The 60948-nt window shown below is 40.7% G+C and overlaps 1 protein-coding gene and 1 long non-coding RNA gene across 2 annotated transcripts; both read right to left on the reverse strand.

The window, feature by feature from the left end:
* Positions 1 to 3259: 3259 nt before the first annotated feature.
* Positions 3260 to 60475, reverse strand: LOC118386090 (rho GTPase-activating protein 6-like). Its single transcript, XM_035773498.1, has 11 exons — positions 59758 to 60475; positions 24058 to 24217; positions 21385 to 21456; positions 19973 to 20241; positions 16486 to 16681; positions 16236 to 16291; positions 15971 to 16106; positions 14928 to 15076; positions 13683 to 13862; positions 10400 to 10497; positions 3260 to 5160 (listed from the first exon to the last, which is right to left on the reverse strand). The coding sequence occupies exons 1-11, from the start codon at positions 60184 to 60186 to the stop codon at positions 4986 to 4988; spliced, it is 1920 nt and encodes a 639-aa protein (XP_035629391.1). The 5' UTR covers positions 60187 to 60475; the 3' UTR covers positions 3260 to 4985.
* Positions 6399 to 10386, reverse strand: LOC127931070 (uncharacterized). The gene is made up of 3 exons (XR_008139689.1): positions 9700 to 10386; positions 9377 to 9508; positions 6399 to 6696 (listed from the first exon to the last, which is right to left on the reverse strand). It is a non-coding gene; the product is annotated as an uncharacterized LOC127931070 (long non-coding RNA).
* Positions 60476 to 60948: the final 473 nt, after the last annotated feature.

The following is a 60948-nucleotide window of genomic DNA, read 5'->3' on the forward strand; positions in this document are numbered from 1 at the left end:
TGTAAGGGGGTGCGTGCTGGTTGCAGGGAAGTCAGAACTTGGTATAAATGGAGCAGTTTAAATTTGTGCTCAAAAACCCGTCGCACACCAGAACATAACTTGCACATAGCTTACAAACAAACAATCACCGACAAGACACGAGGGGGGAACAGAGGGTTAAATACACAACATGTAATTGATGGGATTGGAACCAGGTGTGATGGAAGACAAGACAAAACCAAAGGAAAATGAAAAGAGGATCAGCGATGGCTAGAAAATCGGTGACTTCGACCGCCGACCGAACAAGGAGAGGGACCAACTTCGGCGGAAGTCGTGACACTGCCACAGGAAAGGAAGACCCAGAGTTACCTCTGCTGCAGAGGATAAGTTCATTAGAGCTACCAGCCTCAGAATTTGCAGCCCAAATAAATGCTTCACAGAGTTCAAGTAACAGACATCTCAACATCAACTGTTCAGAGGAGACTGCATGAATCAGGCCTTCATGGTTGAATTGCTGCAAAGAAGCCACTACCAAAGGACACCAATAAGACTTGTTTTGGTCAAGAAACATGAGCATGGTGGAAATCTGTCCATTGGTCTGATGAGCCCAAATTTGCGATTTTTTGTTCCAACCGCCGTGTCTTTGTGAGATGCAGAGACGGTGAACAGATGATCTCTGCATGTGTGGTTCCCACTGTGAAGCATGGAAGGGGAGGTGTGATGGTGTTGGGGTGATTTTCTCGTGAAACTGTCTGTGATTTATTTAGAATTCAAGGCACACTTAACCAGCATGGCTACCACAACATTCTGCAGCAATATGCCATCCCATCTGGTTTGCACTTAGTGGGACTATAATTTGTTTTTCAACAGAACAATGAACAAACACAACACCAGGCTGTGTAAGGGCTACTTTACCAAGAATGAGTGTGGTGGAGTGCTGCATCAGATGACCTGGCCCCCACAATCACCTGACCTCAACCAGATTGAGACGGTTTGGGATGAGTTTGACCGCAGAGTGAAGGAAAAGCTGCCAACAATTGCCAGCATGTGTGGGAACTCCTTAAAAACTGTTAGAAAAGCATTCCAGGTGAAGCTAGTTGAGAGAATGCCATGTGTGTGCAAAGCTGTCAGTAAGGTAAAGGGTGACTACTTTGAAGATTCTAAAATTACTACATGATTCCATGTGTTATTTCATAGTTTTGATGTCCTCACTATTATTAGAGTTTTGAAAATAGTACAAATAAAGAAAAGCCCTTGAATGAATTGGTGTGTCTAAACTTTTGACTAGCACTGTATATTTTGTTGATACCTCAAGTGGTCTTAAAATTCTAAATCAAATAGCTAAAGGATCCTTGGTATGAACTTCTTAAAACAATTCCATTTAGCCTAGTAGAACCCCCTCCCCCGGCTTAGACTCTGCCCAGGCTCTGATGGGTTAATATGAGAGTGTCGTCATAAAATATGTTTTACAAACTTGTATTTATTTACTATGTCAATATGTATTTGTTGTCAATGTTTTGGTGGCAGTTGTGGAAAAAATGTCAATAGTTGGAAGATTTGCGGCGTGAATTGAAAATAATGTTAAATAATGAAAATGGATGCTTTTTCATTAATTAGGCGATTTTCTCTTGCTCCATATGGTTTAACTACTAGAAAGTCAATGACATTATAGACACAGATATAATAAATTAATACTATATATTAATATGTGTACATTGTACAGTCATTTTACAGTATAAATTACCAAAGTTACAATTGATTGCCATATTTGCTGTTCATGACCAAAATTACTGGATGCTTTGGTAAATTATAGATCATTTTGCAATCCAACAGTAGCTGAGACACGCTGTAAATAACCAAAACCTACAAAAAGGAAGATACACAACCATTTATGGATATTCAGCAAAATAACATAGGTATTGCAACCATGGTGAAGATAGAATGTTATAATTTAGAAATATTCCTAAATGTCCCTATTGTAATAACAAATTCAAAGATATGCAACGCAGGAAAACATGATCATCGAGAACAGGACATTCCGTTTGGTCATGGTTCCCTCTTGTGGCCGTTCAATTAAATTATTTGAATCTAGGTCACAATAACATCAACAAACACTGTATTTTAATTTACAACATCTATATGCTCAAATATTTAGTATAATCTCACAAAAATCATACTCCACCCTTAAGCAAACAGAGTTAAGTGGCGAAAGGACCATATAGGATTGGGCATGATAACTCACCCCACCCATAAAAAGATAAGCCAAGTAATCAGGAAGCGAGTTTGCCTGTGTTCCAGTCTGGGGAGAGGAGAGGTGAACTCCCTGTGGTTATGTCTGGGACCCTCTGGTCCACTTCCTGGTTTGTGACAGGGGTCTCTCAGAGACCAGACAGCTCCGGCTCCGGCACTTCATTACAGTGTTGAAATGTGCCAGAATTAAATCTTTATGGAGTCTGCGGAGAAGCTGCACAAAGAGACACCTTCCGCTCCAGTTCATTAGAGTGTGAACCACTCACATTGTTCCTGACTTCCCTTTACACAGAATGGGCACATAAGAAGTAAGAGCGAGAATAAATCATTGTAGTACTTGTAGTAGTTGGAGCATACTGACAGAACTCTGTGAAGTAGAAATTAAAAGGCATTTTAAAGACAGTAAGAGGTTATTGCCACATAATCTTCTGCGCCATTTTTAGTTTCTATGTATAGTTTTACAGAGGATGATAACAAGATGATAAAATTACTAATATCACATCATGGAAGTCATAGGAAAATGAACATACAGTGAAACAATCAGGCGGAAGAAGGGTTCGAGTTGGCAATAATACAGTCTTAAAGCAGCTTGATTAGATTAAAAACATGTCAATACTGATGTTGCACAAGGTACCAAAGCACGACTATTAGCATTAGCAACGTACTAGCATGACTAGCCATCTCAGAGACAATACTGTGGTTGTTACTATGGCATAATGTTTGGTCAGGACAAACAAACAATATTTCCCAGCAAATATTCAAACAACAAACGGGGAAAAAACTCAGTGAAAGTCATGACCATATTTATATCTTATAGTACAGTGCCTTCATTCCCCCTCAAAAGCTATAAAACAATTATTGGGGAGAAAAAAACAAACTAGCTTGGTACATTTCATGACAGTGGCATTCGAGCACAAACTGAGTGATGCTTTTCTCTTTTTCTATACTCCGTAATGTGAAATTACATTCATAATGTTCTGTATCTTCCAGTTTCATTTTTCCCTTCAAATAATCTAAACAGTTACATAGATGCCAGTTACTGTTTTATTTGGATGCGTGAACAAATCAAAGACTATTACAATCACTTACAGAAGGCCACAAACATTAAAATGAGTTATAAAAAGCGTAAAATGAGTTATAAAAAGAGTGTGACCAAAACAGTTAAGTTCAATATCCCTATCAAAAAACACATTCCATTTTCATGTTTGGCAATAGCTCCACCAAGATACAAATAACACAGACACTTGCAGCATCAAACATAATTGGATTTCATGTTTCACTAAGAAAGTTGTATTTTATTTTGGTTATAGCATATCTGCATTATATCTCACAGGGTGATATTACAATATAAATATAAGCATTACATGTAGGCTATTAGTACCAATACGTTTAGGATACATTCAGATTCATTCTCACACCATTGTTCTGAGTTGAAATAAAAAATTAAAAAACAAAGGAAAGAAAATGAAGTATACTATGGGTAAACAATAGTATCATGTCAGTGATGCTAATTTGCATCTCTGTTGGGGTACTGTCTTAGTGGCGAAGTGTTGGAGTCAGACTTCTGAAATATGAAAACTGTAAGACACACATCAAGAGCGAAATGACAACATTCACTCACAGACAATTGGCACAACTCAGTAAGTTTAACCTACAATTTAGAGAACGACGAAGTAGTTAGAGCGAGTGCGTATAAACATCACATCTACTCTCTGGTAGAGTGCATTGTCTGCTGATAGGAGCTGCCCTATCTGACACATTTCCTTACAGAGGACCAGAGGGGGTCGTAGGGGCCACAGTCTGGGGCCCAGGGCTGCTGCTGCCCTGGGGGGGGCAGTTATGGATTCTGTTTGGGTCACACACCCAGGTTGATGCGTGGAAAGTTAGAGGGAAGGTGTGGAGAAGTTCCTCTGAGCAGTCCAGAGTAGGAAGGGGGATGCCTTCTATTCACCCTGCCGCCAGGCCTGCCTCAGAGGGAGGGACTGGCAGGCTGTCCCATTCCACCCATTAGCGCAATGTCCTCTGGGCTGCAGCCCCCTGGTTGGCCCGGTGGTCAGTGAAGTAATAACAGGTCTGTATCCTCCAATCTCTGCCCTCTCTTCGTCAGAGGGCTACTGCTGCAGCAAGTCACTGGGGGATGTGGCCTGCACTCAGGCATACCAATTGAGGTGTAAGTTCATCTGACACGCTGTTTGCTGTTGTTACCTTGGTGACCGTCGAGTCCCTCCAATGAGCCACAAGAGCTGCATTTTGAAACGTCGTCATGGGAAACTGGGGGAAACCATTTACACATAATCAAAGTCTTATCTCCACCTAGTGAACATGTAATTTATTCTAGGTTGCAGAGTTTCAAAGAACAAAGAATGAGACATGCTATTCAAAGACAATGAACGTACCAGTGATATGATGATCCATAAACCTTTTCCTTAGAGAGGAATGCCAGACACCCCAGAAATGTTAATCAGGTTTGTCTAATAGAAAAATCTGAAATATTCTTCATATTAAGCAGCAATATACAATACAGTGTATTAGTGCTATTTTCAGAGATGAAATGGTCAACAACTTGATCATTGGGCAGCTCCGCACCTCTCTGATTCAGAGGGGTTGGGTTAAATGTCGGAAGATACATTTTAGCTGAATGCATTCAGTTGTATAACTGACTAGGTATATTCCCCTTTCTCTTTCCCCTTTGCCTGTGGAGGGTGAGTGGTACTGTAGCTGTCGCTGGGACAACCTTTGACGTGGCCCACCAGTGTCTACTGCTCAGGGACCTTGAAGAGCTTGTCAGAGAGGGGGCTGCTGTCCCCCTGGTCTTGGGAGAGCAAGAGCTCCGACAGCACTGGAGAGTTCATTTCATAGGGGGACACATCCGCACTGGAGGCCTTGTTGGAGTCACTGGAGCAGTGCCTCATCAGCAGCAGGCCTGGACCACTATTGGAAAGAGGAGAGACATTATGAAGAATCTGCGCCCTAGTTACAAAGTATGCCATAATGTACAGATAAGAGGGGGGATTTGTAGTTCCATATAAAGCAATTATAATTGATGAGCAAATAATGTATTAATCATTACTCACACATTTGTACATGTTAACCTCTTTAGTCAGACATTTATAAACAACTTTCAAAGTATTTAATAATGATTTATAAGATCATTCATAACATGTTTGAAAAAGGCCTTTATAAACCACATATTTTTGCCCACGGTCTCATCTAAAGTGGGCTATTTATACTTTAAAAATACTTCATAAATCTTTGGAGTGACCAGTGTAATTTCTCCCAAAAAGGAGCACATGCCATTGATAGACATTCCAGCAGTACCTGATGCTCCTTAAGGTCTCAACATTGCACCTAGAACATACAGTGTCAATGGTTAAACAATAAGCACAGAATACAGAGGATGTTTAAAACCATTTTATTCCAAAACAGTTACACTGTTGTAATAGTTTGATGTATAACTTCACATACACTCTATGCTGAATAAAAACTTTTTTTTTGTCTGAAATGCTAACATAAGCTTTCCCTGCAGTGACTTTTCTACCAAAATCAAAGTGTGGATTCCATTCACTCCTTAGAGCAGTATAATCTCAGTTAACCCAAAACTAAAATCTTAATTTGGTATCATCTGGTCAGCTGCATGATTAGGTTCTGGGTCCATACGTGTTAGAAATTGGGAGCTCTGAATTGCAAAGTCTCCAGCCTTGCAAAAGAAACAATACACACAAATCCAAAAAAATGAAAATTAAGAAATATCAGTACAAGCAATGTCAGAATCTGGAATACAAATACACACTATCGTTCAAAAGTTTGGAGTCACTTAGAAATGTCCTTGTTTTTGAAAGAAAAGCACATTTTTGATACATTAAAATAACATCAAATTATAGTGTACACATTGTTAATGTTGTAAATGACTATTGTAGCCGGAGACGGCTGATTTTTTAAAGGAATATCTACATAGGCGTACAGAGGCCCATTATCAGCAATCATCACTCCTGTGTTCAAATGGCATATTGTGTTAGCTAATCCAAGTTTAGCATTTTGAAAGGCTAATTGATCATTAGAAAACCCAGCATCCCAGAGTTGCCTTTTCACTGTTGACGTTGAGTACCCGCAAAACACAAGTCTCAACGTCAACAGTGAAAAGGCAACTCCGGGATGCTGGGTTTTCTAATGATCAATTAGCCTTTCAAAATGGTAAATTTGGATTAGCTAACACAATGTGCCATTGGAACACAGGAGTGATGGTTGATGATAATGGGGAGGGACATCCTCCAGTGCGGATGTGTCCCCAAGTAGACTGCGAGGGTGAGGGTGTGATTGTCCCTCAACCTTGTCTTCAGCCTCAGCAGCATGATGTCCAGTCTCTCCAGCCACTGTTTGCCATTGATACCATGGGGACAGCCTCCATAGACTGCCTGGTGCACAGGTGACATGTCTACAGTGTCTGAGAATCGACAGTCCACCAGTGTCCTACAGACAGAGAGAGAGAGATTATTATAAAACAAATTACATTTGATTTGTCACATGCCTCATAAACAACAGCTGTAGACTAACTGCTAAATGCTTACTTATGGGTCCTTTTCCAACAATGCAGAGTTAAAGATAAAGGTCCTGAGCTTGGTGATGAGCTTGGAGGGGACTATGGTGTTGAATGTTGAGCTGTAGTCAATGAACAGCATTCTTACATAGGTATTCCTTTTGTCCAGGTAGGTGAGGGCAGTGTGGAGTGCAATAGAGATTGTGTCATCTGTGGATCTGTTGAGGCGGTATGCATATTGGAGTGGGTCCAATTGGACAATTGACCTGTGTTTCTAATGATTTTGGGGCAAAAGTCACCTATTACTGGTTCCCGGAAACCCTGGTACGTTTGTATGGTCACTGTGGGGATGACATTGTCGACGCACTTATTAATGAAGCTGGTGACTAATGTGGTAAACTCCTTAATGTCATCTGACGAATCCCAGAACATATTCCAGTCTGTGCTAGCAAAACAGTCCTATAGTTTAGCATCTGCTTCATGGGACCACTTCCGTACTGAGTGCGTCACTGGTAATTCCTGTTTGAGTTTTTGCTAGTAAGCAGGATGATTACAGTCTTAGTGTCAGCATCGGTTTGTGATGGTAAATAGACAGCTTCAAAAATTATAGATAAAAACTTGACCGGTAAATAGTATGTTCTGCATCTTATCATCCAGTAGTCGAACACAGGTGAGCAAAAACTAGAGATTTCCTTAATATTAGAGATCGGTTTTGACGATGAATAGAAGCACCAGCAAGATTTATATCTACAGTTGAAGTTGGAAGTTTACATACACCTTAGCCAACTACATTTAAACTCAGTTTTTCACAATTCCTGACATTTAATCTTAGTAAAAATTCCCTGTCTTAGGTCAGTTAGGATAACCACTATTTTAAGAATGTGAAATGTCAGAATAATAGTAGAGAGAATTATACTTCAGCTTTAATTTTTTTCATCACATTCCCTGTGGGTCAGAAGTTTACATACACTCAATTAGTATTTGATAGCATTGCAATGCATTGCATTGTTTAACTTCGGTCAAACATTTCGGGTAGCCTTCAACAAGATTCCAAAAATAATTTGGGTGGATTTTGGCCCATTCCTCCTAATAAGAGCTGGTGTAACTGAGTCAGGTTTGTAGGCCTCGTTGCTCGCACGCGCTTTTTCAGTTCTGACCACAAATTTTCTATAGGATTGAGGTCAGGGCTTTGTGATGGCCACTCCAATACCTTGACGTTGTTGTCCTTAAGCCATTTTGCCACAACTTTGGAAGTATGCTTGGGGTCATCAGACCAGAGGACATTTATCCAAAAATATGATCTTTCTCCCCATGTGCAGTCTGGCTTTTTTATGGTGGTTTTGGAACAGTGGCTTCTTCCTTGCTGAGCGGCCTTTCAGGTTGTCGATATAGGACTCATTTTACTGTGGATATAGATACTTTTGTACCCGTTTCCTCCAGCATCTTCACAAGGTCCTTTGCTGTTATTCTGAGATTGATTTGCACTTTTCGCACCGAAGTACATTCATCTCAAGGAGACAGAACGCGTCTGAGCGGTATGACAGCTGAGTGGTATGACAGCTGAGTGGTCCCATGGTGTTTATATTTGCGTACTATCGTTTGTACAGATAAACGTGGTACCTTCAGACATTTGGAAATTGCTCCCAAGGATGAACCAGACTTGTGAAGGTCTACAATTGTTTTCTGAGGTCTTGGTTGATTTCTTTTGATTTCCCCATGATGTCAAGAAAAGAGGCACTGAGTTCAAAGGTAGGCCTTGAAATACATCCACAGGTACATCCACAAGAAATTTGTGGAGTTTTAATGACTCCAACCTAAGTGTATGTAAACTTCCGACTTCAACTGTATGTCTGCATTCAATCACGACTCTGAGAAACAATGAATATTATAGTTTAGGTCCCGTTAATTATTTTGAGTCCAGGGGATTAGGGCCTGGTCCCGAGTAAGCAGAATGTCCAGAGCTTGTTAAAGTAGACATTTTCGTCCAAATCAATGTTAGTGATCGCAGTTCTGATGTCCTGAAGATGTTTTCGGTCATAGGAAATTATGGCACTACGTAAATCATTAAAAGTTACCAGCTAGACCAGAATGAATACCAGTCATAGATATTAGCTAACTGTCATCATAAGGCTTAGGCTTCAGGCTTAGGTTCCATTAATTCTTGCTTACTATTTTTAGGAATCAGACACCTAATGAGATAACTGATTACATAGCTAGCTATCTAGCTAATAATTATATAGGTATCATACATTTTACTAGTAAAATAACAATCCTGCAGCAGCCCTCTCTTAGTTGTGGTTGACACAAATTGAATCAGACACTAGGTTGTTCACTTGAGCTCTTAGCTAATACCAATGACAAATGCTCTTTAAGCATTTTATTTTGTACAGTTACTGTGTCAAAGCAAATTTAAATAAAAAAAGACAAAGGCAAGAGATGAGCTAAATCGTGTAGGCTAGCTAGCTAGCTAAGTCGTCTCGTTTTTGGCTGACTGACTATTCGGCTTGTATCAGAAGTTCATTTCACAGGCTAATTTCATCAATCGGAAAAATTACTTGAAAATGGACAGATTATAATTACCCACATAAAAACGAATTGTATACAGTTTCTTACCTTACTATTGTTATCCTGATCTCAATGTCAAAGTTGTGAGAAAACTTTTAGGTCCAGTAGAGGCGAAGCACCTCCCGGTGGCAGCATTCATTGCCTTTCAGTCCCGCACTAAAACTCACAATTTTCTCAATTCTGACAATGACACACTGGCGTCAGTCATTAATAGGGGCAATTCAAGAGCTCTACACATATTTCTAATAAACTGTTTTTTATATAAAAATCCCCAAAATAGAGATGTTTCTATGTTAAATGCACATGTTTAGTATTAGTGGATGAAATACATTTCTTTGCTTAGCTTTACTTCCTGAAGTGTTTCCATTCACCTGTAAGGGTTGCCCTATTGCCTGGAGCAAGTGAACTGAGCAGTAGGCCAAGTTGAGCTCTAAAGTTGCTCCAAGTGTTCGTTTTTTTTACTGGAAACAACAAAGCTGTAAGGAATTCCAATGCCCAAAACGGATCTTTCTGGTTCATTCCCATTGTTCAAGTGTAATACGGATGATTTATGGCAGTTATGGAGTTGGGCAAGTTGAGCATGCTCTGTGGCTGTCCCATTTGGCAGGGTATTTTTAAACTGAAATCAAACAAACTGAAAACAATTTGAGACAAGGTGTCTCAAAACAAGTTAATATTTTTACCTGCTACACTGGAAGTGTAACTTTTGGTCTGGGCGAGCTGAGCGCGAGCCACTTTATCCTTTTACTCCAGACTGAGATACTCTATATAGGAGTAACTTTACCCTCACGTGGGTGCTAACAAGCTAGTAGGCATGCTAGGTAGTGCTACATATCAACAGCCAATGTAAACCAATCCAGCAGGGATTGGAAGCTACATACAGTATGTTGAGCTTCGATTAGTTCCTCGCACCACAATATAGCAGAAGATTTGCATTAAATTAAGCTTTGCCCAACTTCAGTGCCGCCCTGTTCAGCGCACGTACGTACGCACACACACGAACCGCACTGCACTGCGTTCAGAAGGCCATAGTGCAAGGCCATCGAAGCACACAGAAGGCCACACACTCACGAGTGCTGAGAAGCCTTCCTCCGCAGTAGGTAATCCACCACATCAGGATCCGTCTCCAGCAGACTCATTAGAACCTCATTCTGCAGGTCAGGAGGCACCTGGGAGGGCCAGAAATACAACATCTTTAACTGGACATCTGAATTTAACTGAGTTGGTACATCTATCTCATTCTGTGTTAGCTTAAACTGGATATGTACAGTAACTCCCTCAAGAAACAATCAGCTGCTCAGATGTAGGCCAACTTTTGAGCCAGATATTGACACAATAATGTACAGTGCATTCGGAAAGTACTCAGACCCCTTGACTTTTTCCACAATTGTTTCGTTACGGCCTTATTCTAAAATTGATTTAAAAAAAAATCTTCATCAGTCTACAGACAATACCTATAATGACAAAGTGAAAACAGGTCTGTAGAAATGTTTGCATATGTATAAAGAATAAAAAAACAGAAATACCTCATTTACATAAGTATTCAGACCCTTTGCTATGAGACTCGAAACTGAGCTCAGATGCGTCATGTTTCCATTGATCATCCTTAAGATGTTTCTACAACTTGATTGTAGAAAATTTCAATTGGTTGGACATGATTTGGAAAGGCACACACCTGGTCCCACAGTTGACAGTGCACGTCAGAGCAAAACAAAGTCATCAGGTCGAAGGAATTGCCCGTCGGGCTCAGAGACAGGATTGTGTCGAGACACAGATCTAGGGAAAAGTACCAAAACATTTCTGCATCATTGAAGGTCCCCAAAAACACAGTGGCCTCCATCATTCTTAAATGGAAGAAGTTTGGAAGCACCAAGACTCTTCCTAGAGCTGGCAACCCGGCCAAACTGAGCAGAAATGGGGGAGAAATGCCTTGGTCATGGAGGTGACAAAGAACCCGATGGTCACTCTGACAGAGCTCTAGAGTTCCTTTGTGGAGATGGGAGAAACTTCCAGAAGGACAACCATCTCTGCAGCACTCCACCAATCAGGCCGTTATGGTAGACTGGCCAGACGGAAGCCACTCCTCAGTAAAAGGCACATTAAATCCCACTTTGAGTTGGCCAAAAGGCATTTAAAGACTCCTAGACCATGAGAAACATGATTCTCTGGTCTGATGAAACCAAGATTGAACACTTTGGCCTGAATGCCAAGCGTCACGTCAATAGGAAACCTGGCACCACCCCTACGGTGAAGCATGGTGTTGGCAGCATGCTTGATGAAAATCTGCTCCCGGGCGCTCAGGACCTCAGACTGGGGTGAAGGTGCACCTTTCAACATGGCAACGTCTTTAAGCATACAGGCAAGACAATGCAGGAGTGGCTTCGGGACAAGTCTCTGAATGTCTTTGAGTGGCCCAATCAGTGGCCGGACTTGAACCCGATCAAACATATCTGGAGAGACTTGAAAATGGCTACGCAGCGATGCTCCCCATCCAACCTGACAGAGCTTGAGAGGATCTGCAGAGAACATTGGGAGAAACTCCCCAAATACAGGTGTGCCAAGCTTGTAGCATCATACCAAGGCTGTAATCTCTGCCAAAAGGTGCTTCAACAAAGTACTGAGTAAAGGGTCTGAATACTTAAGTAAATGTGATATTTCAGTTTTGTATTTTGTATTAATTAGCAAACATTTCTAAAAACCTGATTTTGTTTTGTCATCATGGGGTATTGTGTGTAGATTGACGAGGGGGAAAAAAACTATTTCATCCATTTTAGAATAAGGCTGTAACGTAACAAAATGTGGATAAGTCAAGGGGTCTGAAATCTTTCCGAATTCACTGTAAATATGTACTCTGAAACACTAAATTACAAGAACTGACGCAAGGATGTGTCAAGAGATTGATAATATCGCTCAAGATTTACAGCAGTTCATGTACAGTTTGAAACTACAGTACCATATGTTAACGCATGCTCATATTAGATTATTGCTTAGATTAAACAATGGCCAAGAGAATGTTGTGTACAGGCTAACATGTTTTTGTGTTGGAAGGTCCTACAGACTAAGGTTAAGAAAAATAGAGCTAGGTTAAACAGGTCATCCACAGTTGCTACATCCATACTCACTGGTTCTTGACGAATATAACTTATAAATGCCTCATGAGCTAAATTCAACTGTTGTACCCTATCAGAAACTAAAATATAAACTTATTTTACTCCAATGTTTTTAAACCTTGTAAATGTAAACAAATACTATTTATTGCCTCAAAATATACAAAAACTATCATTTGTATATCTTGGATGGTCAATCCTTGCTCTGTTTATGAATTTAAGAGTGTTTACATTTCTCCAGGTCCATCCCTCAGATTTTTGCGGATTGCCTCTAAGAAAAAAAAAGCTTGGTCCGAAAGGAGACTGTAATAATATTCCTTAAGAGTCTACACCTGTGCGTCTATCTAAGTAAGATAATAAAAAAATCCCCATCAAAATCTGTCAGTTTAAACTAGAGATATCAGTTTTTTGCATGGGATGCGTCTCAGTCCACCACATCCACCTATGTCAGCCTTCTGCATCTGCGGTGGAAGCTGGCTGAGCTACAACGGTGTTCGTCAGACCATGAGACAGCCCTGAAATTGGTCTTCTCACAAAAGTGTCTATAGCTTCCGAACGGTTTGGCCTACAAAACTAATATGACCACTCTATGGAATGATGAGACTCTCACGAACATGATGGTGTTTTTGCTCTATGACCCCCACAAGTGTCATGGGACCCGTCTGAAGGTAACCTATACAAATGAATGGTAGTATGGAGGTCGTTTTGAGAAACAAACAAAAACATGTCCTGAGCTTTCTTATATCTTCTAGATAGGACAGACACGTCAAAACTTTATGATGTATTTTTTGACTGTCTTCTTTTGCCCTTTATGTATGTGTTATTCAATGCGTTTCTATAGGTAGGAAAGGCTAAATTCAATGTTGTTTTAATTTTAAAAAATAATCCATGTTCCAAAAAGTGTTTAGTTATCCTTTTCTTAGACATTAAAAGGACACGCACAGGAGTGAAAAACAACGGCACAAGTTCATTAAGCCTCTCTGTACTGGGTCTTGGTTTAACGAGGCTTAAGCCTTCTCGAAAATGTATAAATGTCATGTTTACATTTCATTAGATGGAGCCACTCTATTAAGCTTGAGAATTCTTCTAAACACAACTCTTCCTGGAATGGGGAGCAGTGACTAAGAGAGTGAAATTCTTTGTCAGCTGTGCCACTTTTTTACCCTGTCGTCTATCTACTGTGATAAAAGCTTATCTATCCGTCCATTGGAGCCATGTTCTAGCGTTTTCCATAAGAGATAGCTTACCATGAAGAGGGTCTCGTATGTGTTGATCATCCTCTGTACCACGCCTATGATGGCTGTACTCTCCTCGGCACGGGCAAAACTCTGCACAGCAAACTCCTTGTCCAAGCTCTTTTGCTTGTGTAGAAGGTTCGGCCCAAAGACGGTGGCCAGGTTGAGCGATGTCATCTTGTTCCCTGTGATCTAAAGTGGACAATGCTGGATTTGACACTAAAACGATGAGCACACACACACACACACACACACACACACACACACACACACACACACACACACACACACACACACACACACACACACACACACACACACACACACACACACACACACACACACACACACACACACACACACCTTTCTGGGAAGCTCTCCTAACTGCGCTGGCATACCTGAGCTCCTTCTGCTCGGTAGGATTAAAGCTGTTATGCATCGTCACGAAATACCCAGTGATAACAGGATGAAGAAGTTTGAATTTATTTCATTCTGGCGGTCTGACCAGCAGCCCCTCAGCCTCAAAACTCACAGGCCTTGGTGCGTGATTGCAAGGAATTTTCCTCTGACCGTTTGCGATTACAGGAAACATTTCAGGATTATACCGAAAGCTACAATGACGGATGTTAAATTTGAAAGATTATTCAAGGTGACGATGAATAAAAACTTCAGATGACTTTATAAGTCTTTCTTTAAGTTGAATGAAGAATAACCACAGTCTTATAAGTGATTGTTGTGGTAGCAAAGGAACACAATTCATGCACACGGCTGACTTGAAGACTTCTCCTGTCTCACCCAAATGTGTAGACATATTCACAAACTGAGAGGAGTGTGGGAATGAATTTGCACTTAACATGCCCTGTCAACATGAATAAAGCCTTGTCTGTCCATCAGAATGTCAATGGATCCTCAACATGTACTCCACTCTGCTCTAGTTTCGGTTTGGCAGAAGTACTACTACTGCATGTTATTAACCATGTATTCCGTGCTGGAATGTAAAATGCTGCCAGTATTTCAAAAGATGACTATGACCTTGTCATGGATATCAAATACCCAACATTGGGTGTACTACTACAACATTCATGAAATTTGATTCCAGACGAAGGGAGAAAAGGACAGTAAACTTCAGCCATTTTATTAGACTACTGATATCCCAACCAGCGTTCCTGTCCTGTCCTGCCCTCCTGTCCTGCCCTGTCTTCCCCTGTTCTGTCCTCCTGTCCTGCTCTGTCCTATCCTGCCTGTACCTGCCCTTACCTCCAGTCCATCCCTGTCCTGGCTGTCCTGGGCATGGACGGCCACCGTGGCCAGGAACTCCAGGAGGCGTTGAAGGGTGTCACTGTTGCAGGATGGGAGCAGGCACATCAGCAGCTGCATGGTGATCTCCTGGTCTGAATGGTCCAGTACTGCAGAGGAGGACACGATAAACCTCATCACAACTCACTCTCATTTCTTACAGCTACAGAACAAGTTGACCTCGCTTAACGATAGAGATTGTGTAGGAATTAGCTGTATGAATTATGAGCGAATTGTGAGCTGTCTTATTAACAGGCTTAAGCAGTGTAGGAGTGACTCAACATCCTTTACACATGGAGTTGATGAATGCTATGTGAAGTGTTGTGCTGAGAGTGTGGCAAAGCATTTGAGTTATACACTGTAGCGGATGTAGTGTACATGAATGTGGGATATGGGGCCAGCGTGGGCTGTTCAAGTTTTAATGTCATGTGCACAAGTACAGTGAAATGCCTTTCTTGCTAGCTCCAAACCCAACAATGCAGTAATCAATATCAATGTAACACTAAAAATAACATAAGGTAGAACAAAAACACACAATAAATCAAATAAAAAATAGGATGAACACGAGAAAATAAGAAGCTATATACATGGTCAGTTTCCAATACCACATTTAAAATATGCAGGGACACTGGAGTGATAGAGGGAGATATATAGATATAGGGGTAAGGTGATTAGGCATCAGGATATGATAAATAGAGTAGCAGCAGTGTAAATGATGATTGTATGTGATTGTGTGTGCGTGCGTGTAGTCAGTATAAATGTGTGTGCATGTTATGTGCGTGTTAGAGTGTCAGTGTGCTTGAGTGTGTAGGTTCCTGTGAGTGTGCATAGAGACCATGCAAAAATATAAATAAAATACAAGGTTCACACGTGGTGTTGATGAAGGCTATTTGATGTGTGGCGCTGAGATTGTGTGTTATTGCGGTATGAGGTTTGAAGTATGGGCTTAGCAACATGTGAGTATGTGATGTGTAGCCAGGCAAGGGAGTGTGTGGGTTCCTCACACATGGTGTAGAGCTCCCTGGTCAGTAGGGGATCAGGCATGTCCCTCAGGAACTCCTTGAGCAGCGCAGCCACATCATGGACACAGTGCTCCTCATCCAGTTGGATCTCCACACCCTGGTCATATTCCTCTCTCAGCTGAAGACAACAACACGACACGAGACAACATCCACCACAGTTTAACACTAGAAACATACTACGAAAATCATAGTGTGTTTAATGCGCACTCATCTACTTGTCAACCAGCATTTTCCAGTGAAACCTTACCTGCCGTACCCTCTTCTTTGAGCTCCCTACACGGAAAATGCCAACAGTCTGTAGACCTAAATTAAATGGCGAAATAGAGGACAAGTTTGCTGTAACAACAGGGAAAGGGTGTAGATTAATCCAGTCACGATTAAATCCTCTGCAAATTATATCGCCTTCAGTGAATGATTTACATGAAAGTCTGAGTTGCCTGGCTTCTCAACTCTGAATTGGGGCACAATATGCTTAAGAACGACTGCAGTATATGTACCATGTTTCTCCAGGTACAGGCAGCAGCTCTCCACTACCCTGGGCACCTGTCGAAAGATATGGTTGAGGCTGAGATTCTTGTCCTTCTGCTTCTTCTTGTTGCTGGGTGTCTCGGCTGGTAGAGACAGCTGCAGGACCTCCAGCAGACGAGACTGGTTGTCATCCAGGTCAGTGATGTAATCCACAGACACTCCTCCCTTGCCAGATACACACAGACACAGGGTTGAGTGAGTCAGGGGTTGGAACCGATTCAGGGAACAGAGACAAAAAACAGAAAATAACTAACATTTTCGAGGAACAGAACCAGAACAGAGAACGAAAGGGATCTATACTGTTCCAGAACTGAACCATTAGTTTTATAGCATAGGAACCGGTTAATAACGTTCTTTAACATTCTGGGAATTGTTTTCCAGTCCAACAAAAAATGCTGCAAAGTGCCTATGTAAAGCCCTCACTGTCACTCAGAAACTTATTCTAGTGTCTGGCTGCCTGCCAGCTGAAAATCTTTGCCAGTCAATTTTGGTGTTCCTCAAGGTTCCGTTTTAGGACCACTATTGTTTTCACTATATATTTGACCTCTTGAGGATGTCAACGGAAAACATAATGTGAACTGTGAAGGACCTCGGCGTTACTCTGGACCCTGATCTCTCTGTTGATGAGCATATCAATATTGTTTCAAGGACAGCTTTTTTCCATATGTGTAACACTGCAAAGATCAGACATTTTCTGTCTAAAAATTATACATAAATATTAATCCATGCTTTTGTTACTTCTACGTTAGACTACTGCAATGCTCTACTTTCCGGCTACCCGGATAAAGCACTAAATAAACTTCAGTTAGTGCTAAATATGGCTGCTAGAATCCTGACTAGAACCAAAAAAACTTGATCATATTACTCCAGTGCTAGCCCCCCTACACTGGCTTCCTGTTAAGGCAAGGGCTGATTTCAAGATTTTACTGCTAACCTACAAAGCATCACATGGGCTTGCTCCAACTATCTCCTACCTATCTTACCTACACGTATGCTACGGTCACAATAAGCAAGTCTCCTAATTGTCCCTAGAATTTCTAAGCAAACAGCTGGAGGCAGGGCTTTCTCTATTTCAAGTTGACATTTTAAATGCTTCAGCTACATTTCAGGATGACATTTAGAACGTTTTAAATGTCATCCTGAAAATATAACTGAAGCATGTCAATCAAAGACAAAATGGCAGATGCTGTGTGTAGGCTACCTGCCCCTCCCCTCCCTCTGAAGCATGCATAGTCTTCTGAAGTTACAGGCCTGATTCAGAAATTAGGGAGAGATTTTCTATTAGAGAACAATTCTGAACTTTTTCAAAGCTAGTTAATGATATTAAAGTTATTACGTTTCACATTGGATTTATTAACTACCAAAAGATAAGATGTGATTTAATTTTAGTGCTGCTCTGCACACACAAGCTTGTTAGTTAGCTAGCTTGTCAGCAAGCTTTGGTCTAGCTCTCGAAAACTCGGCATTAGGAGGTATTATGTGTAATGTAATGGAACTGAGAGTCATGATCAAGGGCTAGCTTTGGTCCAACGTTAGTTAACCCATCTCTCTGAAGTTCAACAACATTAAAAGTTACTTCAGAAAAGCTGCTCCTTTGTTGGTATAATTCTGTGGGTCTAAAAGATTTTAACCGGTCCAGAACTTTATTTTGCTGGTCGGAACAGTGGAATGGAACAAAACATTTTTGGGGGTTCTGTTCATAACAAAACGATTGGTAAATAATTTTGGTTTACAACCCTTGGTGTAAGAACAGTACCAACATATGGAGAGGTGATGGATAGCATACGGCGGCTAGCATAGCATCAAGTGCATGGCATAGAACGATGGATTATATACAGTGGAAAGCATAGTGAAGTGAAGTGGGAGGATGGCCAACAGTATTTCTACCTTTGCCCCTCAAGTTGTAAGCCTCATAAATTCCAATTAAATTCTTGAATTGAAGTAGTAAACTGGATACAGAATTGCTTTTCAAATTTAATTAAAGTAAAGTAAAGAATTGAATTCAAATGTCTCTTCTATTCTGTATTAGGTGTATTATACACTCAGTGTGCAAAACATTAGGAACACCTGCTCTTTCCATGACATAGACTGACCAGGTGAATCCAGGTTAAAGCTATGATCCCTTATCCATGTCACTTGTTAAATCACACTTCAATCAGTGTAGAAGACAGGATAAAGAAGGATTTTAAAGCCTCGAGACAATTGAGACATGGATTGTGTATGTGTGCCATTCAGAGGGTGAATGCAAATCAAAATATTTATGTTCCTTTGAACAGGGAATGGTAGTAGGTGCCAGGTGCACCGGTTTGAGTGAGTAAAAAACTATAACGCTGCTGGGTTTTTCACTCTCAACAATTTCCCTTGTGCATAAAGAATGGTCCATCACCCAAATACATCAAGCCAACTTGACACAACTGTGGAAAGGATTGGAGTCATCATGGGCCAGCATCCCTGTGGAACACAATTAATTGAGGTTGTTCTGAGGGCAAAAGGGGTTCAACTCAATATTAGGAAGGTATTCCTAATGTTTTGTCAATAAAAACATCAAACATTGTTGATTTTTGTTTTTACATGAAACAAAAAGTTATTATTTTATAAGTTGTGGTTATTATATTTCATTAATCACATACATTTAGTTCAATATGGGGAAAACACCAACATTCCCAGAATGTATTAGTTTAAATCTGAAGTTGACCCTGAGGCCTTCAAAAAGAAGCCAAACAAATTAAATGGTTGGTGGAAATATAATACACCATTCTAAGCACTAAGATTAAAAGAGTATATGAACATTGTTTTCAGAGAAAAGTGATACATTCTTTGGTATCTGGGAGTGTGACCTGTCAAGTTCAAGGAAACTCCCATGTTCTATGACTGAGTGGAATTTCTTTGAATTGCACTGCATTAAATTGTACTTCCTGTCAATCAAACAAAAATTCAGATTCTACATCATGTCGGGTGTGGGCGAATCAATTCGAATTTAATCTCATGGGTTGGATGAGACTGAATTCCAAAATTCTGAATTGAGCCCAACCCTGCTAGCCAGCTATCTAAACTTGTACTAATCCTGGTCAAATTACTAACCAGGGACGCAGGGACCCTGACCTCCAGGGGTTTACATAAATGTTGTGTGTCACTCTCATAGATCTTAATATGGCATAAGTCATGGAAAATGTGTATAATTTCAGGAAATTAGCTATAAAACTGCACATTTTATTCTCAGCCCTATGGCAAAATGAGTAGAATTGCAGAAAATGTGCTTTGAAACTGCAACATTTTCTCTATGCCCCATGTAGAATTGCAGAAAATGTACTTTACAAATATACACATTTTTCTGTCCGCCATCAACAGTGGGCATCTAAAATGTTTTGCCAGAGAGGTAGGTGGGCCCCTCAACCAGAATACATTCAGGCTCCTGATGTGGGTTTGTGAGAACAGCCCACACATGTAAAAACCTACCCTCCTGCATGTGCGTGGTGGTGCCTCGGGCGTGTTGGGCAAAGGGGACTCATTGGGCGTTTCGGAGTTGGAACTGAGGGAGGAGTTGCTGCTGGACAGCTCCTTGTCCTTAGTGCTCCTCCAGGAGGTGAGGCGCAAGAGGGAGCACACCAGGTCACTGGCGTCCCGGTGCTCCTCTCGCTGGGTCTGGAGCTCCTGACGCTGCTTCTGGGCACGGTCGTTAGAGATCACCTGCGACAGCGTTATACCGAATGCCTGGGGCATAGACTCTGTGGTGGGCAGGAGGGACAGAAAAAGGAAAGTTAATCTTCATCATTAGCTTCAATTCAATCATAAATCCATACACTTGCTTCAAAGTATTTCATTTGATTTAACCCTTACTTTACCAGGTAAGTTGACTGAGAACACATTGTCATTTACAGCAACGACCTGGGGAATAGTTACAGGGGAGAAGAGGGGGGATGAATGAGCCATTTGGAAGGGGAAATCAAAGCAACATCTACCTTATGGGGAGTATGAAGTAAAAATCTACTGTAACTGTACTTGCCAAAAAGCCTGCATGGCTATTAACCATGCCTCCTTTTTTGCCTTCTTTAAATTTCCCGTAGGGACTCTAATTGAAAAAACAACAACCAGACACTATAGATTCTTGGGGAAATGTAGTGTTTAACCTAAACAATATCCCCACTATGTATCCACTATCCTGTCAGGGGACGCATAGTTGGGGATTTTTCTCTTCATACACAGGGAGAGAAAAGAGAGGGAGAGTGGGATAGGGCTGTCCATGCCCGAGGATAGGCTGTGATGACTGAGCCACCTCTCAAGATTGGTTTTTGTTGTTTCCTTGACCGCTCAGCCGACAGAGAGAACTCACATTCCTGTGTACGAACATTGTTGCAGGGGGCAGGGCAGCAGTCGGCAGTGCAATTATTGAAGCAGCCCCTTCTACTGTATGTTTTCTCTGAGAGCTCGGCAGGTAGAAACAGCTGAGAATGCCTGCTCCAGTGAACTCCAGTGAAATGGATCAAAGAGTCAGTTCTCCACTGTCAACGGCTGGCCGGGCCAGTGTGTGAGAAAACAGAGCCCAGCTGGACAACAACAACCCACTGGGAACAGAAGTCAGTTGAATATCTAGTTTAGATTTACATTTCTGAAGTCACATAATGTGCACATTGCATTTACATAAAGTGAATTTAATGTGAAATCAACAAACAAATGTCACTCTGTCATTGGATTTAGGTTAAGAGTTGGGTGGAAAAGAGATACAATTATTTTACGTCGATGACGTGGAAACAACGTTGATTCAACCATTTCTTTTTTTTACCAGTGGGAAAGGTATAAAGGACTCAGTGACTATCCCACAGCCTTGAACTGAAAGGAGCCGTGTTAATCTTCACTGGGTTGGAAAGTACCTTTTTCTTTACTCTTCTCTTTGGCCAATGAATCCAACTTCCTCCTGAGTGACTTCTTATGCTTTTGACCATCTAAGAAAAGAAAGAACACAGATGTTATACAAGACTTCCTAACTTTCTACCGGATATTACCATACTTGTTACATGTCACTTCGGGACTCAATATTACATTTCCATATACCAATGTTCTCGTCACAATCTGAAAGAGGCTTCAAAATCTCCTTAAACAGACAACCCAAGCTTAAATCATGTCGTATTTAAAATGTGGTATGTGAATCCTAGTTAATAGTCTTCTTTCAATTGCACTATGGAGGTCATATGTGACTTTCCACACAAACATGTCTGCCTTTACTGTCCTGTCTTACCTGACTCAATCCATATGTAGACAGGGTGAATTTAAAGTCTGCTACTATTCAAATTACATTTAATGTGTTTTTCCAACAGTTAATTATTCTTGCTAGGGTCGCAAAGCTACTGGTAATTTGCCAAAGTTACCAGCATCTTCAGTAATTCTGGTAATTAACAGAAAATCTATTGTAACTTTGGTAATTTATACTTGAATGACTGTAAAAATTAAAAAAATATGGTGTTCATTTATTATATCTGTGTCCATATTGTCCATGCGATTCTAGTAGATAGATCACAGGTTCAAGAGAAAATAGCCTAATGAATGAAAAAATAATCTTATCAACTATTGTCACGCCTTGGTCTTAGTATTTTGTGTTTTCTTTCTTTATTTGGTCAGGCCAGGGTGTGACATGGGTTTATTTTGTGGTGTGTTTTTGTATTGGGATTTTAGTGGGTAATGGGATTGTGGCTGAGTAGGGTTGTCTAGGAAAGTCTATGGTTGCCTGAGGCGGTTCTTAATCAGAGGCAGGTGATTATCGTTGTCTCTGATTGGGAACCATATTTAGGCAGCCATATTCTTTGAGTGTTCGTGGGTGATTGTTCCTGTCTCTGTGTTTGTAGTCACCAGATAGGCTGTATAGGTTTTCACGGTCCGTTTTTGTTTTGTTCGTGTTTTCGTCTAATAAACATGTATGGAAATTACCACGCTGCATTTTGGTCCGACTCTCCTTCGACGGAAGAAAACCTTTACAACTATGGTGTTATTTTCAATTAACTCTTCAAACTATTGTATTTTTTCACAACTGCCATCAGTTTGACACCAAAACATTGACAACAAATACATACTGACATAGTAAAATAGATTTAAGCTGGTAAAAACAAAGAAGGAAATCAAGTTTATTTCATGCTGAAACTTTTATTAAATGCCAATGGTTTACATGTTTCATGTGATATGACCACATGCGATAAGGCCACACAGAGGACTATTACAGACCCCTGGGATCATCTCAAGTACTCAAATGAGCCACTAGATGTATTGTGATATTACATACGGTGTTAGGATCTTAATTTGAGCCAGTCTGCTACAGAAGGAAAATAATCCTGCAGCAACACCTCACGGCACAACGCCTCTCCCCCATGTGACCTACTTGTTGTGTGTATGTACTGACTGATAGATGCGCACACACACACACACACACACACACTACATGTAAATATATATTTTTTAATGTAAATTGTAAATGATTTTGTCTGTTATGTCTGTTACGTTGTGTCGGACCCCAGTAAGACTAGCCGTCACCATTGGCGTCAGCTAATGGGGAGCCTAATAAATCAAATCAAATTATAAGTAATGGACATTTTTTTGTAGGGTTGATATATTTTTCTTTAGGGCAAATCAAGTCTGGCATTTTATAGTGGAAAGGACAAACTATAGAAGCCTTTTTAACCCTTGGCCTACAATTTCCATGCCCCCGTGGAAATCTAATTAACATAATACAAACATCCCCATAAAAATCTGTCTGTTTAAACTAGAGATATCTGGTTCTTTGCATGGGCTATGTCTCAATCCACCACATCCTCTGACATCACCCTGCCACCTCTGCGGAGAAAGGTGGCAGAGCCAGAGCGGTGTTTGTCAGACCATGAGACATCCTGAAAATCTGTCTTCTCACGAAAACATCTGTAGCGTCCAAATGGTTTGGCCTAAACACAAAAATATGACCCCTCTGTGGAAAGCTGAGACTCTCACGAACACCAGTTTAAACGTTGAATACACTACAGGTTTGCATTTCCTGCTCAGCGACAAAAGAGAGATCATATTCAGATTGTATATTTTAAAAAATCCTTGAAAGATACCAAAATTGGGGTAGATTACTGGTAAACTTTGAACGTTTCCATTAATCTACCCCCCCTTTGCAACCCTATCTGTGAGAGAGCCCGGCTGACAAGAAACAGACCAAAGGTTGAACACATACAACCTCACACCACGGCAAAAATATATACTTCTAGCTACATACAGTACTTTCAAATTACTTTCTTCTATACAAAACGTAATTGAATACACTTGAATAAATTAGATAAAAAATGGTTTTACAAATTTCTGTCTTATACCAACACTAACATGCAGGATTAACTAGCAATGATACATTACATTCTGTTTTGGAGTTAGTGTCTGTTGAGTAATATTTAGACATGTTGTAACAAGAACTTCTCGCCAAGGGCCTGGGAACAAATAGCTTTGCTCACTGTATGGGAATCTGAAGGGAGGAATCAGGAGATAGTGGCTGACTGTTAGATGGCTTCCAGGCCTGAGTAGTAGAGTACCTTTGGGGATGGTGATCTGGCAACCCAGGTCGTAGTCCTGGAGCAGCCTGCTGAAGGCCACATCCTGCAGGCGGACTCTCTCCAACTCTGAGAGGCTCTGGAGGAGCACCGGCTTCAGGCGCACGCTCAGCCCTGACATGCTGTTCCATGTGAAGTCATCCTGTTGTGAGGAGACAAGACACATGTCAGAGAGGGAACGAGAGAGAGAGACACGCACACGCACACCCCAGAGATATCTGTCACTGTGGAGGTTATTTTTTTAGTCATGCTCTTTGAAATGAAGTAAAGCACTCGTACACCAACAGACACTTCTGCCTCACCTGACAGCTGAATGCCTCCGGCACAACAATCATCTGACACTTCCCATTACTAAAGATGAGATCCTCCAAAGTGTCAACAAGACAGTTGGATTCAGGCTAGTATATGTCAAGTGAATGGAAGGGGGTGGTGGATGGAGGAGTGTCCAGACCTAGCTCTGTTTCTGTTGTACTACATTCTGTATACGTAACATACAAACTCTTCTTTCATTCTACTCTGGAAGCGTAAGTATAAACAAGAGCTTGTGTTCATATGAATAATCTACTCTCCCGGATGATGGCATCATCGGCTAGATAAGCCACTGACCTATAATTAAGCAATACAGCCCAAGGAGGTGTGGTATATGGCTAATATACCACGGCTAAGGGCTGTTCTTAAGCGCAATGCGGAGTGCCTGGACACAGCCCTCAGCCGTGGGAAAATTGGCCATAAATCACAAAACCCTGAGGTGCCTTATTGCTATTATAAACTAGTTACCAATGTAAGTAGAGCAGTACAAATAAAATGTTTTGTCATACCCATGGTATACGGTCTGATACCATGGCTGTCAGCCAATCAGCATTCAGAGCTCGAACCACCCAGTTCATAATAAAGGTAAGGGTCTAATGGTTGTCGAGCGCCAACTGCGCATTTGCAGGCTGTCAAATCAGAGGCCCTCCTTTGATATAAAGTTGTTGTTGACAAAAAAGGAAAACGTGTCAGTTTATCACTTTCACGACTTTGGAGTAATAACATGTTCAACAATACTGAACAAAAATATAAAATGCAACATGCAAACTGTTGGTCCCATGTTTCATGAGTTTAAATAAAATGTCCCAGAAATGTTCCATATGCACAAAAAACGTATTTCTCTCCAATGTTAAGCACAAATTAGTTTATTAGTTTATCACTGTTAGTGAGCATTTCTCCTTTGCCATGTTAATCCTTCCACCTGAAAGGTGTGGCATATCAAGAAGCTGATTAAACAGCATGATCATTACACAGGTGCACCTTGTGCTGGGAACAATAAAAGGCCACTCTAAAATGTGCAGTTTTGTCACACAACACAATGCCACAGATGTCTCAGGTTTTGAGGGAGCGTGCAATTGGCATGCTGACTGCAGGAATGTCCACCAGAGCTGTTGCCAGAGATTTGAATGTTCATTTCTCTACCATAAGCCTCTTCCAACGTTGTTTTAGAGAATTTGGCAGTACGTCCAACCGGCCTCACAACTGCAGACCACATGTAACCAAGCAAGCCCAGGACCTCCACATTCGACTTCTTCACCTCGTCTGAGACCAGCCCCCGGACAGTTGAAGAAACTGTGGGTTTGCACAACCAAAGAATTTCTGCACAAACTGTCAGAAACCGTCTCAGGGAAGCTCATCTGCGTGCACATCGTCCTCACCATGGTCTTGATCTGACTGCAGGTTGGCATCATAGCCAACTTCAGTGGGCAAATGCTTACCTTCGATGGCCACTGGCAAGCTGGAGAAGTGTTCTCTTCACAGATTAATCCCAGTTTCAACTATACAGGGCAGATGGTAGACCGCGTGTTTGGCATTGTGTGGGTGAGCGGTTTGCTGATGTTAATGTCCTGCTCCACATGGTGGCTGTGAACAAAATGGCATTTTAGCGTTGGCAATTTGAATGCACAGTGATACTGTAACAACATACTAAGGTCCATTGTCGTGCCATTCATCCACTGCCATCACCTCATGTTACAGCATGATAATGCAAGGCCCCGTGTCGCAAGGATCTGTACGCAATTCTTTGAATCTGAAAATGTCCCAGTTCTTCCATGGCCTGCATACTCAGACATGTCACCCATTGAGCATGTTTGGGCTGCTCTGGGTCCACGTGTATGACAGCCTGTTCCAGTTCCCGCCAATATACAGCAACTTAGCAAAGCCATTTAAGAGGAGTGGGACAACATTCCACAGGCCAAAATCAACAGCCTGATCAACTCAGTAAAATCATGGACATTGTTCCATGTTTCATTTATATTTTTGTTCAGTGTATTTAAGACATTGGCTCGAATCTATGTTGTGCTTTCAGATTTCGATGAAATTAACAACTAAGTAAGAATTTGTCACTTATCTCATTGACTTCTCAAACCCCAAACCCTGGCCTAGTCTGTTTTGTATGTTTCACAAGTGTTCCCAGAAGTCTTGCGATGTTGCTCCTCTGGGTTTAGAAACTCTGTGCCCACACAGTCAGTTGAGTTCGGTGAGGAAGAGATGTGACAGATGAAGAGTGAAAACATCTTTGGATGTGATGTAGAGAGAATTATGTGAAAAGAAAAGCTATAAAATCGAAATCAAATCATATTATATTTGTCACATGCGCCAAATACAACTGGTGTATACTTTACCATGAAATGCTTGCTTACGAGCTCTTCCCAACGATGCAGAGTTTAAAAATAATGATAAAAATGCAATAGTAACACAAGAGAAATAAAATAAAATACACAAGAATGGAGCGACAGTATACTGTATACAAGGAGTACTAGAACCTAATGCTCACATGTGGAATTGCATTTTCAGATGTGAAAAACTTTCAGATGAAAAAAATCGAATTTACACTTTCACGTGAAAATCTACCTTGCACTATCATGTGAAAAACTATCAAGTTAAAATCTAACTCTCACATCTGGAATTGCATTTTCAGATGTGAAAAACATTCACATGTTAAAATCAAATTTACAGTTTTACATATGAAGATATCACAAGTTGGAATTTTGCATCGCCATGTTGTTACATTTATTTTTTAATGTACTCAAATGTCTTCACGTGTAGTTTCATGTTCTCACATGTTGCTTCTACATGTTGAAATGTTATCACATTAACTCCACATGTGAAATTCATGTGGATTTTCCATAAGGGCTACCTCAGCGAGCTCATTGCAAAGGTTCCTCCCTTCGTAATGTGTTGGATCATTGAGTAATTTTCCCCAGTCCTAACCTATAACAGTCAGACAGGGGACTGATACTGTGTACTTCCTTCCCTCATCAACAAACAAAAGACTGTCTCTGTTGCGATTCTCTCCATGTTCTGTCCACTGGAGCCAAGATCTCTGCTGTAGCCAGATAATGTGTTTAATCTCCCTGCCCTGCATGCCAACCAATAAAGGCCAAACACACACACACACATACACAGCTGATGCCCTCCACAGCTGGGAGGCATTAACACCCAGTAATACATCACAGCACTTTATCACACACTTGCACAATGTGGGATTGATCACAGTGTAAATGGGACGGTAAATCTGACCAAACAATCCGATTAACCAACATTAGTTTCCCGTGTGGATAGACCTGAAAAATACTGTGCAGATTGTCAACAGTTTTGCTGAAACTGGACGAGAGGTAGGAAAAGAAAGGCACATTTTTAACTATTCTATTATTTGTCCAAATCAAAGTCAAAAATAGGTCTACAAAGCTGCCTAATACTGCTTATAAGTTCCTACTAATTGGTGTCCCTATTGAATTGATTGTGATAATGGTTGAGGTATGAGCAGGTGTCATTCCAGGGTAGGATACAGTGAGATTCTAAAGTAGAGCAGTGTAATCCTTTCCAAGATATATTTTTAAATGGCTGGTTGGTAACTTGGCAACCACATTGTTTGCTTTCACTCCTGCAGTTTTATGTATCTTTACAGTACTTGTCAAACTCATTCCACTGATGGCCGAGTATATGCAGGTTTTCGTTCCCCCTTGTTGATTAATTAAGATCACTAATTAGTAAGGAACTCCCCTCACCTGGTTGCATAGATCTTCGTTGAAAGAAAAAAAATAGACACTCTGCTCTCCGTGGAAGGAGTTTGACATGGTGCAGCATCTCTCCACAAAATAAAATTACAGGGTATTTGTTTACAACCGACTCTAAGATGAAAAGGTAATTGGACTAGGTTTTAATGAGAAGTTATCACCATTGCCTGATACCGTACAATAGGTTTAAAAAAGTTACATACACTGAGAAACAACACACCAAATGACCCAATGTTAAATCAACACTGACAGGTTTAAATTAACACTGAAAGTGTGGACCTGTATAGACACTGGAACCGTGTTAAATTAACACACTGCTTGGTGTAAAGCCTCATTTTCCAGGGCGCCTTGCCTTTCGAGTGAATTGTAGAGTTACCACCCATGACTGCATGTTAGTGACAGAGACATGTTTATTTTTATTGATTATTTTCTATTATTGAATATTTAAAACATACAATCTACTTGTAGTGAAGCCACTCAACATTTACATCACATTAGTATTCTAACAGACTCCCATCCAGAGGGACCCACAGAAGCAACCAGGGTCAACGCCCTGCTTAAGGGCACGTCGACAGATCTCCCACAAGGTCAAAAACGGGGACCCGAAGCGGCGACACATCAGCCACCGGCCCAAGCTCCCTACCGCCAGGCTACTAGCCCTCCAAGATCCCCTCCACAGTTCCCCAAGAGCTGCACTTCAACTACCCGAGACTCCCAAACAATACCCCCATCCCCCCCAAGAAAAATATTATAATTCCATTCCCCAACCCCAAGACCCCCGTCCTCCCCAATGCACCAACAACCATCAAAATGAACAAAAGAGGAAGAAGAGAAAACAATGCAAAAAACAAGACCCGAAGGTCAACAGAAATCATAACAGAAAGGCCAACTGAATATGTTTGAGCGCATGAATGGCACTATTTACATGTGTGTATGTGTGTGTGTCCGTGTATGTGCATTTGAATGAGAGTGTGTGTATATGCATGTGTACAAAGCCTATGCGGCATCAGCCTCAGGCAAACAAGAATTAGCTGTAACAACACTGGTGTCATTTACTTTATTTGTTTTTCTTTTATCTTTGACCATCATTCTATCCTCCGCCCAGCAACTCCACTCCCACTTGTCTCCAATTCCACATCCCAAACCTCAGCTTCCTTCAGCCCATCCCATCTATCTCTGCTGGCCACCCTCAGCCCATCCCATCTATCTCTGCTGGCCACCCTCAGCCCATCCCATCTATCTCTGCTGGCCACCCTCAGCCCATCCCATCTATCTCTGCTGGCCACCCTCAGCCCATCCCATCTATCTCTGCTGGCCACCCTCAGCCCATCCCATCTATCTCTGCTGGCCACCCTCTTCGGAATTCTACACACCGTATATCTTTCAAATAGATTCAAAATGTATCTAATCGAATAGAATACACAGATTGCGAGTTGAAGATAAACACTTTTACTAAGAATATTAGTAATTGACTGACCCGGTCTCTCCAGATCTCCTAACAATACTATTTCTAGGGTAAAATTCAGATCAATGTTATGCATTTTCAGCCATTCCTGAAACCGAGACCAGAAATTGGCTACCTGAGGGCAACACCCCAAAAAATTGTCTGTTGATTCTGTATCCTCACAACAAAACCTGCAGAGCTGCAATGATTGTATGCCCCAAATATTCAACATTTTGTTGGTGGCAAGAATAACTTTAGCGGAAAAGCACAAAGTCTTGAATCTTGTGTCATTTTATATATCAATTCATACACCCTGTGCCATGGAATCGGAACATCAAATCTCTTCCCAACTATTTTGCAATCTGTATGGCACAGCTGTCAACATCCTGGTCCTCAAATGAAACTGGTGTACTTTCCTATTTATGCTATTTTTATTTCTCTGACAGTTTTGATCCTTTATATTGGGTAGACAGACCAGTTCCCTACCTCCTCCTGCTGCCAACCGCCTCGTCCATTTTTGGGGAAATGCCGTAGTCAATTGGTTGTAGTCTTGGATTGAGCAGTCCTTCCTTTACAATTCTGATAACTCCATGAAAGACATAAGTCTACCATTTCAATTTACAAAATCATTTCAAAACAAAATACCCGTTTCAAACATATTTTTCATAAATACAGGTCTTATCAACCAGCACATTTGAGGTTGTCAACCATACTATTTGTTTAATAGTAATCTACTTGAGAAAGTAAACCTTTTGGATAAATGAAGCTTTTAGAGAGAGGTTTAGTGCTTTTATATTTAATCATCTCAACTCACCCATTATATAGATAGGCACGCTTTATCTTGTCTGGTTTAGCATCCCAGATAAATCAAAATAAGTGTGTAAACTGAGATATGGCTATGGTGTTCATCAGGGCAATTTTTCCATAAATAGACAGGTATTTACCTCTCCATGGTCTCCACCATCTTGTCTATTTTCTATTGAAATTCATTGTGGAGAGCTCATTGATATCTTATGTGATATGAATACCAAGTATGTCTACTTCGCAGTCAGCCCATGTTATAGGTAAACTGCAGGGTAAATGTAAAAGTTGTATTTTTTAAAGATCCAATACGTAATGTTATATACACTTATCATAATTAGGTCCAGAAAAGCTATCTAGATATTCAATGAGACATTGCAGGGATCTAGCTTGCGGATGTAATATAACACTTGAGTCATCGGCAAACATGGACACAGAAAATGCAGAAGGTTGGTTATCCCCTCTCTGCTGGAATCCAATAGAAATTACACATCACTTTGCAAACCAGTATATTTTGACAGGTTCGGTGTATAACCCAACATGCTGGGTTGCTCAGATTACCCAAGCGTGCGTTCATTTAACCATCAGATGGGTTTCCATTCACTTTTATGATGGGTTGACCAAGCAGCTGGGTATTAGTGTATGTAATCCATAGGTTATTTTCAAGAGGCATGGCTCATTATCATGTTAAGTATGTACACTGCAATGTTACATTTGGCTTGAATATTGCACACAACATACACAAATATGAATATGATTATTTACATAATGCAACAAAGGGTTACTTTCCCACTGGGGATATCACACTGGGATTTGCAGAGGTGTTTGCATAGGACTCATACACTTCTGTAAGCATAATTAAAGCTACAAAAGTGTCATTTGTCAAGCTTAATATGTGACAACAATTCTGCCGAACAGAATAACTGGAATTACATTTACTCTCATAGGTGACCAAAAATGACTTCCTGAAAGCCACGCCCCTACCAAGACAAGCCTCCAGTCTGATGGGTCATAACTCAATGACTGTATTTACACAGGCAGCCAATTCTGATATTTTTTGGGGGTCTTTTGACCATTCACCTGACCATTCACCTCAGATCTTTTCATCAAATCTTCTTCTTCTTCCTCATGTGGTTTTGCAGCAGACTAGACGCTTCGTTGTGTATTGGTACCTTTCACAGTTTGGAAAGTGCGTTGCACATTTGTTCACAAAAGAAAAAGGAAATTGCACTGCCATCTAACCCTATATCCCCAGCATCTAACCCCAGCATCTAACCCTATATCCCCAGCATCTAACCCCAGCATCTAACCCTATATCCCCAGCATCTAACCCCAGCATCTAACCCTATACCCCCAGCATCTAATCCCAGCATCTAACCCTATATCCCCAGCATCTAACCCCATATCCCCAGCATCTAACCCCAGCATCTAACCCTATATCCCCAGCATCTAACCCCAGCATCTAACCCTATATCCCCAGCATCTAATCCCAGCATCTAACCCTATATCCCCAGCATCTAACCCCATATCCCCAGCATCTAACCCCAGCATCTAACCCTATATCCCCAGCATCTAACCCCAGCATCTAACCCTATATCCCCAGCATCTAACCCCAGCATCTAACCCTATATCCCCAGCATCTAACCCCAGCATCTAACCCTATATCCCCAGCATCTAACCCCAGCATCTATCCCTATATCCCCAGCACTCCCCACCACCATTCTCACTACTTTGGTCCCAACAGGTTCTACACCAGGCCGTCGACCTGGGAGGGTGGAACCCCTTCTCTCAAATCCCCCTGTAGTTTTTCTGCACTAAAATCTCTGATACCCCAAAACATATATTCTGCTGCAACCAATTCAATCTTCTGGGATTTCCTTTCCATCTGTGCGGTACAATTAATGATCATAGTAATAAAACACCAAGAAGCCAACCTTACTAAAGCACAAAACATTTGGGTCACTCTGCACTGGCCTACTACTCACAGGGATCCTCCTCATCCTCTACTTTCTTCACTGCCTCAGCATGACACTTTCTACACTTCTCCCACCCTAGACACTTCAATCTGTCTCACTCGAATAGGACATTTCTGATCCCCAGCAACATGGCTACTCCCACAATTGAAACACACCACTTTTCCCCCCTCGAAACTACACACTATCCGGCACACCTCTCCCTCCTACATACTGCTGCAACTTGACCATAAACTTGGCACTTAGTGGGGTTGGAAAACCAACCCTCTCACGGTAGGAGTGAAACTGGATGAATGCAACAAGCATGTCTCTGTCACTAACAAATTCAGTCTTTGGTGATAACTCTACAACTATACATTTGAAAGGCAAGGCACTCTAGGAATTATGAAAATAAACCTTTACACTAAGCATTGTTAATTCAACATTGTTCAGTGTCTATACGGGTCCACACTTTGTGTTAATTTAAAACTGGGGAATTTGCTGTGTATAAAACTGAGGGAACATGCAGATATGTGTACACATTTATCATACACTGTAATTGTGTATAATACAAAGTCGTATCTTATTCAGAATAGTTTAAATGACAGCTTGCATCTGCTCAATCTGTTCAGACATTCCTACAGAGTGAGTACTGTACATGGGAGGGGAGGGGAGGCTTTCAAAATAATTTCTCCCCTATCAGATCTCTGTCCATGCTAGGTTCTCACAGTCCTTCTCAAACACAGAGGAGCACGGTCCTCATATTTAAAACTATACAGACATGGTGGACTGGACTTGACATAACCCCAGCACTCATAAACCATCTATTGTAGAAATGTTAAGTGTAAAAAAAGTATTTTAAATAAAAAATGTTTACTATGACTATGTGTGTGTGTTGACTTGCTGCCAGAGAGTGCAGAGATATGAGGGCATGCGGTGGAGGAGATCTTCATGGGCTATACTCAGCCTTGTCTCATGTTAGTAAGTTGGTGGTCTATTGATATCCCTCTAGTGGTGTGGGGGCTGTGCTTGGTGGTTGGGGTTATATCCTGCCCGGTTGGCCCTGTCCGGGGGTATTGTCGGACGGGGCCACAGTGTCCCCTGGCCCAGTGTCCCCTGGTCTCAGCCTCCAGTATCTATGCTGCAATAGTCTATGTGCCAGGGGGCTGGTGTAATGATCCTGTCTTATCTGGTGTCCTGTGTGAATTTAAGTATGCTGCCTCTAATTCTCTATCTCCCTCTCTCCCTTCCCGGAGGACCTGAGCCCAAGGATCATGCCTCAGGACTACTTGGCCTGATGACTCCTGGCTCTCCCCAGTCCAGCTGGTCATTTCAACTGTTCTGCCTGCGGCTAGGGAATCCTGATTGTGTTCACCGGACGTGCTACCTTGTCCCGGACCTGCTGTTTCCGACTCTCTCTCTCTACCGCACCTGCTGTCTCAACCAAGCCAACTGTCATTTACTCCTGACATACTGACCTGTTGCACCCTCTACAACTAGTTTAATTATTATTAGACTCTGCTGGTCATCTATGAACATTTAAAAAAATTTAAGAACAATCTGGCCTTAAATGACCATGTTCTCTTATAATCTCTACCCGGCACAGCCTGAAGAGGACTGGCCTGGTTCCTCTCTAGGTTTCTTCCTAGGTTCCTGCCTTTCTATGAGAGATTTTTGTGACATCTGCTGATGTAAAAAATGGCTTTATAAATACATTTGATGAAATTGATTGATGCAGAATGATGATCAGTATATTCAGTAAAACAGATAATATCATTTTCAGCAATGTATTATAATAAGTTACATGTCTAATATCATTTCAAGCATTATGATGTTAGGAAAACACACCACAGTGGGAAAAAAAGAGCATTCTATGAAATGGATCATCCTGAAAAGTTTGGCTTGAAAAACATCATATGAAAATGTGCATTCATTCTTGCACACTAAAAGGAGCACCTCGTCTGTGAAAATATTGAACGTGTCATTAAATGTGGATGTTGCTGTCACACTAACCCGAGCTCAAAATCTCATCTTAAACATGGTATGTGAAAATATTAGGCAACTCTGTGTGGTGTTTAAAAAAAATCAAATTACAGGTGAGAGGTGCTACCCTGCTGCCAAAGCACTAATCAGAGGATGGCAGAACATTACCCAAGGTGACACATAGACATATGAGACACATAGCCATACACCTCCACATGTGGGAGCAGGGAAACTTAGTCTTGTTACGAACCACTTTGATAGTTAATCATTTCAATTCAATTAGAGGAAATAGTACTTTATTGTAAACTGTAATACTGTAGCCTATATGAAAGAGTTCACACAAGGCGCATGTCTTTCAGTGGTTACCTCCCAATGCAAATAAACAAATTATTTAAAAAATTGTTAACGAGATGCTTACTCTTTTCACTTACAGTTTGATCGTTCAACTCTAAAAGTCTAAAAGATCCCAGAAATGTTCCATATGCACAAAAACTTTATTTCTCACAAATTTTGTCCACAATTTTGTTTATACCCACGTTAGTGAGCATTTCTCTTTTGCCAAGATAATTCATCCACTTGACACGTCTGGCTTATCAAGACGCCAAGAACCTTGTGCTGGGACAATAAGAGGACACTCTAAAATGTGCAGTTTTGTCACACAACACAATGCCACAGATGTCTCAAGTTGAGGGAGCGTGCAATTGGCATGCTGACAGCAGGAATGTTCACCAGAGCTGTTGCCAGAGAAGTTCATGTTTATTTATCTACCATAAGCCGCTTCCAACATCATTTTAGAGATTTTGGCAGTACGTACAACCGTCCTGCAAGACCACGTGTAACCACGTCAGTCTAGGACCTTCACATCAGGTTTCTTCACTTGCAGGAACGTCTGAGACCAGCCACCTGATGAAACTGTGGGTTTCCACACCCAAATCATTTCTGCACAAACTTTCAGAAACCATCTCAGGAAAGCTCATTTGTCCGATCGTAGTCCTCACCAGGGTCTTGAACTGACTGCAGTTTGGTGTCGTAATTAAATTCACTGGGCAAATGCTCAACTTTTATGACCATTGGTATTGCTGGAGGAGTGTGCCCTTCACGGATAGATGGCAGACAGCGTGTATGGCATCGTGTGGCAAGTCGTTTCCTGATGTCAACATTGTGAACAGAGTGCCCCATGGTGGTAGTGGGGCTATGGTATGGGCAGGCATAAGCTTCGGACAATGAACACAACTGCATTTTATCAATGGCAATTTGAATATGCAGAGATACCGTGACGTAATCCTGAGGCCCATTGTCGTGCCATTCATCCACCGCCATCACCTCATGTTTCAGAATGATGATGCACGGCCCCATGTCGCAAGTATCTGTACACAATTCCTGGAAGCTGAAAATGTCCCAGTTCTTCCATGGCCTGCATAGTCACCAGACATTTCACCCATTTAGCATGTTTGGGATGCTCTGGATCGACCTGTACGATAACATGTTTCGGTTCCCGCCAATATCCAGCAACTTCGCACACCCATTGAAGAGTAGTGGGACAACATTCCACAGCCTACAATCAACAGCCTGATGAACTCTATGCGAAGAAGATGTGTCGCGCTGCATGAGGCAAATGGTGGTCACACCAGATACTGACAGTTTTTTTGATCTAGGCCCCTACTTTTTTTTTAACGATATCTGTGACCAACAGATGCATATCTGTATTCCCAGTCATGTGAAATCCATAGATTAACTCAGTAAGGTCTTTGAGATTGTTATATGTTGCGTTTACATTTTTGTTTGAGTATAGATTGGGGCACATGTGCGTCAATATACTTTATAACCTAAAATAGTATGAATTTGCATTCAATAAATATAACTTTATTGTATACTGTAATACTGTAACCTAAATGAGAGTGTTTACACAAGGCACATGTCATTCAGTGGTTCCTTACCAATGCGCTGATTTTTTGTTTTTAGAGAAAACATAATATATCATTCAGTGGAATACAATGAGCAAGGTAAACACAAAATAGTGAGATTGAGCACCCAGAATACATCCATCAACCACATTTGAACTAGATCCGATAGGTGATGAATATTCCTCTCTGTTCAGGAAGTCTTCAATGGAGCATTTTAGTTGTGTTCTCCACAAAAACTTCAAACTGGGACTAGACTAATTTTAGGAACAAATACCTAAAACAAACGCTGGTGCACATTTCCCAAAACCTCTACAAGCACAGCATTACCTAAAAAAGTGGAAGAGAGCCAGTCATCTCTCCGATCTGAACCATTCAGGATTCTGCATGCTGATCAATATTCATGACTGCATGCCGAGGTGAGTTTGGGGTTGTTGATTATTCATTGACTTTCTGATGTCTGGGAAGCTCACAACCTGCACACACAGCAACCATTTATTGTATCTAGAATGAGGGGAAAGACACCCATAATTGGTTATTCCTAGTTTGGAAATAGATTACAAATGACCAATAGTAATGGCAGTTTCAGTTGCACCTATCTTAACCACATTGACATTTATTTTGGGGAAAAAAACAATACCGTAGGATGTTCTGTAGACATTGTCAACAAAAACAATGACTACTATTATTGCACTTCACAACAAATGTTTTTTGAATAATGATGTGAAACACAAGGTCGCGTACATGTCTTGTTTTCAGAAGTTGATTCTTGGACATTTTATCATACTTCATTCGGTACTTCCTGCTTTTAAGCACAATATCATATATTATATACAATACATATTACCTCAATTACCTCAACTAACCTGTACCCCTGCACATTGACTCAGTACCGGCCTGTACCCCTGCGCATTGACTCAGTACCGGCCTGTACCCCTGCGCATTGACTCAGTACCGGCCTGTACCCCTGCACATTGACTCAGTACCGGCCTGTACCCCTGCACATTGACTCAGTACCGGCCTGTACCCCTGCACAAATTATTTTTGTTGTGCTTGCATTGTTGGTCAAGCATTTCAAAGTTGTATCTGGCGCATGTGACAAATACAATTTGATTTCATTTAAATTGTACAGTATTATACTGTGTGTCATACACAGTACTTGCTTTGAAATCGTATTTATATTGCAGTAAGTGTACTGTAATATGAAATACATTTTGCTTGTTACCGAGCTGCCTGTAAGCCACTGTCAAATTCATACTAACCCCTTCACAGTGTGGCTATTTCCTACCTGTTCATTCCTGAGCAGGAATGGATTTGATGAGATTTCACTTTAAAGCTACACCGTAAAACGGGCATGTAGCCAACCATTAAAGGGTGGACCCCCAGTAAAACAAACTACGGATCGATGGGATCCCATGCCATTTTATTTGGGATGATTTCAAGGACATAACACTGAAGTAATGACATTCCACGTGAGCAGCACTACTTTTTAACATGATTTGCACATTTCAGTTATTCTCAACAACTTATTAAACGACCATTGTCTGCACAAAATCAGAAAGTTATCAATGTCTTGGCTGAACATAGCCAACACTAAGTGTGGCGAATTCAACAAATAGGCCACTACAACGCTGATGCTGCTTAGAAGATAAGGGCCGCGCAATACTCACAAGGTAGGAGATGTGCCTGTCGAAGGGTAGGAGGTCCGCCATGATCAGAATACGTAGAGCAGCCCGCAACACAGAGCAAAGTTTGTGAGTTACATTTCAGAAGAGTTTGCTTCGTTTGCCCTTAGTTTTACTTTTAGAACCATTTTTGTTTAACTCTCAATTGCGTGTCTCCTGTGGTGAAGCTGAGGTCCTTGAATAATGATGATTATGGGGGCAGCTAGAGGTGCTCTGTCTCTCGCTCTCTTTATTTCGCTCTCTCTCTCTCTCTCACTCTGAAAGTTGAACAACTCAGTGGTTAATGAGGCAGTAATAAACACTGTCAAAATTCCCAGTAAAGAGTCATACATTTATGTTTAAACATATCTGAAGCATGCCATCCTTCACCATACATATTTTCTGATCAAAATGTATCAACTTGTCCCACTGTGATAAAATATATTTATACTAGAGACCATACCTCAACATCATTCAATCAATTATTTAAATTCCACTATCTATCAACGTGTTGTCAGTGAAATCTACTCACGTAAATAATTGTCAATGCAGATATTTGGTAAGAGGAGGTTTTGATGGCAGGGATGTGGCTGTCCTGCAAGAAAACATGCTGTTGCAATGTGAGCACAACTGTGTCCCAGACCACCAGATGTGATGTAGTACCCTACAGTAGCCTCTATGGGTAGCCTAATTAAATGATGTGCTATGCAAAAGAACCCGCTATGACCCTGCTAAACATGTTTTACACATTGCAATATGCTGTAGTCGTATTATCCTGGTTCTCATGCTTAAAAATGTATTCAATCTAAATGAGATCCAGTCAACATCTTACAAAATTGTTCCATTAGCCTATGAGGCATATTCCCAAAGGGTAAACAAAGGTCTCTATTGCCTGAGAATGTGGCAGTAACTATCCCTTATGGAAAAGATGAATGGACATGTTTGTTATTACTTTGCCATGCTGACATCTTCAGCAGCTTTTACTCAAACAAAAATGGCCAAAATGTATCATCGTTGTATTTTTCACATTTTTGACGGTATGACGGTATTTGATGTTTTTTAATAATAAAAGTTCAACATTTGCTTTATGAGTAGTGCGTGACACATACACACAAAGTGATCAAATGGGTCACTCTCTATTCTGATTGTTTTATACTGTTCAATTAAACTTCAACCAAAAATAATTTTCCACATTTTCATAACTTCATGCACTTCCTGCAGTCATTTGAGATCATTTCCACACTGCCACGTAGGGCTGCATGATATGGGCAACGAAATCTAGGGCTTATTTTTTTACCAAATATTTGCTTTTGCGATTTGACTCGAGATTTAGATCAAAACACTTGGGTGAACTGTTGGAATCAAAAATTATGATTATTCTAATTCTATAGTTAAAAGATAATAGTGGGCACTTTGAATAAAGTGCTGTTTGACATGGCAACAAATTAAAATTCCAGGGAGGAGTTATTATGATGGGTTGGAACCAAAGTGTTTATCAGTGTTTCCTAGGGGACCCTATAATCTTTGGCTACATTAAATGTTCTCTTAGCTACTTCATGTAGCTAACATATTCATATTTGCATATTCCTCTTTGATTTAGAAGATACTGTTGCACAAACAACATAGTGATTTAGGCCTAGACCATCACTGCTATCAGGCTGTATAGCTAGCAAAATTTGCTTTGACTCAGTACATTTATTAGATAGCTAGTTAACCAGCTAACTAGCGATTAACATTAATAAGGAAATTATCTCAAAAGAGAAAGATGTCCTCATGTGTAAAACCTATAACCTCCCAATAGAATCCCCAAGTCAGTCGCTTGAACTATCCCTTGTTATAACATCTTTGGTCTGACAAACGCTTACGTGACAACCAGAATGCATTGTATGATGTCAACAAACATGGCGCCACACTTAGCTGGCAAATAGCTGAGCATTAGTTAATCATAATCAATACAACCTTCAAAAAAAGTATTTTACACACATCATATGTGTCCATTACAATCTATGCAAGAATCCGAATGCATGATTTTGTCACCACATACTTGAAAACATGTGAATAAACAGTAAATACATTATTCTCCATACATACACAGTATGCTACAGTAGAAATGACAACATGATATACAGAAAATAAGGCCCTTACTTTGAAGGGAACGCACACATGTCCAAAGTTATTATTTGTAAGGAAAACAACAATGTAGGCAATGTGAGCGTAAGCCAGAAAATGTGCCAGGGGGAAAAGTTTGTGCAAGGCCTGTTTTGACTTGAGATGCGCAATGTCATCATACCTGATCTGGCGACACACTGGGGAAGTGCTTGGGCTCTCCTTGAAGAGACAAGTTTGTCCGGCTCAGTAAAGCTTCAAACGTAAATGTCTGCAACAGTGAAATGTGCTACTTCTTATGTGGATTAATGAGGAGGCAGAACACACCTCAATTCAAACTGTTGTTAGAAAATAAAACTAGTTAGAAAATCACTTGAAATTGACAAGTTGAAACATAGCCTATAGATAATTAGCAGACAGTGTGCCTTGGTTTGAGGGCAGCCCAGGTTACCTGTCCTGTTGCGTAACTATCACAGTTTTGAACAGTGAGTGCATTCTGACATCACGCACATAAAACAAACTCATGCTTGGGCGACCATTAGAGTAATTTGGAACTCAAGTGGGAAAAGGTTAAGATCACTACTAATGGAATGGCAGCACAAGAGGTGATTTCAATTATTTTAGAATATTTCCTGATAATGTTAGATAAAAAATGTGGGTTACTGAGCCAACGATGATAAGCGCTGCACACTTAAGCAAAACAGGATCCAATTGGTCTGCCCCTGTGGATTTCATGTCTATTGCAAGCAAAGCATCCAGGACTTCTTTTTCTGTAAATAGTCTAAAAGAAAAGCTTTGATTATAATTTCTCTGATCATTCAGCAAGTTTCCCCTATCAGCATCTAGACCAGTATCATTGTGAAGTTCATTCAAAGAGAATACCCGCTGAAATAAAATGGTGATTAAATGCATCATCAATTTTTTCCCAAAATGAGGCCAGTGTCTGAATGAATTTGTTGTGTCAGAGGAGGAAGTGGAACCCTTCAGGGATTTGACAGTTTTCCAGAATTTCGCCGGGTTCTCATTACAATCCCAAAGAGTGGTTACATAAGAATCAGATGTAACTTTTCTTACACAATGATTCCTCAGCTGCTTAAAAGCTTGCAGGTCTGAGCCCAAGCCTGTGTTCCTGCCCTTGACCCAAGCATCATCTCTTTAATGAAAGACTTCTGATAATTCCAGAGTGTACCAGGCATTCAATCTACATTTAACCCCTCATTTTTTGAAGGGAGCATGATTATCCACAATAGTATTGAAGACAGCTAAAAAAAAGGCTCAAAGCTATATCTGTCACGCCTGCTCCCGCTCTCCCTCTCTGGCACTCAAGGCAAGGCTTCCCTTCATTACGCACACCTGTCACCATCATTACGCGCAGCTGCGCAATATTGGACTCACCTGGACTCCCTTAACTTATCGATGACCCCTTCTATAAGTGTCTACTCCCCTGTTTGTTCCCTGTGTCAGCATCAATGTCATTATGTGTTCATGGCCAGACGCTGCCAGTTGCTATTAAATGTATACTCCCTGTACCTGCTTCTCGTCTCTACCAGTGTCGACCTTACAAAATCAGGTTCAGAAATAGCTGAAATACAATCAAGGTCACTAAAATAAAGATAATGTAAAAAAGCCTGTTCACTGAAGTTTTTAAAGTTCTCTTAGTGATGACACAAGGTTTAGATTAGTGTATTCTCACATCTCTAACACAAACAACTGGGCAATGGTCACTAATGTCTTAGGCGAAGACACCAGTAGAAATATATTGTTGTGGTGTATTCGTTAAAATAAGATCAATTAGAATTGACTTTGAAAGACTTTTAGGGTTGAGCTGTGTAGTCTTAGTCACCAGCTGGGTTAGGTTTAGATCATTAGATGTATTTTAGATTGTCTGAAGCCTGTATTTCCAAATCATAATTTAGGTCACCCAGGATAATAAATTCTGATTAAGAAAAAAGAAGACAACAAATGAGTTAACCCCTCAAGTGCACAAAGGTTAGCTGAGGGAGGATGGTAAGACCCCTATAGCAGTTATGGATACATTTATGCCCAGACAAAGGCTTAAATATAGTAGCTTATAAAAATTGTCAGGGGAAAATAATTTCAGTTAAAAGCTGTTAGGGATGATGCGAATTTTCGCAGCTTTTTGTAAAAAATCGTGCAACATTTCAACGTCCTGCTACTCATGCCAGGAATATAGTATATGCATATGATAAGTATGTGTGTATAGAAAACACTCTGAAGTCTCTAAAACTGGTTAAATTGTGTCTGTGGCTATAACAGAACGTGTTTAGGAGTAAAAATCCCAGGGAAAACTGTTCACCAAAAACACCAAAAAATATTCATCCGCCAGTCAATGTATTGTCTAAGGCGACAGACAAAAAACGAAGATTCCATTACAATGCCTACAGCTTCCACATGATGTCGCCAGTACTGGCATTTTATGGCTGCTTTATCCTTGGTTAGATGACGTATAGGCACTTCCTGTCTTGGGGCTCACCGCAGGATGTTATGAAAGTGAAAACATGGAGGTTGAGTTCAAGACTTGCTGCTATCAAATACAGATCGCCCCGTGATCAATTTGATAGATTATTAACGTTTAATACCTAAAGTTGGTTTAGAAAAGTAGTTTGAAGTGATTTGTAAAAGTTTATAGGCAACTTTTGTAATTTTAAAAAGTGACGTTGCGTCTTGTAAAGCGGAATTTTCCTGGATCAGACCGGTCTTCATGAAATTACATTTTGGGTATACAATGACGGATTTAATCGGGAAAAAGACCCAATTGTGATGTTTATGGGACATATAGGAGTGCCAACAGAGAAGCTCGTCAAAGGTAATGAATGTTTTATATTTTAGTTATGCGTTTTGTGTAGCGCCGGCTACCGCAAAATCTGTTGTTTAGGTGACTTCTGGTATTTTGGGGGGTGCATGCTATCAGATAATAGATTCTCATGCTTTCGCCGAAAAGCATTTTACAAATCTGACTTGTTGGCGAGATTCACAACGAGTGTAGCTTTAATTCAGTACCTTGCATGTGTGTTTTAATGAAAGTTTGAGTTTTATCGAAAACTATAGGTGGCGCTCTGAAATTTCCACTGATTGATGTTCCTGCACTGGGATTACATTCTGCGTCATCCCTAACAGGTTTTAAGAGACAAAGAAAACATTTTTAAAAATAAAAATGGCCGCTCTATATTATGACAAGCAATATTCATTGGAAAACTCTTCTCCCGATGACACGTCATTTAATCGAAGATGTCATTCATTCTTAATGAAATGAGACAAATGCTCTACGAATGAAAACACAAAATGTATAGATTTGTTTTGGCAGATCATCTGTGTTACTGTAACGTGTGGTCAATGTCTCCCTCTAGTGGACTCTCTAATACTGACTGTGCAGACGGCAATACAGGGAGAGGAATCTATGCAATGAATATAAATGTCTTCTAAGCATTTGATTAACGAAATGAAATACAACTTTCAGACATGTTTTGATGTGACTAATTCATCTAACACAAAGGCTAGATTCATATATTTCTTTATAAGAGATTAAAAAAACTCCTATAACTTATTTCAGAATTTTGTATTGCAAAGGGTCAGGTGAGTTCAGGACATGAGACGGTGAAAGAAAGCTAGTGACCACCAGATATCAGCACTGAGCTACACCTTGATATTCAACTGCGCTTTGCCATCATTGATGGGGGAAGAGAGCGTCTCCTGAAGTAATCCATAACAGCCGTCTTCACAGAAAACAGCAATATACACGGACGGAGACACACAGTCATTCATGTGGGGGTCCACAATAATCTGGATTTTTTTTTAAATGGCATTGATTACATCTACATACAACCTTTTCACAGTTTCATACTGTACCTGCCTGGGGCAATTCAATTACAAAGCAACATGCTATCCTAAAATCAACCTAAAGCAACATGCTATCCTAAAATCAACCTAAATTAACCCAAAAGTATCCGCAACTAATGCCGGGGATGTGGGTAAACAGAGAATGTCCACAGCCACATGAAACAGTAATTCATTTAAGGCTCCAACGCCCAAAGCCATCAAATCAAATTATATTTGTAAACAGAGTTAAATCAGCTCTAGTTTACAAAGGGTAGTCCCTCAGAAACAAAGGGTCACAACTTCCTCTCTATATCTTATTATCTATGTTCATTTGAGCTTCGCTGCCTCATGTGTCTCTAATCTAATGTCCTTCTCTATTGAGAGATCATCCAGTTTATCTTTAGACCTGGGGTGAATAAGAGTGAGGTGATTATTACATTTAATGAGACCTCAGACCAGACACAGCCAGCCCAAGCTAATACATTGTGATGAGCTACTGAGCGCAACACACTCATTTGAAGCGACAACAGCAGGATCCCCATTGAGGATTCAACTCCCTGATTGTGACTGATGAGTGTTCCTTCTCCTCCGTCACGTTTGCATCTCCTCAAGAAGCTGCCGCCGTGCGGTCTATATTTAGAAAAGGTTTTCTCGCCAAATAACAACATCAATGTTCTGTAGCGAGCTGTCTCACTCAGCCCATTTACACTGAACTGTAGGACCTTAATTTGATCACCTTGTTGCAGGGGAACTGCGGGACATTTAAAACTTGTCGTGTATTTGAGGTTTAGAAAGGCTTCTGAAGTTTGTCATTTCCACTTACTAATGTAAGATTTGATTTTCCCTTTTACGGAAAATGAATCAACCCCTACAAAAAAAATGTAAATTCATTTTAATACACATAATACTTCACATGTCCTGTTGCTGCAGGGAATATTTTTCCTGCTCTAGCAACCCGGCTCAAATTAAGGTCCTACATCTGCTGGTATAAATCCTTTCCATACTGTATTCTCACTCTAAGAAAGGCAGTAATGAGGCCAGTAATAATGTGAGGACAAGTGAGAATGTCTTGTTGAGTAAGTTAACATCCAAATAATTAAATAGTAATCATGTGCCAAATCACTGTGCTTGGATAGTATTGGCAATTCTGTGCTTTTTGAAGAGATTGTAATGCCATAGCAACCTCGTCCACACGGTAATTGCTACCACATAGAGCTAACTGGGGGATGAGACTATTGCAATAGTGATCCTAAAATGTATACATTTGTGGATAGTTTAACGATCATGGGCTTAATCATCTAAGCATGTGAGATTTTTGTAGTGTATTGGGACATTAAATGCATTTTACTTCAGTGCTAGCCTCTCTACACTGGCTTCCTGTCAAAGCAAGGGCTGATTTCAAGGTTTTACTGCTAACCTACAAAGCATTACATGGGCTTGCTCCTACCTACCTCTCTGATTTGGTCCTGCCGTACATACCTACACGTACGCTACGGTCACAAGACGCAGGCCTCCTAATTGTCCCTAGAATTTCTAAGCAAACAGCTGGAGGCAGGGCTTTCTCCTATAGAGCTCCATTTTTATGGAACGGTCTGCCTACCCATGTCAGAGACGCAAACTCGGTCTCAACCTTTAAGTCTTTACTGAAGACTCATCTCTTCAGTGGGTCATATGATTGAGTGTAGTCTGGCCCAGGAGTGGGAAGGTGAACGGAAAGGCTCTGGAGCAACGAACCGCCCTTGCTGTCTCTGCCTGGCCGGTTCCCCTCTTTCCACTGGGATTCTCTGCCTCTAACCCTGTTACGGGGCTGAGTCACTGGCTTGCTGGGGCTCTCTCGTGCCGTCCCTGGGGGGGTGCGTCACCTGGGTGGGTTGATTCACTGTTGTGGTCGGCCTGTCTGGGTTGCCCCCCTTGGGTTGTACCGTGGCGGAGATCTTTGTGGGCTATACTCGGCCTTGTCTCAGGATGGTAAGTTGGTGGTTGAAGATATCCCTCTAGTGGTGTGGGGGATGTGCTTTGGCAAAGTGGGTGGGGTTATATCCTTCCTGTTTGGCCCTGTCCGGGGTGTCCTCGGATGGGGCCACAGTGTCTCCTGACCCCTCCTGTCTCAGCCTCCAGTATTTATGCTGCAGTAGTTTATGTGTCAGGGGCTAGGGTCAGTTTGTTATATCTGGAGTACTTCTCCTGTCCTATTCGGTGTCCTGTGTGAATCTAAGTGTGCGTTCTCTAATTCTCTCCTTCTCTCTTTCTTTCTCTCTCTCGGAGGACCTGAGCCCTAGGACCATGTCCCAGGACTACCTGACATGAGGACTCCTTGCTGTCCCCAGTCCACCTGGCCATGCTCCTGCTCCAGTTTCAACTGACCTGAGCCCTAGGACCGTGCCCCAGGACTACCTGACATGAAGGCTCCTTGCTGTCCCCAGTCCACCTGACTGTGCTGCTGCTCCAGTTTCAACTGTTCTGCCTTATTATTATTCGACCATGCTGGTCATTTATGAACATTTGAACATCTTGGTCATGTTCTGTTATAATCTCTACCCGGCACAGCCAGAAGAGGACTGGCCACCCCACATAGCCCGGTTCCTCTCTAGGTTTCTTCCTAGGTTTTGGCCTTTCTAGGGAGTTTTTCCTAGCCACCGTGCTTTTACACCTGCATTGTTTGCTGTTTGGGGTTTTAGGCTGGGTTTCTGTACAGCACTTTGAGATATCAGCTGATGTACGAAGGGCTATATAAATACATTTGATTTGATTTGATTTGATTTTAATTCAATTGTTACTTCATTTGAGTGTACCCCCATGCAAAATTACATAGGTATCTCCCTCTTTGCATTCCATGGGGTTCATCAGTGATTGAACCAGCTTGTTGATTATTTGCATTCTACACTCTGGGCTCTATTTTCGGGTTGCGCGAAATTGTCAAATGCATTCTCGTTTGCAATTTTGACCTGTTAAAGCCGGAGCTCTTCTATTCTCTAGCCCTAATGCCAGGATTGGTAATTTACCTGCCTTACATAAGCTTGCCTGCGCTGAGGTGGGAAGGGTGGTAATATCTGAGGTGTGTCCTAAAAGAACGTGAGCCGAAGTGCCAATTTCAGTTAGCCCTGGAGGGGATATTTAAGACCAGCCAAAAGCTGGTCTTGGTGTTAGTTTTTTTATCGCTTTGGTACTATTTTCACAAGTATGTGGTGAATTTTCAAAACTCTTAGTAAAAAACTCCAAACTGGTAACACAGCCAGTCTTACATTCTAAACCTTTCATTGTGCATTAATTTTGTTTGTAGGCATATTTTTTACTGCAATTTTGATGAGAACCTATGGCCAAATACTCAAGACAGGCATGATGCAAACTAGTGCCTGCTAAACATAGTTTCTTTCAAACCCTGATTTGTCCATCGGACTGTCAGATGGTGAAGCATGAGTCATCATTCCAGACTACGTGTTTCCACTGCTCCAGAGTCCAACAGCAGCGAGCTTTACACCACTCCAGCTGACACTTGGCATTGCGCCTGATGATATTAGGCTTGTGTACAGCTGATCGGTTATGGAAACCTACTTCATGAAGCTCCTGATAACAGCACTTACAGTTGACCGGGGCAGCTCTAGCATGGCAGAGGTGGGATCCTATGGCGGTGCCACGTTAAAAGTCACTGAGCTCTTCAGTAAGGCCATTCTACAGCAAATGTTTGTCTATTCTTTTTTTATTTTTTTATTTAACTAGGCAAGTCAGTTAAGAACAAATTCTTATTTTCAATGAGGGCCTAGGAACAGTGGGTTAACTGCCTGTTCAGGCAGAACGACAGATTAGTACCTTGTCAGCTCGGGGGTTTGAACTTGCAACCTTCCGGTTGCTAGTCCAACGCTCTAACCACTAGGCTACCCTGCTCTAACCACTAGGCTACCCATGGAGATCGCATGGCTGTGTGCACGGTTTTATACACCTGTCAGCAACTGGTGTGGCTGATATCGACAAATCCACTCATTTGAAGGGGTGTCCACATTCTTTTGTATCTACAGTGCCTTCGGAAAGTATTCAGACCCTTTGACTTTTCCCACATTTTGTTACGGTACAGCCTCATTCTAAAACGGATTAAATAAATATAAATCCGCAGCAATCTACACACAATACTACAAAATGACGAAGCAAAAAAAGGTTTTTAGAAATTTTTGCAAATTTATAAACATAAAAAACAGAAATACCTTAAATACCCTTTGCAATGAGACTCGGAATCGAGCTGAAGTGCATCCTGTTTCCATTGATCATCCTTGAAGGCACTGAAGGACCCCAAGAACACAGTGGCCTCCATTGTTAAATGGAAGAAGTTTGGAACCACCAAGACTCTTCCCAGAGCTGGCCATCCAGCCAAACTGAGCAATGGGCGCAGAGTTCCTCTGTAGAGATGGTAGAACGTTCCAGAAGGACAACCATCTCTGCAGCACTCCATCAATCAGGCCTTTATGGTAGAGTGGCCAGACATAAGTCACTCCTCAGTAAAAGGCACGTGACATCCTGCTTAGAGTTGGCCAAAAGGCACCTAAAGACTCTCAGACCATGCGAAACTAGATTCGCTGGTCTGGCTTCACCTTAAAATCAAATTAATAGGTTGTCATTGTATGGATAATCCGATTGCTTCCTAATGTTTCAGTAAACCATTATCCAACACTTCAATTATTAAAGTGTCATCATGAAAACTTACTATCTCTTTACTTTTTCAGTGGTTACATCTATTTTTTCCTGTTATTGTGAACTGTAGGCTATAACAAATTACACTTTCCAACGGAAGGCCTATCACAAACCTCTTTTTGAAGTTGATTCTGGTAAGCTAATAAAAGGATATTGTTCACAGCATTGACCAGCCTATTATCTCTGAAGTTCATTCATTTATCGTGATGGATACTTAAACTGTACATTAAGGCTACTGTTAAAGCACTCACATAGGCTACTTATCTGCCAGAGTGTGTGAGATAACTAGTCCTTACCGGTAAGTGCGGTCTAAGCAATTCCCATATGATATCATGTTACCTTGATTATATTGATGGAGAACCATTTGTTTGCCTCTTGTGTGGAACACATTTAATTTAACGTTTAATTCTAGCTCACAATCAAGGATGGCTGTGTGTTCCCTCCAGCAGTAGTGAAGTGCCTATTACTATGTAGCCTTGTGACACTGTCCTACTGGACTCTGTGCCGGTCCCTACTTCAATGTAATACATTTTTGAGAAATAGCATCCCCACGAGGGTAGCTTCATCTCAATGTATTTGTACATTTTAGTCATTTCAAATATTTTCCATTGTCCTTTCTCTTGTTTATAGTATGGGTAAATTCACACTAATATTCCCTTATGTAATTAAGCTTTTACATGTTTTGTTCTCTCTTTATAATATTGATAAAAATGTCATTTGTAGAGCGCATTTCCCACACTGCCATGTGTGCTCCCCCTCCGCACAACTGTCACCATTGTTACGCGCACCTGCACGTTATCAGACTCACCTGGAATCCATCACTTCCCTGATTACCTTCCCTATATGTCACTCCTTTTGGCTCCTCCCCCATGTGTTATTATTTCCATTCCAGTGTTAAGTATGTGTGTTGTTCGTGTTTCTTGTTTTTGTGTTTACTTATTAAAACACTCACTCCCTGAACTTGCTTCCCGACTCTCAGTGCACATCGTTACAAACACTCACTCCCTGAACTTGCTTCCCGACTCTCAGTGCACATCGTTACAAACACTCACTCCCTGAACTTGCTTCCCGACTCTCAGTGCACATCGTTACAAACACTCACTCCCTGAACTTGCTTCCCGACTCTCAGTGCACATCGTTACAAACACTCACTCCCTGAACTTGCTTCTCGACTCTCAGTGCACATCGTTACAAACACTCACTCCCTGAACTTGCTTCCCGACTCTCAGTGCACATCGTTACAAACACTCACTCCCTGAACTTGCTTCCCGACTCTCAGTGCACATCGTTACAAACACTCACTCCCTGAACTTGCTTCCCGACTCTCAGTGCACATCGTTACAAACACTCACTCCCTGAACTTGCTTCCCGACTCTCAGTGCACATCGTTACAAACACTCACTCCCTGAACTTGCTTCCCGACTCTCAGTGCACATCGTTACAAACACTCAATGCACATGTGAAACTTGTTGGTGCTTGCTTCTGTGTGCAAATCACTTGCAGTTTCAGATGATTTATTCCATTTTATTTATGAAAGAAAGCTCATACTGGCCTTTATTATTTACAATCTATTCATTATATTTTATCTTAATTAAATGGATTTATAATAAGAAAAACTAAAATACTTTTTACAGTAGCCTATGTCTTGTCTACCTAAAAGACGCGTTAATACATTTGAAGTCCTTCAAAATAGAAACCACATATCCTAATGTTAGAAAGTAGAATACAAACTGGATATAGGCTACTGTGGGTGGGGTAGGCTAAATAATAACAACTGAATAGGCCTAATTAAAAGAATGGTAATAAAGGAAATTAAAAATGGTTAAGCAGTAGAGCGAAATTTGAGCGGGAAATAAGGCCGACACCATTTTTAAAATCTGCTCGATTTAAGCTCTGCTCCTCACTCCACACTCGCCTACCTACATGCTCTGGCATTCAAAAGCAGCCCTGCTTTAGGCTATCAAAAAACTGTCAATGAATATTCATATCAATGGATGGATCAGTGAATGAATGGCTGCATCAACCATTACATGGTATGACAAGCTGCATAACGAATTAGGCAAAATACCAATGTCATTCAAACGAGATAATAAGTTGTTCAAACGACTTAGTATCTTGCTTGAACTACAAGGACTGTGGCGGTCATTGAATTTTGCCAGCCGGTGATTGTCAAGCAAATAACTGCCGGTCTCACGGTAATTGACCGTAATTAACATAAACACATTTAGCATCTCCTGACTTCCAAGCATAACCTACAAGCCACTGATGCAGACCTTTGGAACATATACACTATCGTTCAAAAGTTTGGGGTCACTTAGAAATGTCCTTGTTTTTGAAAGAAAAGCACATTTTTGGTCCATAAAAAAGAACATCAACTTGATCCGAAATACAGTGTAGACATTGTTAATGTTGTAAATGACTATTGTAGCTGGAAACGGCTGATTTTTAATGGAATATCTACATAGGCGTACAGAGGCCCATTATCAGCAACCATCACTCCTGTGTTCCAACGGCACGTTGTGTTAGCTAATCCAAGTTTATCATTTTAAAAGGCTAATTGATCATTAGAAAACCATTTTGCAATTATGTTAGCACAGCTGAAAAATGTTGTGCTGATTAAAGAAGCAATACAACTGTCCTTTGTAGACTAGTTGAGTATCTGGAGCATCAGCATTTGTGGGTTCAATTACAGGTTCAAAATGGCTAGAAACAAAGACTTTCTTCTGAAACTTGTCAGTTTATTCTTGTTCTGAGAAATGAAGGCTATTCAATGCAAGAAATTGACAAGAAACTGAAGATCTTGTACAATGTTGTGTACTACTTCCTTAACCAGATTAGAAAGATGAGTGGGAGGCCCCGGTGCACAGTTTGAGAAACAGATGCCTCACAAGTCCTCAACTGGAAGCTTCATTAAATAGTAACCGCAAAACACCAGTCTCAACGTCAACAGTGAAGAGGCGACTCCGGGATGCTGGCGTTCTAGGCAGAGTTGCAAAGAAAAAGCCATATCTCAGACTGGCCAATAAAAATAAAATATTAAGATGGGCAAAATAACATTGGACAGAGGAAGATTGGAAAAAAATGTAATGGAAAGTTTGAGGTGTTCGGATCACAAATAAGAACATTCGTGAGATGCAAAAAAAAATGACAAAATGCTGTAGGAGTGCTTGACGCCATCTGTCAAGCATGATGGAGGCAATGTGATGGTTTGGGGGTACTTTGGTGGTGGTAAAGTGGGAGATTTGTACAGAGTAAAGGGGATTTTGAAGAAGGAAGGCTATCACTCCATTTGCAACGCCATGCCATACCCTGTGGACGGCGCTTAATTGGAGCCAATTTCCTCCCACAACAGGACAATGACACAAAGCACAGCTCCAAACGATGCAATATTTATTTAGGGAAGAAGCAGTCAGTTGGTATTCTGTCTAATGTGGCCACTCCAGCCACCGGATCTCAACCCTATTGAGCTGTTGTGGGAGCAGCTTGAACGTATGGTATGTAAGAAGTGCCAATCCAACTTGTGGGAGGTGCTTCAGGAAGCATGGGGTGAAATCTCTTCAGATTACCTCCATAAATTGACAACTGGAATGCCAAAGGTCTGCAAGGCTGTAATTGCTGTAAATGAAGGATTCTTTGTTGAAAAAAAGTTTGAAGGATACAATTATTATTTCAATGAAAAATCATCATTTATAACCTTGTCAAGGTCATGACTATATTACCTAATCATTTTGCAACTCATTTCATGTATATTTTCATGGAAAACAAGGACATTTCTAAGTGACCCCAAACTTTTGAATGGTAGTGTACATTTTTAAAAGTCTAATAAGTCCATGTAATATATCCTAGACCATGACAATAAATCAATTATTTATTTTAGACAGGTCTAAAGAAACATGATATGAAGAAAATATATTTCAGAAGAACAGAATAGCATACACAGAGTTGTCCTTGTGTTAGGCCCTGATCTGGCTATGCCATATGGCTGTGGGCTACACTAGTTCATTTAGCACACAAGACTTGCTTAGAATTGTTATGCATTATTTTATAGTTTGAAATATATAACTGAACATAGCTGAATAAAATGTAAATAATATGTTCTCCAAACGATTTGAGGGAGTGAGCACATGCGGCTATTCTGTGTTGAGCGGTTAACAAAGAAACTGGTACATCTATATGCTTAATTTAAATAGTTTATATATTCTAAGGCTGCATGATGCGATTCTAATAATGATTTGAAAAAACTCATGAAAGGCATGAGCTCTGCTTTGTTTTTTTGCGCAGGCTGTACACACTTGATCAGTCTCTCATTCACAATTTTACAAGCATTTGATAATGCCTCAAATGTCCCAGCTGAATCCCCTTTGTGTGGCCATAATGCCCCCTAAAAAAATCCATGCATTTTGCAGCCACTTGCAGCCAACGCCCTTGGGCTGAATATAATAATTATAATTAAATATGTTTGATTAGATTTTCGATCACATTTGCATTGATGTCAGGGTGATTAGAGTGACAATAGAGTCCTGAATACAAGGCAGTTAGCAACTTTGGTAGGCTACTTTTAGGTTTTAAATGAACCTATTAAATGTCACGGACGATCAGAAAAGCATAAACCAAGTTTATTCACACACGAGATACTAAGTCATTCAAGCGAGATAAGAGTCTATGTTTTAGTTTTTTTGCCTTGGGCTTCAGGGCCTCCTTATGTAAAATCTATAGGTGTACCAAATGGTTAGGTGATCATGAATTAAGAGCAGTCGGATTACATAATAGTCAAATGTATTTTAACAAAAGAGAAGATAATCATATCAAAAGTAATGTGATCATTGCATTGTGAATGGACATTATATGAACATGTATTGCAATGAAACAATGATTACGTTTGGTGTAAAAGTGACTGTATGATTTTGTGTGCTGTATTTAGTATTCAATTGAAAATGTACTCAGAGGTTTGAAATAACTGCCTTTTAGAAGATCCATTTTGAGTTTTGTACTAAGAGTTGTGAAAATGTACCACACTCTTGTGAAAATGTACCACACTCTTGTGAAAATGTACCACACTCTTGTGAAAATGTACCACACTCTTGTGAAAATTGCACCAAAGCGATAAATACAACAGAAACATTTCCCCCCAATTTTGTTTAATGTGATTAAAAACCAAGCGTTCTCTCCTCTCAATTAAGGCATTTATTTTGTCCTGCCCAATGCATTTGCTGCGTAGTCAAGACAATTAAGGGTTAGGCTCGTGAGATCACTTTGAAATAAATCTTAATCCCCATAAGCTTTATTAAAATATCAAGTTTGGGAGCAGCAAAACAGCGATTGGACATCCCCTTTTCATCTCTGTAGGCTATTTGGCAATATTTTAGCCAGCCCCTGTTATCATTTAGGATTTGGATGTGCGTAAAAGCCTACATGGATGGGTTATATGCCCATCATGGAGAGGGAGATGAGAGGATCCAGTGACACTCATATTTAGAAACATTTACGTATCACGGCATCCCCGGACATATTTTGGTATCGCCAGCGCTAAAGTTTACCATTGCATTAGGTTTGCTAAAATAGAGCTCTATATACGGAAACTATACAATGATGCGTAGGGCATTGAACATCCACTTAAGAGACCACATTTAGTGTACATGCATGGTACATCTAGGTGAAGTGGACATTACGTAAGCCAAATGAATGTACCTTACAGAAACAGAATATCTGTGGACATTGTAACGACTCTTAGATCTTGGTCTGAACCTTTAACAACCCGATGGAAAGCTTCACATACTGCAGTTCCTTTGTCCTAAACAAAGACCAGAGGTTACAGGACATACTGTACATCTAATCAAAGGAGAGAAAGAGGGAACTGCAGGCTGTAAGTAGGGGGCTGCGGTGCAGGGTTTCATACAACGGGGAAAACAATGTCAAACTGCCTTCACTGTTGTTATTGGGTCAGTCCAAAGTCTCTTAGATACAGCAGGAACAAACGACCACAGTCGCATATTATGACACCTTGGGACCCAACACGTGACTGTGGTTATTGACCTGAAATGACATGTACAGTTGAAGTCAGAAGTTTACATACACTTAGCTTGGAGTCATTAAAACTTGTTTTTCAACCATTCCACAAATTTCTTGTTAAGAAACTATAGTTTTGGCAAGTCGGTTAGAACATCTACTTTGTGCTTGACACAAAACATTTTTCCAACAATTGATACAGAGACAAAATTTCACTTATAATTCACTGTATCACAATTCCAGTGGGTCAGAAGATTACATAAACTAAGCTGACTGTGCCTTTAAACAGCTTGGAAAATTCACAAAAATGATGTCATGGCTTTAGAAGCTTCTGATAGGCTAATTGACATCATTTAAGTCAGTGGATGTGTTTCAAGGCCTACCTTCAATCTCAGTGCATCTTTGTTTCACATCATGGGAAAATCAAAAGAAATCAGCCAAGACCTCAGAAAAAAATTGTGTAGTCCTCCACAAGTCTGGTTCATCCTTGGGAGCAATTTCCAAACACCTGAAGGTACCACGTTCATCTGTACAAACAATAGTACCCAAGTATAAACACCATGGGACCACGCAGCCATCATAGCGATCAGGAAGGAGACGAGTTCTGTCTCCTAGAGATGAATGTACTTTGGTGCGCAAAGTGCAAATCAATCCCAGAACAACAGCAAAGGACCTTGTGAAGATGCTGGAGGAAGCAGGTACAAAAGTATCTATATCCACAGTAAAACACGTCCTATATTGACATAACCTGAAAGGCCGCTCAGCAAGGATGAAGCCACTGCTCCAAAACCGCCATAAAAAAGCCAGACTACAGTTTGCAACTGCACATTGGGACAAACATAGTCTTTTTGGAGAAATGTCCTCTGGTCTGATGAAACAAAAATAGAACTGTTTGGCCATAATGACCATCGTTATGTTTGAAGGAAAAAGGGGTATGCTTGCAAGCCGAAGAACACCATCCCAAAAGTGAAGCACGGGAGGGACTGGTGTACATCACAAAATAGATGGCATCATGAGGGATGAAAATTACGTGGATATATTGTAGCAACATCTCAAGACATCAGTCAGGAAGTTAAAGCTTGGTCGCAAATGTGTCTTCCAAATGGACAATGAACCCAAGCATACTTCCAAAGTTGTGGCAAAATGGCTTAAGGACAACAAAGTGAAGCTATTGGAGTGGCCATCACAAAGCCCTAACCTCAATCCCATAGAAAATTGGTGGGCAGAAATGAAATAGTGTGTGCGACCACCATCTCTGTCAGGAGGAATGGGCCAAAATTCACCCAACTTATTGTGGGAAGCTTTTGGAAGGCTACCCAAAATGTTGGACCTAAGTTAAACAATTTAAAGGCAATGCTACCAAATACTAATTGAGTGTATATAAATGTCTGACCCACTGGGAATGTGATGAAAGAAATAAAAGCTGAAATAAATAATTCTCTCTACTATTATTCTGACATTTCACATTCTTAAAATAAAGTGGTGATCCTAACTGACCTAAGACAGGGAATTGTTACTAAGATTAAATGTCAAGAATTGTGAAAAACTGAGTTTAAATGCATTTGGCTAAGGTGTATGTAAACTTCCGACTTCAACTGTACCTAAAGTTTGTTAGTCTTGTCAGTTTACGGACTTAACTCCACACTGACCATGGTCATGTGAATCTGTAGAATCTCACACCAAGGTGCCCTCATCTTAACTGAACTGGCTAAACTGTAGTCTGGATTGGCCTCTGCTGTTCTACCACATTCTTGGGCAATGAAGCAAATGGTAGCACTGGCACTTGACTCACACTCCCAAGAGCTTTCAACTATTATTAAATAGCATTGAAGAAGGGAAACAATTAATAATTATACGCATAAATCTGATTTAACATTGGTAATGAACATCTGTGCTTCATAACACTATAATGCAAACTACATAGCTACAGTAAGTCACTAATAAAATATTCAATCATTACCATTGATGAGTCACATTTAAACTAATTTTAATCCAGAAGACAAACTTAATTGATTCATCATGTAGATTCCATTTTGAATCAGTGTTTTAAGGCAACACAACATTTACTTAAATGTTACCTAGATATAACACAAGGAAATATACATAAAGCCCACTAATCAACTTCAATGTGGTGTTGTAAACACTGGCAGCTGAATTTCAGAGCATGAGCACCATGAGCCCCAATGGCACAATAAATCCTATTAAGTATTCCACTGTCATAGACCTACTCCCCCTGCTATTAATCAGCCTCAATCGTATTTACAGTGATTACATTTCTGAGGGATCTGGCTTTGGGTTCGGAGCCCTTGCTGATGACTGTGGTATGAAGAAACCAGAAGCCTGGTCTTCATTAAAACCTATCATAATGTCACCCTTTCAATACATATTGGTAATGCTAAATAAACAGTACAGCCGTGGATACCTTCTTAGGGTCGTGCTGCTACTGGGACTTGATGTGCACAGGAATCGCTCCATTTATCATTCACCTTCAAGGATTGCCACTGAATTAGTGAGCTGTTCTGGCTTCTCATGGCTGTTGGACACTAAAATGGGGGGACTATGTACAGAAAGTGGTGTAATTTCTAAACAGTTCACCATGATATGAAAATAACCTCAAATAAAGGCAGACAATATGTACTTTAACCTCATAGTCATTGTATCATTTCAAATCTAAAATGCTGGAGTATAGAGCCAAAATAACAAAAAATTTGTCATTTTCCCAATAATTATGGTGGGCACGTAAAACTGACGGTACAATTTCCTTTCTTTCCTAATTTCCCCTTTTTTTGTGAACAAATGTGCTATACACTTTCCAAAGACCCATGTTTCCATCCAATCACTTCATACAGATGAATTACCTGATGCATGAAAAAGGTCACGACTGGGCTGATGGAAACATCAAATGCCGGTACAATTTTCTAAATGTCGAAAGACAATTTGTTCTTTCGACATGGTGGGATCTTTTTGTGATATCACATGTTGTGTGATCCTCCCACCACGACTCGGGAAAGCATGCAGTTTATTTGGCTACAGATTAAATAAATGATGATGAATTTCACACGGTGGCGAAAAAAAAGTCAGTTGGATGGAAACCGTTCTCCGTTGGGAAAACGTGCAAATTGTTTTATGCAGACTTTAAAATATTCAAATTGAAAATTTGTCGCAAATTGGATGGGAACCTAGCTTGTGAAAGGCAGCAATACGCAACATACCGTCTAGTCTGCCGGAAAGCAACATGAAGAAGAAGAATAAGAAGAAGAAGAAGATGAAGGTTGAGCACTTCTTTTGACATTGTAAGTTGTGCAATCATTTTTAAGAACTTAACAATTAAAGGTCAATAACAGTCTAAATCATATTTTAATGATTTGGATGATATTTGAAGGTAACCAGATGAGGGTATGATGACCAAAGTATGAAAAATGACTGTTACTATGACATTGATAAAGTTTGATTATAAGGTTACTGGTCCATGTCAAACACTTGGATTCATTATTAAGGGGGCAAGGTGACATCACCTGAACTCTCATTTTAATACACCAAATGTACCACAATATTCTCTTACAGAATTTAAATAAGTACCGCTTTGTAACCAGCATCCGAGAAGGAGTGTTTGGAGATGGGCATGGTATAAATAGCTACTGGTGCCAAAATTTGACTGTAGTGTGTCAGCAAATATAATTAAAAGTTTACCCTATTGATCTATGGGAATATTTTTGCCCTTTCCTCTGTGTTTGGTCTTAGTTAGTTACTGTGAACCGCATCACAAGAGACATGCCAAATGGGAGATATAAAAAAAAGATAAATAACCTGCATATATAGTTGATGCAAATTTAATGTTGGTTGAGTTGCTTTGTGTATCACCAAATTAGCTTGAGATTATTTTTACGGCAATCTGCTCACTGCATCCTCATTGCTTGACATAGGTATTTCAAAGAGCTGTCAGTCAAGGCGAGCTCATTAATATATTTCCCCACCCACTGGGAGACGATTCAGGATCAAGGGGAAGATGAATGGAGCAAAATACAAAAATATCCTTGATGGAAACCTGCTCCAAAGCACACAGGACCTCAGACTGGGGCGAAGGTTCACCCTCCAACAGGACAACAACACAGCCAAGAGAACACAGGAGTGGCTTAGGGACAAGTCTCTGAATGTCCTTGAGTAGCCCAGGCAAAGCCTGGACTTGAACCTGATCAAACATCTCTGGAGAGGGAAAGGGGGAAACCTAGTCAGTTGTACAACTAAAATGTGTCATCTGCATTTAACACAACCCCTCTGGTGCGGGGGACATCCACATCACCGGGCACCCAGTGAACAGTGGGTTAACTGCCTTGCTCAGGGGCAGAACAACAGATTTTTTACCTTTTCAGCTTGGAGATTCGATCCAGCAACCTTTCGGTTCATGGCCCAAGACTCCTACCCGCCAGGCTACCTGCCATCCAGAAAATAGCTGTGCAGCGACACTTCGCATCCAACCTGACAGAGCTTGAGAGGATCTTCAGAGATGAAACTCCCCAAATACAGATGTGCCAAGCTTGTAGCGTCATACCCAAGAAGACTCGAGGCTGTAATCACTGCCAAAGGTGCTTCAACAAAGTACCGAGTAAAGGGCCTGAATACTTAAGTAAATATAAAATGTTTGTTTTTTCTTTGTTATAAATTTCCAAAAAACAATTTTTGCTTTGTCATTATGGGAGTTGTGTGTAGATTGAAGAGGGGAAAAGCAATTTATTACATTTTAGAATAAGCCTGTAATGTTACATTTGGTAAATGTTAAGGGACTATAGGCTATAACTACAGTTTCTATAGGCTATACAGCTATAGGCTACAGGTTTTTGATATGGCACATCCACCTTTGTCAGACAGCAGTTTGTGGTGACATCATACTGTCTAATTGACATCCTATTGCTCAATTGTGAGTGTTTCAGACATGTCACAACAAATATACAATTGAAAGATAGAATGGGAATTACCCAGGAAAACAGGTGTAAATATTACTATGACTCTATACATGTTTTTGAACCTTGTAATTGATTGTTGCACTGTAAAACTAGGTGGTCATGTCACCATACCACTACAAATGCTACTACTTCCACCTCGACCTTCAATCATAATCATCATCACCTTCATTCGCGTGCTTATCGCTGTGTAATACAACCTGTTGTCTACATCATGGACAGTTTAATCAACAAGAATATAATCGTGATCACCATCATCATCAACAGCATCAATAAAACTGTAATTTTAAGACTTGCTTACTTCAGATTTCCATGCAGCATTTGAATGAGGGATGGATGGTGGAGATGGCTTCTTTTGAAGCCACTTTTTAGGTGAAAATAAAGTGTTTGAGCTTCCGGTTGGAGTATATGGGCTTCTTTTAGTGGCTTTTGAATCATTGTCGAAATGGCCAGAAGTATCCAAGTATATTGACAGGCTTGAGGATGCAGATTGACAGTGTTTAACTCCGGCTGTAGTAAGGCGCGCGTCTAGTTTGGAGAGGCTTTCGTTTGAGGCTCGGAGCGACTTTTGATCATCTGCTTGACCAGATGTCCCATCCGGTTCAGTCCCATCGCGTTTTATCAAAGCTGGGTCCAAACTTATAGTCTTTCTCAGTCTCCGTTTGGACCTTGTTTCGGATGTTTGCGAGGAGCATGAGAAAACGCTGCTCAGTAACCCGTGCGCGGACATATCGTTATTCTTAACGTTTCACAAAGTAACCCAGGCTACTATATCGAGTTCATTAAAGCGATCAGAGATTAAATGGTTACCTTGAATAACCATAATCACATGCCTTCCATTCTCAGTGGTAAGGCTGGCTACCTGTTGCGCACAAAACGACCCTGATATTCAACCAAGAAAACCCACAAACAAAAGTAATTCGCTCAGCTATAGTTCTTCTTTGTTAGTTCTTCCTTTTCATAATTTACAAGAACAGGGATGGTAGTATAGTTTCACAACCGTGGACTCTTGCGTGTCATCAAGCTTCGCCCCTCTGAGTAATAAGAAATAGATGCATACATCTGACTCATCGCATGAAAACCGCTCTTCTCCCAGTCCCGCCACCGTCATAATTAAATGTGATTTCACATCCATAAAATATATTGGAATATAATAGAATAAGATGTGGTTTTGTGGGGTACACTGAAGAAAAATGTTCTTCCTCAGTTCTTAAGGTTCCGTGGATAACTATTTATTAGCATACAGCAAATGTTAAAGACCCAGTGCAGTCAAAACGTGATTTTTTTGTTGAATATATATCGTTTTATAAACACACTGTTGGAATAATACTGTGGAATTGTAAAAATGATGATAATACCCTGTTAGTGTAACAGCTGTTTGAAAATACCGCCTGAAATTTCAGCCTATTTTAGTGGGATTGAGTTTTGGCCTGCCTGGTGACATCACCAGGCGGTTTATTAGTTGATAGACAAATAATATAGTTCCAAACCT

The sequence above is a fragment of the Oncorhynchus keta genome, chromosome 7, assembly GCF_023373465.1.
Source record: "Oncorhynchus keta strain PuntledgeMale-10-30-2019 chromosome 7, Oket_V2, whole genome shotgun sequence".
NCBI classification, from domain to species: Eukaryota; Metazoa; Chordata; class Actinopteri; order Salmoniformes; family Salmonidae; genus Oncorhynchus; species Oncorhynchus keta.

Bases quoted from the DNA above. Each gene is read 5' to 3' on its own strand.
- LOC118386090 (XM_035773498.1), bottom strand. From the start codon at position 60,186: ATGTCCGCGCACGGGTTACTGAGCAGCGTTTTCTCATGCTCCTCGCAA. The intron at 24,218-59,757 runs GTAAGCAAGTCT...TCCTCACAACAG, and splicing joins ATGCTGCATGGAAATCTGAA to GATGACTTCACATGGAACAG. The intron at 20,242-21,384 runs GTACTTTCCAAC...TGCCCACCACAG, and splicing joins AGAGAAGAGTAAAGAAAAAG to AGTCTATGCCCCAGGCATTC.